The sequence below is a fragment of the Punica granatum genome, chromosome 5 (assembly GCF_007655135.1).
Source record: "Punica granatum isolate Tunisia-2019 chromosome 5, ASM765513v2, whole genome shotgun sequence".
NCBI classification, from domain to species: domain Eukaryota; kingdom Viridiplantae; phylum Streptophyta; class Magnoliopsida; order Myrtales; family Lythraceae; genus Punica; species Punica granatum.
In genome coordinates, this window is record NC_045131.1 from 21,585,148 (window position 1) to 21,652,324 (window position 67,177).

At 38.4% G+C, this 67,177-nt stretch overlaps 3 protein-coding genes across 9 annotated transcripts; 2 read left to right on the forward strand and 1 right to left on the reverse strand.

Moving 5' to 3' along the window:
* Positions 1 to 27,961: 27,961 nt before the first annotated feature.
* On the forward strand, positions 27,962 to 31,779 carry LOC116208689 (protein mago nashi homolog). The gene is made up of 3 exons (XM_031542233.1): positions 27,962 to 28,258; positions 30,241 to 30,417; positions 31,412 to 31,779. Exons 1-3 carry the CDS (start codon positions 28,034 to 28,036, stop codon positions 31,469 to 31,471), a joined length of 462 nt encoding a protein of 153 aa, XP_031398093.1. The 5' UTR covers positions 27,962 to 28,033; the 3' UTR covers positions 31,472 to 31,779.
* A 4,622-nt stretch (positions 31,780 to 36,401) lies between these two features.
* Positions 36,402 to 44,742, reverse strand: LOC116208237. 3 transcript variants are annotated; one of them, XM_031541580.1, is made up of 5 exons: positions 44,278 to 44,741; positions 42,641 to 43,081; positions 40,348 to 40,440; positions 37,556 to 37,695; positions 36,402 to 37,067 (listed from the first exon to the last, which is right to left on the reverse strand). In XM_031541580.1, exons 1-5 carry the CDS (start codon positions 44,698 to 44,700, stop codon positions 36,614 to 36,616), a joined length of 1,551 nt encoding a protein of 516 aa, XP_031397440.1. In that variant the 5' UTR covers positions 44,701 to 44,741; the 3' UTR covers positions 36,402 to 36,613. The 3 variants fall into 3 exon arrangements, with proteins under 3 accessions (XP_031397440.1, XP_031397441.1, XP_031397442.1); XM_031541581.1 differs by having other exon boundaries at positions 36,402 to 37,055; positions 44,278 to 44,740; XM_031541582.1 differs by lacking the exon at positions 40,348 to 40,440 and having other exon boundaries at positions 44,278 to 44,742.
* Positions 44,743 to 53,338: 8,596 nt separating this feature from the next.
* Positions 53,339 to 60,454, forward strand: LOC116208196 (ELMO domain-containing protein C-like). Of its 5 annotated transcripts, none has more exons than XM_031541505.1 (10): positions 54,100 to 54,172; positions 54,254 to 54,316; positions 55,370 to 55,479; positions 56,055 to 56,123; positions 56,249 to 56,364; positions 56,450 to 56,504; positions 57,996 to 58,116; positions 58,505 to 58,552; positions 59,634 to 59,728; positions 60,000 to 60,454. In XM_031541505.1, the coding sequence occupies exons 1-10, from the start codon at positions 54,115 to 54,117 to the stop codon at positions 60,099 to 60,101; spliced, it is 837 nt and encodes a 278-aa protein (XP_031397365.1). In that variant the 5' UTR covers positions 54,100 to 54,114; the 3' UTR covers positions 60,102 to 60,454. The 5 variants fall into 5 exon arrangements, with proteins under 5 accessions (XP_031397368.1, XP_031397367.1, XP_031397365.1 ...); XM_031541506.1 differs by having other exon boundaries at positions 55,385 to 55,479; XM_031541508.1 differs by lacking the exons at positions 54,100 to 54,172; positions 54,254 to 54,316 and adding an exon at positions 53,339 to 53,988 and having other exon boundaries at positions 55,385 to 55,479.
* Positions 60,455 to 67,177: the final 6,723 nt, after the last annotated feature.

Here is a 67,177-nt window from a genome sequence, read left to right on the forward strand (position 1 = left end):
GATCACCATTCAAAAAGGCCGTCTTAACATCCATTTGATGCACATGTAACTTATGAATAGATGCAAGTGCCATAAGGACTCGAATGGAAGTCATCCTAGCCACCGGTGCATAGGTGTCAAAATAATCTAGGCTTTTATTTTGTCTAAATCCTTTTGCCACCAATCTAACCTTAAAAGTCGAAGAACCTCCGGTTGGGTTATTCTTCCTTTTAAACACCCATTTACACCCGATAGGCTTCGATCCTTGAGGAAGATCAACTAGGACCCAAGTATTGTTGAACAATATTGAATCCATTTCATCATTGATCGCCTCTTTCCAAAATGCCGCATCCCTAGAAGTCATGGCTTAACCATAGATTTGTGGATCACCTTCCACATTAAGCATTATGGGAATCTTCCTAATTACGGATTCTCTATCTCCCTCAACGAGATACACTAGAGATTGCGAGGATATGAAATCATGACCAAAGTCTTTTTCTTTTCTCACTCTTTGACTTTTCCTCGGCTCCGTATCCTTATTGTCACAAAGACGTCTCTTGTTTTGATCACTTGAGATCATTTGTTCATATTCTTGTTCCGAATCCACTGAATCGTCGGAAAACTTACTTTCAATGAATGCAACATCTCTCGTTTCAATTATCGTATTTGACACTAAGTCAAGAACACGATAAGCTTTGGGCATATCCAACGAATACACCCTTAATGGCTCTTGGTCCTAATTTTGTTCTCTGTTGGTCGGGAACTCTATAGTAAGTCAAACACCCCCACACTTTGAAATAATCTAAGTTTGGCTTCCGACCCTTCCATAACTCATATGGAGATACCTTGAATTTTCTCGATGGTATCCTATTAAGGATATGACACGCAGTCAATAATGCTTCACTCCATAGGTTATATGGAAGTTTAGCATTTAACAACATCGAGTTAACCATATCCACTAAGGTACGGTTCTTTCTTTCCGCCAAACCATTTTGTTGCGGAGTATACGGCGCGCAACACTCATGTACCACACCTTGTTCCTCACAAAATATATCAAATATATTGGAAAAGTATTCACCACCTCTATCACTACGAAGCACTTTGATTTTCTTGTTAAACAAATTCTCAACCTCATTCTTAAAACGTTTAAACATACCAAAAGCCTCGTCTTTACTCCTCATGAGATACACATAAGTAAATCTTGCAAAGTCATCAATAAAAGTAATAAAATATCGTTTTCGACCTCTTGTTAGAATTCCATTTAATTCACAAACATTCGAATGGATCAAATTTAACACTTGTGAATTTCTTTCACATTTTTTAAGAAACTGTTTCTTGGTAATTTTTGATTGAACACAAATTTCACATTTATCCACAAGTTTATCATCACTTAGATTGATGTAACCATTCTTTTGCATATATTGTAAAGTTTTAAAATTAAAATGAGCTAAACGCGCATGTTACAAAAGATAAGATTCAACAATATAAGCAAAAGAATTAGCTTTATTCATATCAATGCTCAACTTGAACATGCCCTCGCTACAATATCCCTTTCCCAAATACATATCACCCTTAAGCAAGACTAACTTATCGGATTCTAATATAACCTTGAACCCCTTGTTGCACAAAAGACTCGCAGACAGTAAATTCTTTCTTACATTGGGAACATGCAACACATTGATTAAGGTCAATTTCTTCCCGGATGTAAAGTTGAGTTCCACTGTCCCTTGACCGTGCACCTTGATCGATTGATGGTTGCCCATAAGTACCTCACGGTTTGCCACTGGTTCATAGCTCTTGAATTGTTACCGGTCGTTACACACATGGACAGTAGCTCCGGAATCGAGCTACCAATTATAGGATTTATCGGTCATGGTTATGTTGAGTTCGGTAATCATACCAATCTCCAAGCTCTCGATTCCTCCCGTAACCATGGCCACTAAGTCCATGTCCTCAACCATATTGGCTTTGGAAATTGTGACATCTTTCTCCTTTTTGAGAAGTTTACAATCCTTAATGTAGTGCCCTTTCTTATTGCAATGATAGCAATTGCGAGACTTTCTCTTCTTGTCTTGCGTGTCCTCGATCTCGGACGTAGCCTTTCGCTTGCCTTTCCGAGAGTTCTTGTACTCACTCACATGGTTCACCTTAGAACCTTGGGGAAGATATACCGCATCGCGCTTCCGAGTTTCCTCTTCAATACGCAAATGCCTAAGTATTTTCTTCCCAACGAAGTCCTCCGCCATATGCAGGAATTTCTTCCGGTAATCGTTCCAAGACAAGGGGAACTTAGAGATGATAGCCCTGACTTATAGCGATTCCGGAATAATAACTTTTAGGTCACGAAGCCTGCTTACAAGGACTTGTAGTTCATGGACTTGATCCATGATAGGGACACTATCGAGCATTTTGAATTAGAAATACTTCATCATTAAAAATTTATCGGTACCTTGCCGCTCGGTATTGTATTTCTCCTCAAGAGCTTTCCATATCTCCATCGGGGACTGCATCGACATGTAGAGATCGTACAGTCGATCGGACAAAGTGTTGAAGATGTGTCCACGACATGTGAATTTGTCTTCCTCGCGCTTCTTCTTGACTTCGGCCACCTTTGCGATTTCCTCGGGGGTTGCATTGGGGGCAAGATCCTCCAAGGGTTGCAGGTTCGGGTCCCGAACGTACGCCACATTTAAGACGGTAAGGAGGAACAACATTTTGTCCTTCCAGTTGTTGAAGTTTGTGTCGTCAAATCGATCGAGTTTCACGAACTCTTGGTTCATCACTTTAAACGCGGTGGTAGCCTCCGTCGCCATATTAATTAGTTCTCTTTGATTGTTGGTGATATGTTTGGAGACGATCGATCTGGAGGCGATGTTAGGTTAACATGATAGGATTCGAGGCGCGAATGACGCTTTCCAAAGAGAACTATTTGCCCCCACACTTTAGTTGCTAGAGGGTTAAGGCAAAGGTTCTCCCGGGATACAATGAAGCCTTATGAATTCCTTCAATTAGTAAAACCGAGGAATTTCCTAACTCTCACTCTAATTTCTGGAATTTGTGATTAATCATTTGAGCACTTAGCCTCTCTATTTATATGCACTCAATGGACACTATCGAAGAGTCAGAACCCTTCGTATTGGACGTAACTCTTAGATGAAACATTACCCATGAATGGACACTATCGAAGAGTCAAAACCCTTCGTATTGGACGTAACTCTTAGATGAAACATCACCCATGAATGGTCACTTTCATATACATTACTTATCTTGCACTCAAATGTATCCATTAAATAAATGAACCTTCACTTCGTAACCCGAATTCGTCCAAGTACTCATGAATCACACTAAGTGACCCATTAATAAAATCCAATGAATTTACAAACTATAATTTCCAACATAATAAGTACAATGAATTATAAGTGGGTTTATGTAGGAGTTATAGTGTTGGAAAACTATAATTAAAAGATTAAATTTTTAGGTCTTGTATTTATAGGGCATTTAGCACTTTAAGTTTGAAAAAATGTCTTGTATTTTGAGAAGATCTTTTCAAGAAAATTAAGTAAATATTATTATGTACATATAAGATGAATAAATAGTCAAAGTACGTTGAATATGACACAAATAAAATATTGTAAATGTTCATTGAACTAGAATTGAAAAGTCAATTCAATGTCAAGCTAAGGGTTTCATATTTGGATTCCTTGGTGCATTCTCTTTTTACTTGTCAGCTTTTATATACTACAATAGATGATAAATCAAATTAAGATTAACTAGTTGGCAACCGAGTGTTGCATGGTAAATTTTTATCAATTTTCATTTGAAAAAAAAAAATAATATATATATGATGTACAAATGGATATAGATATAAAGAAATTATTTGTTAAAAATTATATGTTTATGGGGGTTTTAACACCAAATATCTCATGATTCGACCTTTTTAGCAAATATATCCCATGATTTGAAAAGTACGTAAAAACGCCAATGGTTTGCATGTTATTCCTAATCTATTCCTGCATGACGTTTTCCGTCAATCTTCAATGAAGCTACTAACGTGGCGACATTCTATGTGTAACGGCGCCTGTGTGGAAATATAGTGGGCTGTCCCTGCTATTGTGGTCATATGATAGATTTGAGAAAACACTTAAAACCATGGGATATGTTTGAGAAATATTGTGGGCCGTCGCAACTTCAACACTTTGTATTTGTGCGTGTTTTCTTCCCAAGTAGCGATTGAAAGATTTGAGGTGCATCATCGAGATGCTTATCTTCCGAGACTTGAAAACATAACATATCAACTTACACCAAGATAACAAACGGTATGTAGGCCTAGCTATTATGCCACAATATTTGTCAAACCTATCTCATAGTTTTAAGTCTTTCTTAAATCTATCACATGGCCACAGTGGCAAGGATGACCCATAATATTTCCTTGAAAGCATTGTTACACATAAAACGTAGCCGTGTCAGCAGCTCCGTCAAAGACTGATGAAAAAGATCACGTCGGGATAGATTTGGAATAATATGCATACCATAGACCTTTTTATGCATGTACATTTTAAATCATGTGATATATTTGCGAAAGACATCAAACATTGGGATATATGGTGTTAAAACCCTATATTTGTCAAATAGACTTAATCAATACAACAAAACTGTGAAAAGAACGAAATATTATCAAACTAATATGTAATCTAGCCATATGATTTCGATATGGTATGTACGGAGAGTCAATGATCCTGTAATATAAATCCAAGGACTGGTCTGTATGGCTAGAGGACTTACCCCATGGGTTTGCAAAAAATTCATTGTGGGTCGCGATGATAAGTCAGGACGAATCCAAATAACCCTCATTATAGAAGAATATAATATCGTAATATGCATTTGTACAATGAAAAATAGGAGATTTAGAGTGTCAAAAAATTATCATGAATAGAAAACAAGATGCAAAATGATAAATTTTTGCTTCGGATTTATAGAGCAGTTGGTATATCGAACTTGAAAAATATCACTTAAATTGAGGAGGTCATTTCAAAATATCGAGAAATCATTTGATTTTCTAAGACAATTATGCATACAAATAATATGAATGGATAATCAGAATACATCGAATATGGACACAAAACCAAAACCCGTGAATTTAGATATTGTAAGCTATGGTGATTTGACCTTACCTTGAATTTAGAGAATTTTGTTGCTCTTCTGTCACATTTGCTTCCTAAGAAAGAAATAGAAACTATATATGCAGTTATAAAACAAACAACTCTAATAAAAAAGTAGTATATTCCATTACCACCAAGATCAATTCACATAGTCAATTCAAATGGACACAAAAAATGGTTACAAAATCTGACCATATATGCATGTTCCATCAGAGCCATATCCCAACAAAATCAGGCTGATATGCCATCAACAAAATGTAATATCCCAGTTAATATCCCATATCAAAAACCAAAATAATTGTCCATTCACTTTCATCAGAAGCTAATATCCCAAGAACTAGAATTGCAAACAAAGTGACCAACAAAATGACATCCTATCTATCATTCATCATCAAGAGAATAAACCATCAGCTAGTTAAAACTTTTAGAGTTGTTGCAGGGGCTCGTGGCCTTACTGGGGGAGGCCTGTAAGCATGATTGCTCCAATTACCCCTACACATAAGAGCTATAGGGACTTTGAATGAGTTGGTGTTTGGAGTTGGAGGAAAAGGTGCTAGGGTCTCCAATTTGGTCACTAGATTGTTGGTATCCCCATTCCTGAGCTAAAAGATCTTGCTTCAACCTAAAAAAAAAAAAGAACAGATTAAAATATATATTGGCATTCCTAGTAGTATGAGACAAAAGCCAATATGAATTTATAATACATGTGCATGATAGTGTGAAGCATATGCAGCTTGTCCTAAGATTCCTGAGGTAAATGTATGCGGTTAAACCTTCCAAAAGTGCAACAAGTCAATGCCAAATTGAATTTAAAACCATAATTAATCTTGAAAGTGTTATTATGCCTGCGAAGCAAGTGCACTACGGCCTCATATTTCTGAACTTCCTGAGGTAAATGGGTGTGGTTCAATCTACCAAAAGAGCATGATATCAATGACAATTGTCTTTAATATCATACTTCAAAAAATTGAGTGCACCGGTGCCTGAGATACCTAAGGCAAGATGTCAATAAATAGTTTATGTACCAGTGTAACAGGTGTGCCAAGGCCTGAGTTTTACGAGGCTTGAGACCCAATAATAAAAGCAGCTCTATCGCCTTTGGTACTTTTTTTCCTTCCCTTCTTACTTGGAGCATCATTGGGAGCATCATTAGGACATTTCCTACTGTTATGTTTAGCCTCTCAATAAGACCAATGGATCTCCCCATACTTTCTTTTTTATTTGGATAAACTGCCATCCTTGGTCCCACAACTTGCCTCACCCTGTGATTTCCCTTTCCCTTTAGATGAACTTGTAGCCTTGGACGGATTGCTTTCCTTCACCCTATGATTTCCTTCTCTTCTGCTTAGGCCTCACAGATGGTCTCTTGAAATCTAGTGGTTGAGCTACGTCATATTCTGTGTGTAGTCAGCCATATTCCCTAGTAATTGGTTGAATTTAGAAGACATAAGTGGCTCTCCATCGTTCAATTGAACACCGGGCCGAACGGGCTGCTGTTGGGCCGAGCGAATGGACTGCGAACTGGGCCGGACTAGGCCGGGCTGGGCCAACGCGAGCTGCGCCGCCGCGAGCTGGGCCGACTGCTGGACGCGCACGGGCTGGGCCGAACCGCTACCCGTGTTGATCCAGAAAAGGAGAACCCACCGGTTAGTCGGAAAACGAAACAAAGAGAGAGAAATGGGGGCGGTTCGGGTGGTTTTGGCGCCGTGGCTCGAGTGCACACGACCCGTAGGAGCTCCCGGAGCGGGGCTGAGTCGATCCCGAGGTCGTGAGGCGTCGAGTTGCTGAATCAAGAGGGGAGAGAGAGCTGGGGGTGAATTACGGGTCGAGCTGAGGGAGCCGAGAGGACCCAAAAAAAAAATCGAGCTGCGGGCCTGGTCTGTGGAGGCGAGCTGTGGGCGAGAAGTGGCCGTCCGAGCTGAGGGTCTCGGTCCGGGTTCGGGCTTCGGGTTTCCGAAGGCGTGTGAGCTGAGAGTTTTTCCTTCGAGTTTTCTTCGTTCAAGATTCGAGCTGAGGATTTCTTTTTTCTTTTTCGAGAGGATCAGTGAGCTCCCGGATTTTTTCGTCTGTGAGCTCTGAGAATTTTTTTTCCCCTCTTTCCATCCGCTCTCGAGCCGCGGGTTTTGTTCCGAAAAATCGAGAGAGAGAGAGAGAGAGAGAGAGAGAGAGAGAGTGTGTGTGTGTGGCGGCTAGGTTTTTCGAATGTGAGGGAGGGGCCAGCTGGAAATTGCGGGAAATCAGCTAAGAAGAGGCAAGATTGGAGCCGAGATTTGTTTTCCTTTTCGGTTTTCTTCTTTGCTCAAGAAGAAGGAGAAGAAAGGAAGGAGAAGGAGAGAGAAGAAGATGAAGCAGAAAAAACAAAAAAATGGGGGGAGGAGGAGGAGGGGGCAACGGTCAAAGTAGACCGTTGCCCTTTTTTTTTCTTTTTTTTTTTAGTCGGTCAGACCGGTTCTGACCGACTCTGACTTTTTTTTTTTTAAGAAAATTTGAAAATTCAAATTTAACACGCGTCGAAATTAAAATTCTCATCTTTGCAATTGGATGTCCAAAAAATGATCTAAGACCGGCATTGTGTTCAGAAAAATTTACTGATCAATGTTATGCAAAAAAATATATATATATATATTTTCTGACCTTGAGTTTTCTTCCCGGATTTGAAAATTGACGTCGACGCGCGTGAAATTCAAAGACACCCCGTAAAAATATTTTTATAAAATTGATGTCACTTTTTCAAAGGCCTTGAATGCTCGAGCAATTCGCTAGAAATACTTCCCTCATGCGGGGTGACAAAGTGATGATTTTGTTGCTTTGGAGTCGGTGGACCGAAATGGGGTGCTGACAGCTTGCCCCTCTTTGGTTGCGTGCTCGGATAGAGGATGCAGCCAAAGACCATGAGAAGCACCCCGTCTGATCTCGGCGACCGTTCCGGCGTCTTTCCCCACAACCACTTGTTCTCTCTGGTTTTGGATTCATGGGAGGGAGTTGGATAGACGTATGTACCTGAAAACAGTGAAAATGTGACTTATGGATCCGAAAGCAATAAAGATGGGCTTATGGCCCTAAAAGCAGTAAAGATGGGTTTACGGGCCCAAAGAAAGTAAAAAGGTGGGTGTCCAAACCCAAAACAATAAATGTGGGTGTCCAAACCAAAAGCGGTAAAGGATGGGTGTCCAAACCCAAAGCGGTAAAGGATGGGTGTCCAAACCCAAAGCAGTAAATGTGGGTGTCCAAACCCAAAGCCGTAAATGTGAGTGTCCAAACCCAAAGCAGTAAAAGGTGAGTGTCCAAACCCAAAGCAGTAAATTTGGGTGTTCAAACCCAAGCAATAAAGGTGGGTGTCCAAACCCAAAGCAGTAAATGTGGGTGTCCAAACCCAAAGCAGTAAAGGTGGGTGTCCAAACCCAAAGCAGTAAAATGTGGGTGTCGAAACCCAAAGCAGTAAAAGTGGGTGTCCAAACCCAAAGCAGTAAATGGTGGGTGTCCAAACCCAAAGCAATAATGGTGGGTGTCCAAACCCAAATCAGTAAATGGTGGGTGTCCAAACCCAAAGCAATAAATGGTGGGTGTCCAAACCCAAAGCAATAAAAGGGGGGTGTCCAAACCCAAAGCAATAAATGGTGGGTGTCCAAACCCAAAGCAGTAAAAGGCGGGTGTCCAAACCCAAAGCAGTAAAAGGCGGGTGTCCAAACCCAAAGCAGTAAAAGGCGGGTGTCCAAACTGTGGGTGTCCAAACCCAAAGCAGTAAAAGGCGGGTGTCCAAACCCAAAGCAGTAAAAGGCGGGTGTCCAAACCCAAAGCAATAAAACGTGGGTGTCCAAACCCAAAGCAGTAAAAGGTGGATGTCCAAACCCAAAGCAGTAAAGGTGGGTGTCCAAACCCAAAGCAGTAAAAGGTGGGTGTCCAAACCCAAAGCAGTAAAAGGTGGGTGTCCAAACCCAAAGCAGTAAATGTGGGTGTCCAAACCCAAAGCAGTAAAAGGATTCGGTCATCGAGGATGGCCCGAGAACGCGAGAGAATTGACTTGGGCCCGTTGATGCTGACGGATTTGTCAGATGATGGTGCTAAGTGCCTCCTTGAAGGCCTTTCACTCGAGTTTGAGATTGTAATCCATGCACATCTCTTCGTTAGTCATGTGGACAGTAGTGCGTGCTGAGTGTACAGGGCTGATACTGTCCCAAAGGTGTTGATCTGCTGTCGATTGACATTGCTGTCGCGATGAAGTTGCTTCGTCGGTGCTTTGCCCCTGAGATGGCAGTGTGTTTGATCTGCCGGAAGCCGGCCCTGTTGCTGGATCGATTGTTTGCTGCTCTTGCTGACAGCTGGTCTCACCACTTAAGCGATTGCTTGCTGGAAATGCCCCGGTCTCGCTACTGGGACTTTTGCTTGCTAGGCGGTTGCTCGTTGCTCCGCCGGATGCCGGCCCTGCTGGGATGGTTGTGCTTTGCTGAGGGACCGGCATCTTGCGGTGCAGGACTCGAGCTTTGAAAGTGCCTACGTACCCTCTTGGACAGGGGATCAGAGTCTACCGTAGTTCTTGCGTTTGATGTACCTGTGATCCTGGTATTATCAGTAAGTCATGGGGTTACTAACAATGTATAAGTACAGGTAAAAGGATGTGTTCGCGACGCATGTTCTTCAGTTTCGGGTCGCCGAGGCGACCCGTGAAGAGTTTTTGCTTTGGCGATGCGAATGAAATCCCATTTTCGAAGGCCTTAATGTGAGGCCTCCAAGACTCCTGTTGGCCATGCACGAGCATATCGAGACATTTTCAATGATGCTCTAGCGGCTCTGTCGATTATTCGACGCGCCCATCGGCTTAGGACCCTTCTCGTCAGGGTGCCATAGGACAGCTGCGTGTGCAAATTTGGTCAGACCTCGGTCTAGTCATTTCCAAAGTGTTATGACTAGACTCCCGAAAATGAATGTCTAGGACTTTGGCTCTGTGGTAGCCGATTGTAGGGTGGCTGTGACCCATTTGGAGTTATGCGATTGACAAATAGAAAAGAGAAAGCTTAGATAACACGCTGCTCCAGGCTAAAAGGATACACGAGTTCACGCCTGCCGCGAGATGTACCCCCTTTTTTTCTTTCGACTTCTTGTCCTGTAGGCTATTGCGAAGTGCTCAAATGGTGTGCTTGCTTGTGCACTGTGCTTGGGGAAGAAACCGCCTAAGACAGTTGAGCCACATTAGGGAGTTGATTAGGGATTGTGTCAGAGTAGATAATCTGGTCATTTCTCTTGGGGATCCCTAGTCTGCGCAATGAAGGCCCAGGGTGACTGTTTTGCTCATCTCTCGTTTTACTCTCCTTTTGCTACGGTCACCCGCCTCAGGGCCGTACCTCTCAACCTAAAGGGGATTAGCTCTCCTTTTGCCACGACTGCCCGCCTCGGGATTTTCAGTCGTGCCTCTCTCTTGCCTTAACTTTTGCCTAGGTCGCCCCGAGGGGTTTTCGACCTAGCGGGCTCGATTATTTTGTCTCTCGAGTTTGCAATGGCGAAGGGTTCGAAGGATTCGACCTCCGAGTGCGTTGTATTCTGTCTCCGTCGAGGAGTTGCAAAGCTGCTCCCCTTTTTTCGGGGTTTGTTGATTTCTTCTTCGAATTGGCGGCGTCAGAGTTTTATATCTCAGCAGTGCTTTGTTTTGTTCATTGGCGGGTTTTTCCCACGTCTTTTCTCTCTCTCTTCATTGGCGGGTTTTTCCCGCTTCTTTTCGCTCTGTTTTTTTTTTGTTTTTTTGTTTTTTGTTTTTTCTTGCAGCTGGGGTTTGTTTTGTCCTCGGTGTATTTGTTGGAAACTCCTCGACTTTGCATTGCATGGTCGCTTTGGTGTGCCTTGCCCTATTTCATGAGGGTCGGCCTTTCATGGAGGTTTGGCTCCTGGATATTCGAAAGCCGAACTTCGTGTTGCTCGTCCTTGCAAACTTCACAAATGATTTCCCCTATCATCTAAGAAGAAGAATAAGATTTGCCCTGGGGTGTAGGTGACCGAGGTTGCCCCGGCTTGAGTGTTGAACGCGGATGCCTTGGCCTTCGAGGTCTGCGTCGAACGCCGTTCATGACCGTGTCTTGTCGCTCCCGTGGAGGGTGCCCCTATGAGGATAGGTGCTCTCGAAGTCAGCATACGTGCTTTGCTTCGGGGGCCTTGCTTGCTATCAACTGAGATGGTTAGGTTGACAGCATGTGGCTCACTTGGTCGTTTTTGTCTTCGGCTTCGTTAAAAGGGGGTACTTCTGCATCAAGCCTCTTTCCTGTCGAAGTATAGGGAGAGAGACCCGATAGGAGTTCTCGTGGAAGTGTGAACCCGTGTATCGCTCTTCGCTTGTAGCCGGCGTGTCCCTGTGAAGGATGACAAAGAAGATGATGTATTAGGTGATTATACGGTGAAATATGTGGTAAGAAATGTAAGATGGACTCATGGGAAGTTCCCTCATCTAGCGCGCGACCCATGGGGTGCCGCGCGTGGGGGACATTCAATTCCGGGAGTCCGGTCATCGCCACGCTGGAGTGGTTAGACTGTGACTGGGAACCGCATAGTCGTACTTTCCCGATTGCGGGTCGGTCTGCGCAGCCGTCCTAGGGAAAGCTCGAGGAGCCGAATCCCATTGGGACATGCGAGTCGGACAGGTCCGACAGAACCAATAGGGCGTCTTCGAGACTGTTCAAGTGCCCCTTAAATGGTTTGTTCATGCCTAGAGCTTGTTTGGAAATTCGAATAAATGTAAAAGAGCTTTTGAATGAGAGTGTGTGTTGCCCCGGTAGCAGGTCGGTGGCCATAGTGGAGGGTGGGTTGGGCCCATTCCTCGATCTGCAGTGTGATCGTGCTGGAAGCCTTGTGGCGGGTGGGCTGGGTCATGCTATGATCGTTGGAGCCATCGCTTGTGATCTTTCGTGGAGGGACGGCCGGACTTCAGTGTTTGAAGTTCAAGGAGGTAGCAGAGAAGCGTTTCCTGTCTCGATTGTGGTCGTTTAGAATTCAGGTTGCCTTGTCAGTTATTTCCTGCAATGGGAAAAGGGGAACGATGAAATAGCAAACTATGTTCGCAATTTTAACGCAAGGGCGTAGGGGATCGAACTAGCCTGGTAGGCGTCGTGCGAGCGCGCCGGGGTGTGTGCATGGGTAAGGTGGAGGCATGCTCGCACGACGCGGAAGGATGCACTCGGTTGTGCTGGTGGATGTGCTCAGTTGCGCGAAGAGACGTGCGTGCGATCACGCGATGACGCTTAGTTGCGCGGAGTTAGTGAGAAGCTAGCTTTGCCGAGGAAGGTGGATCGGCCCTCGGGCCACAGCTCGCCTCGCCGTGGAGGGAGGGTAAAGGTCGCGGTTGGTCTACCTGCAAAGAAGGTCTCCATTCACTCGTGTGGTGGGATGTTAGTTGTTATGCAAAACAGTAAATGAGTGGGATGCATGCGATGCGTGAGTTTTCCAAAACTAATGCCGTCATTCACATTGACTCAAAAGGTTCAAAGTTCAATGCAGGTTTTGAAATTAAAGTCCTAAGTCGATTTTCCACTATGCTCGGAGAGCGAGCCTACGCTGCTTTGGAAAGCGCCAGTTCTGTGCCGAGACCTCTCCAAGGCAATGTTCGCTTGGGCCAATTCTTGATCACGTCTAAAAAGCTCGATGTAGGCGCCTGCGAGTTTCCTTGGAGTTGACGTTGTTCTGTGAATTCCACATCCTTCTTGGCTATATCCGGTGAAGATGAATTGTCTCGATTCTGATATTGGTGAGCCGATCAAGGCGGCTGCATTTGAAGAGAAAGATGCCCTGATAGGTGTGTCGGTCTCATTTTATGAAGGTCCGGTGAGATCCTTGAGTGTGCGCACCCGAATTTCGTCTCGTCGGGGCACGCGCGCGAGCGCCTAAATGCAACGCGGCTTGGGAGTGTTCACCTTCCCGGGGACGCGCGACGGACGCACGTGAGAAGAAGTCGCCACTACCTGTTTACGACCCGAAGGTCGAGGGCCGGTGAGTTGCCCGGTCTAGGGGTACGGGGTACACCTAATTGCTAAGGCATATGGTTTGCGAAACCCGAGGTTCCGAATTCGGGGGTTCTGTTACATGCGAGCCTATATCTCGCATGCCCCATCGGTACTCTAGCTTGTCTAGGCTTGCCATTTTTATTTAATTACCGCATAATTAAGTTCCGCTCATCTTACGCGTTTTGACACCGTAAATTCGAATAAACACTCCGACTGTCCGCTCTCCGACCGGGATTCTTACATGAATAAACGTACAACATAAATCCTTACATTGTTCTCTCAAATAAATAAAATACAAATTACAACAACTGAATCCCAGTCGGTTCGCGTTCGGTCATTATCCCACTCATGCTCACCGTGTGGTTTGAAAAGACTGAAATTGAAATTAAGGTGCGCACTCGGTGTTTAGGGGATTAGATCCCGTAATCTACGATTGGGGCGTTGGACCCCATGTGAATCGTATCCTAAAGGATCGGGCTCTACCCGCATAACAAAAAAATGTAACAAGTAAGCGCAAATAAACAAACAATGAGATTTTGTTGTTGCCGAATTTACGTGAGTTAATCAATTATTATCCGGAATATCTTGGCATACAAATCCTACCTTAAAAAAAACAAACAAAAGGATGATGGATAAGGTATGTAGCATTCGGCATTATTTAAAACGGACCCGATAGACCTGACGTCTGTGGTCGAGTCTCGAATGTATGGGTTATTTTTAGATTATTCTGTATCGTGGCAATATGGCTTTTATAGATTAAAAGTGTTTTCACCTAAAACCCAAAACCTAGCCCTCTACTTGACTATTTGCCCATGTTGATTATGCCGAGTTTGTGATTAATCCGTTTTTTCATATTTTAACCCGTTCTAAACACAAACCTACACTAGAGTGACGGCAGGACAAAAACCGGTAATCATGCCCTTGAATCGGTAAATATGTGTGTGTATGAAAATCAAGATTAAGTTGCACGTATCTCGGTGTTTTTGAAATTGTGAATTTGAAAAGGGCATGGCTAACAGTTCTTGAACTGTCGACGTGATTACAGGTTATTAATCAATTCGTACAATTTATTTAACAGAGTCAAGTGATTTAATTTAGCCAAATTCAACGTTCCGATTACCCCGTATGTAGAATTTTAGGTTAATTAGAAATTTGCCGAATGCTTTGGTCTACGGATTTCGAGTCGTCGAGATAGCCATTAGTTGACCGCCCGATAAACTCTAATTTCCGACACGATCACGTTGTATACATATAATTACAAAAATAAAATATTTAAATGGGGCACATACATTGTCGATGGGTGATCCAAGTAGGAAAGGGTCGGATACTTTAGAAAATATCCAGGGGACTGAATTGAACGATTTTAAAAGAGCAGGGACTGATTTGAAAATTTGGATGAAGTCTCAGGGACCAATTTGATAATTCTGAAAAAAATTGGAGACTATGTAAAAATTACTGAAAATATCCCAGGACTTGTTTGAAACGAATTTGAAAATCTGGACTGATCTGGAAACGAAAAGATGGCCACAGGACTAAACTGAAACAACTTAGAAAGTTCCTTGGGATGCTTGAAAAATTCTGAGAATTCCAGGACTGATTGAAAAATAGTAAAATGACTGGGACTTGATTGAAAATAATTTTTAGAGTTTGGGGCAGATCTGAAAAAGGTGAAAAAACGGCCCCGGGACTAAACTGAAACAACTTGAAAAGTCCTTTGGGATACTAAAAAAAATTCTGAAAAATCCGAGGACTGATTGGAAAATAGTAACATGACCGGGACTTGATTGAAAATAAATTTTAGAGTTCGGGACAGATCTGAAAAAAAAATAATAAAAAAAATGCGTCCTCTGGACTGAAATGTGACAAAATGAAAAGTTCGTAAAATCGAGTTCGGGACAAATTCGATCACCCACGCGACCCAAGAACACTCATTTCATATCATATTCATCCAAGCAAACATTAATATTCAAGAATAGAGCCCTAAACATGCCACTGAGTCGAGGATTTACCTTGTTTGAGAAGAATAGGGGTGATTCTGTAAATAAGAAAAAAAATGAAGAAAAAATTAAAAATCCCTGCCGGACGAATTGGGCCGGGCCTTGACAGGTGGATTGGGCCGAGTGGGCCGAATGGGCTGCTGCTGGGCCGAACGGGCTGCTGCTGGGCCGAACGGGTTGCTGCTGGGCCGAGCGAATGGACTGCGAACTGAGCCGGACTGGGTCGGGCTGGGCCAACGCGAGCTGCGCCGCCGCGAGCTGGGCCGACTGTTGGACGCGCACGGGCTGGGCCGAACCGCTACCTGTGTTGATCCGGAAAAGTAGAACCCACCGGTTAGTCGGAAAACGAAACAAAGAGAGAGAAATGGGGGCGGTTCGGGTGGTTTTGGCGCCGTGGCTCGAGTGCACACGACCCGTAGGAGCTCCCGGAGCGGGGCTGAGTCGATCCCGAGGTCGTGAGGCGTCGAGTTGCTGAATCAAGAGGGGAGAGAGAGCTGGGGGTGAGTTACGGGTCGAGCTGAGGGAGCCGAAAGGACCCAAAAAAAAAATCGAGCTGCGGGCCTGGTCTGTGGAGGCGAGCTGCGGGCGAGAAGTGGCCGTCCGAGCTGAGGGTCTCGGTCCGGGTTCGGGCTTCGGGTTTCCGAAGGCGTGTGAGCTGAGAGTTTTTCCTTCGAGTTTTCTCCGTTCAAGATTCGAGCTGAGGATTTCTTTTTTCTTTTTCGAGAGGATCAGTGAGCTCCCGGATTTTTTCGTCTTTGAGCTCTGAGAATTTTTTTTCCCCTCTTTCCGTCCGCTCTCGAGCCGCGGGTTTTGTTCCGAAAAATCGAGAGAGAGAGAGAGAGAGAGAGAGAGAGGGAGTGTGGCGGCTAGGTTTTTCGAATGTGAGGGAGGGGCCAGCTGGAAATTGCGGGAAATCAGCTAAGAAGAGGCAAGATTGGAGTCGAGATTTGTTTTCCTTTTCGGTTTTCTTCTTTGCTCAGGAAGAAGGAGAAGAAAGGAAGGAGAAGGAGAGAGAAGAAAATGAAGCAGAAAAAACAAAAAAATGGGGGGAGGAGGAGGAGGGGGCAACGGTCAAAGTTGACCGTTGCCCTTTTTTTTCTTTTTTTTTTTAAGAAAATTTGAAAATTCAAATTTAACGCGCGTCGAAATTAAAATTCTCGTCTTTGCAATTGGATGTCCAAAAAATGATCCAAGACCGGCATTGTGTTCAGAAAAATTTACTGATCAATGTTATGCAAAAAATATATATATATATATATTTTCTGACCTTGAGTTTTCTTCCTGGATTTGAAAATTGACGTCGACGCGCGTGAAATTCAAAGACACCTCGTAAAAATATTTTTATAAAATTGATGTCACTTTTTCAAAGGCCTTGAATGCTCGAGCAATTCGCTAGAAATACTTCCCTCATGCGGAGTGACAAAGTGATGATTTTGTTGCTTTGGAGTCAGTGGACCGAAATGGGGTGCTGACACTCGATGAACCCAAGCTCGGGAGGCCTGAGCTTGTAGATAGAAATCTACGAGCCCAGGCCTCCTGAGCTTGGGTTCATCGAGACCTCTAGCTCGTGAGCACGGGAGCTTGAGCTCGTGAGCCTTTGGTTGCTCAGGAGGTCAAATCTGTGGCTTGCGAGCCATGGGCTCGTGCAGTGGAGTGGTGGCAAAGACGGCGACGATGGACGGGGAGTGGAGAGGCTACGACGACGGACGGGCGATGGTGGCATTCCGAATCAATTATTGATGGGACGGCCAATCCGAAATGACTATTTCGGATCCGAATGTTCCCAAACAACGGAATATGTATTCCACACGAAATACATAGAGAAGGGAATGATTGTTCACCTGAACTAAACATGCCCTTAGTATTTTGATGCCTTTCTCCCTTATAAAAGACAAGAGTATTGACGGCTGAAGGAAGAAAGCATACATTCAAGGGAATATTTTCTTGGATTTTAGGATTTTTGTGGCACGATTGGGTCATATTTATATTAAATTCTTGTTAATTTATCTTCAATTTCAATGTTTATGTTGAATTCTTGCATGTGTTCTTTAATCCTTTTGGGGTAATTTCCTATGCTAGGATAACAATTGAACCGCATGTAGTTAATTTAGTTATTTTCTCTTAATCTAGTGAGTTTATGATTCTAATATATTTAATTTATTTTAATGCTTAATGCATGTAATTGTCTGATTACCAACTATATTGATCTCAATAGTCCAGATGAACTTGAAAGGGAAATTCTAGATATAGATTTGGGGTAGACTAACTTAAGATCAGCTTTGATAGATCGTTTCTGGGGGAGATTCATATCTACGGTTGATTTCTGGGTATGATAGAAATATACCTATTCACCTTAGGTATCCGAAGGGTTAGTACTTAATATGCTCTCATTAATTTGGTAACCATAGAAATATAGGAAATCGGTTAGTGTAAATATTTTCTTGAGTGATTCGAAAGAACCTTAAGGATAGTTAAGAACCTAGGTTAGTAGATTTGATTTGAAATGAATTAGACATATAGGGTATAGCTCCAGTTGACTATGTGTTGAGGGAAATTATAATTTTAGGTCATCTCACCAATTGATTATCGGTTATTTTTAATTTGCTTTACTATTCTAAAAATCGATTTTTTATTTGCTTGACTTCAATTGAGTTGTGATAACTCAATTGCTAGTAGAACTTTAGGCCAAGTCCTCGTGGAAACGATACTCTATTCATCACTTCTTTATTTGTTACGGCCTGTGCACTTGCGGGGTTGAAAAACTATCAAAAAAGTTTTTTGTGTCATTGCCGGGGACTTGTTTCCTGAATTTTCTACTACTTTTGATGCTAAGCAACTTGATAGTTGATCAAGCTTTATTTTATATTTTCGAGCATATCCTAGTTTTCTTTCTTGAATTTTTGTAAATCCCCTTACAAGATGTGGTACGATGCTGATGAACCGTTGATGGAAAGCATGATTGCAAGATATATAGCCGAAAGTTATGCGGATTGGTGGAATGCACCCAGCTTCTCATGGCAGGATCAACAAGCATGGTCAAGCTCATCTAAATTTGAACCCCAACCATGGCTTTCAACACAAGAAGCAGATAAGCCAAGTATGGACACATACGTTTCGTGCAGTCGCAGTCGGATCTCCTAGAAGATTATCAAACTACGCGCTTGTCGGCTCTAGTAGAAGAATTTGAAGCTACGTCGGAGAATCGAGAGCTAAAGAGGAGCCAATTGCCTCTGTCCTTCACAATCACACTCCAGTCATGTTGTCAAACGACACTGAATTCAACTCGAAGGAGGAGGTTATTGATGAAGTCATGATGACCATGTTGCGAGGTGAGCATCAATTGGAGGAAAACAAGATCACGAGTGTTAGTGTTGTGGAACTAGAGGATGATAGTACAGTGACAAAGAAAGAAGATCAAGAAGGACCAGATGCCACACCATCTGACGATGCAAGCAATTTGAAAGATCTACTCGATGATATATCGCTTTCCGAAAAACAATTAGAAGATGGGAAATTTCTTGGAATCCTAAAGTGCCTAAAACCCACTCCATGTTTGCCAAGAGCAACAATTCGAGATGAGATTTTAATTTTCTTTCAATTACCCAAATTGATTAAAAAAAAAGTTGTGCCTTTACTAATAAATTGACATTTTAATGACGGAACTGATTTACGCACATTATTATTGTAGGCACTCTATCAATTTTATGGGAAGATTTTATTCCTATTGTAAATATGTATATATCTTTATATACTTTACTAGGATTGCCTTAGTTTTAGCCATCAGACTTGAGTGTATACATATCGTATTTTCTGAATAACAAAGCCAAGCTTTTCTGGCCAAATCTTCTCTTGGTCAATATTATCTTCCCTTTCAATTTCAGCTCTTGACATGGTATCAGAGCACCGGTCTTGAGGACGATTGATCCCATATGCCGACTTGTTTGTCGAGCTTCATCTTGCCAGCAACTTTGTGCTGGGCGTCCTCTCCTAACTGCTCAATCTCCTAAGCTGTTGAGATGTCTAAGAACACTGACATCAATAATTCCTCTGGAAGCTTGCCACCGGCCTATGTTCTTGTTCCTTCAGATGGCCCAGGAACACAACTAATTTCCTGTAAATTGAATGGCAGGAACTATAATACATGGTCCCAAGCTATGCAAACAGCACTTCAAGCCAAAAACAAACTGGGATTTATCGAAGGTAAAGTCATACAGCTAGCAGAGGGAGAGCTTTACCGTGATCACTGGGTGACCTGCAACTCAATGCTTGTCTCATGGATTTTCAACCATCTGGACGAAGAATTGCAGAATTCAGTAGCAGGAGCAAAGAACGTGAAATTACTCTGGGACGATCTCAGAGAACGCTTTTCTCAAGGTAATGAGTCAAGAATTCATCAACTTAAAACTGATATCTGCCTTCTCAGACAGGAGAAAAGATCGGTTTCTGAATACTATTCGAAATTGAAAAGTCTATGGGATGAACTGGATTTATACCTTGATCCGCCGCCCTGTACTTGCAATTCCGAAGCCCAACTTGCAGCTCATAAAGAGAAAGAGAAAGTGCATCAATTTCTTATCAGGCTCAATCCCGAATTCTCAACCATCCGGTCCCAAATTATGAGCATGGACCCTCTGCCGAATGCGAATCGGGCGCACTCCATGGCGGCTCATGATGAAACGAAGAGACAAATCGCTCAGGGCAGGGAATCAAATGCAGAAGTAATCGGTTTCGCAGCTAAAATTGCTAATGATGCAGGGGGAGTTTCTTACCCTAATTTTGGCTCGAAGAACAGGGGCGATTCCAAGTTGCGTGGTCGTCCTTTTTGCGACTACTGCGGACGAAACGAGCACCATCGGGCCACCTGCTATCAACTTCATGGCCACCCGAGCTCCGAGCAGGCGAATCAGAGAAACTCGAGAGGAAATTTCTCGATGCAGTCTCGGTCGAGAGGAAGCAGGGCACAGTCATCCTCATCCTCGGTTCATCCGCAGCAACGGGGAGGAGTTTTCGGGCAAATTCATTCTGGAGGCCCATATCAGTCCGGCCCGTCACAATCACGATCGGCCCAATACAATCATGGGCAGTGGAGGCCCAACCAGTCTTTTAATTCAAGCCCCGACAATTACACAGCGGTCCAGGCCCATGCGAAGCAGCCCGCGGACCTCAGCAAATTGGCCCATTTGTCCGAGGCCCAGTTGCAACAGCTGGTCTCAATGGTCTCACGTGATGACGGTGAGATTAATCGATTAAGTGGTGAGAATTATGTGCCCATTACTTCAAAAATTGATTGGATCATTGATTCAAGAGCTTCACGACACATGACTGGTAGTTTGGATAATATGTTTGATGTCACTCCTATTGATGGTCCGATTATTCATGTTCCGAATGGAGCGACTCAAGCTACTTTTATGGGCAAGGTGTCTTTTGGAGATAATTTAGTGCTTCATAATGTCCTTTATGTGTCAGATTTTAATTGCAATTTATTGTCCGTGGCTCAATTAGTTCGGGAACTTACTTGTAGTGTACACTACACCACTGATTTTTGCTTGATCCAGGACCGCACCTCGGGGAGTATGATTGGAGTGGGTGAACTTCATGGGGGGGTCTGGCTTCTGCGGCGAGTGTCTTCATCGATTCAGAAATTACGAACAATGAAAGCAGATGGTGAAGACATTTGGCACAAGCGGTTGGGTCATTCTTTTCCTCGCATTCAGTTCAAGAATAATTCTGTTTTTATGCATTCATCAGATAATAATGCATTATGTGACATTTGTTGCCGGGCAAAACAAACATGTTCAAATTTTCCAAATAGTACATATAAAGCATCTTTTCCGTTCCAATTGGTTCATTGTGACATATGGGGACCTTATAAGGTCTCATCCATTTCTGGTGCACGATATTTCCTGTCTATTGTGGATGATTATAGCCGCGGTGTGTGGGTTTACCTTTTGCGGGAAAAGTCAGAGGCACAAGGCTTCCTAATTAATTTTTGTAAGATGATTAGAAACAAATTTGATCGAACGGTAAAAACAGTGCGTAGTGACAATGGATCGGAATTTATGAGTCGAGTTATTCAAGACTATTTTTCCGACAATGGGATCATCCATCACACTTCATGTACGGACACGCCTCAACAAAATGGGCGAGTCGAACGTAAGCATCGTCATATTCTGAACGTTGCTCGGGCCTTAATGTTACAAGCTTCACTTCCCATTGCCTTTTGGGGAGAATGTATTTCAGCGGTGGCTCATCTCATCAACCTTACACCTTCGGGCGTCCTATCAGGCAAGACACCATTTGAGCTTCTTTTTTGTAAAAAAATCGGATTATCAACATATTCGTGTTTTGGGTGTCTATGCTATGCACATCATAATCCTCGTGTCAAGGATAAATTTGGGCCAAGATCGAGAAAGTGCATCTTCATTGGATACCCTTTTGGAAAGAAAGGTTGGCGCGTTTATGACTTGGAAAGTCACGAGACTTTCATTTCTCGGGATATGCATTTCAATGAGGCTGATTTTCCATTCAGCAGAGAGCAACCTACTGAATCAATTACTACCAGCATCTGTTTCCTTGATACAGCCGGCCCAGCGTTTCAGGGAGAGAATTTTGGCCCAACTAGCCCAAATCTGATCCAGGGCGCATCAATCAGGCCCATTGAGCCCAGTCCGGATGAAATCCCACACGGTGAGCCCAGTCTAGATGGTTAACTGCGCGACACTGGGCCTCAGCCTCGTTCGGCCCAATTCTCCTCAGCTAAGCCCAGTGTCCCATCTCTTTCCGCTCAGCCCATTTCTCCTGCTTCTCCACTCGTCACTGTTGCACCGAACCCGCCCATTTCTACTGGACCTTTAATTGCTCCGGCCCCGGCTCCTTCTTCTACCGACCCGACCGAAGAAAGTATTGCCCATACTAAGGCCTCCCGGAATATCCGTCAGCCAAGTTGGCTCAAAGATTTTGTTTCTCACACTGCTCGATGTCTTGATTATTCTTCTCCCCCCCCCCCTCCAATCAAATCACCTACTCCATCGCTCTCTCCAAGTACGTCTCACCCTCTAGAGCATTTTCTTACATATTCTGACATTGATGCCACACAATTATCATTTCTTGCTGCTATTGATTCTGACACGGAGCCCAGAACTTACTCACAAGCAGCTAAGGATTCACGATGGCATCTCGCTATGGCCGATGAAATTCGTGCTCTTGAGGATAACGGTACTTGGGTTCTCTAGTCACTTCCTTCCGGAAAGAAACCCATTGGTTGCAAATGGGTTTTCAAGATTAAACGACGGGCAGATGGTACTATCGAACATTACAAAGCTCGACTCGTGGCCAAGGGTTTCACGCAAATCGAGGGCGTCAATTTCCACGAGACCTTCGCTCCAGTGGCAAAACTGGTAACCGTACGTTGTCTATTGACTATTGCTATTGGTAAGTAGTGGGAGATGCATCAGCTTGATGTTAACAATGCTTTTCTCCATGGCGACTTGGATGAGGAAGTTTACATGTCACTACCTCCTGGTTTTCGCTCAGCTCACACTAATCAGGTTTGCCGACTGCGGAAGTCCCTATATGGCCTCCGTTAGGCTTCTCGCAATTGGTATTCCAAGTTCACTGCAGCTCTTATTCAGTACGGTTTTCAACAGTCCGAGGCTGATCATTCTCTTTTAACCTACTCTCATGCTGGTATTTTTCTAGCCGTCCTGGTTTATGTGGATGATATGATCCTCGTTACTAACAACTCTGTCTCATGTGCTCGCTTTAAGAATTACCTTCATCAGTGCTTCCATATTAAGGATCTAGGTCCTTTGTCCTATTTTTTGGGAATAGAGATTGTCCGCAGCAGTTCCGGTCTCTTCCTCAATCAGCGGAAGTCTGCTCTGGATATTCTAACTGAGGCTGGCATGTTAGGATCTCGATCAGCATATTTTCCCATGGAACAACAACACCAGTTATCTCAAGACAGTGGTGATCCAATTTCTGATCCAGGACAATATCCCCGTCTCATTGGTCGCCTTTTGTATCTCACCATCACCAGGCCTGAACTTTGTTATCCTGTTCATATTCTATCCCAGTTCTTGCAAGATCCTCGTCAAGGACACTGGGACGCTGCCATGCAAGTGCTTCGCTATCTCAAACAATCTCCAGGACAAGGAATTTTTCTTCAGCCGACATCTCTGTCTTTAACAGCTTACTGTGATGCGGATTGGGCTAGTTGTCCCATGACTCGAAGGTCTTTGACTGGATATTTCATCACTTTGGGAGGTAGCCCCATCTCTTGGAAGACCACAAAGCAAACGACGGTTTCCAAATCTTCTGCCAAGGCTGAATATCGAGCTATGGCAGCTACTGTCAGTGAACTACTATGGCTTCGTTGTCTACTCAGTTCTCTTGGCATTTATCATGCAGGCCCGATGCGTTTATTCTGTGACAATCAAGCGGCTATTCACATCGCCTCCAACCCTGTTTTTCACAAGCGCACCAAACACATTGAGATAGATTGCCACTTCATTTGGCAACATCTGCGCTCTGGAGCTATCAAAACATCCCATGTATCTACGCGTTTTCAATTGCCAGATATCTTCACTAAGGCACTAGGACGTGATCAATTTCGTTTTCTCCTCAGCAAGTTAGGAATTCATAATCATCATTCTCCAACTTGAGGGGGAGTTTTATGGGAAGATTTTATTCCTATTGTAAATATATATATATCTTTACATACTTTACTAGGATTGCCTTAGTTTTAGCCGAAGATTATTCTTTCCTTTATTTCATCAGACTTGAGTGTATACATACCATATTTTCTGAATAACAAAGCCAAGCTTTTCTGGCCAAATGTTCTCTTGGTCAATATTATCTTCCCTTTCAATTTCGGCTCTTGACAATCAAGAATTGAAAATAAGGGTTCAAAGATTAAGAAATGAGCTGAAGTGGCAATCGAGGGAGCAGTGGTATCGTGTGATTCGAGAGGAACACCTACATTGATTCAAGGGAATATTCTATGATTATTTTAATTTTACTCACTTCATGTCGGTGGGTATTTATATACCGTGCTAAATTTCGAAGTTGAAATTATTTCACTGTTTTTAGTTTTTCATTTTTCTTATTTATTTTGTAGGTTATAGAAGTTTATAATAAATAATGACTAAAGAGATGGAGCCACAACCATCAAATTTCGCAGCCTAGCAAGTGTTATTGAGTGCACTTTCCTCTGTTCACTTGATACTCTCCCTCTTTCTCTTTTATCTCTCTCTTTCGTGGTCTTTCCTTTACAAGCAAAAGCATAACTCCAGAGAGCTCGATGTCGTAATCGACCCGCATTCGCCCACCGACTCTGACAGCCGTTGCCCTCCCTGAGGCCGCTCTAATTTTGACAATTCTAGTCATCTTTCTAAAGGTGGGTTGAGGAGCCCAAGCAAGGCTTGTAATTGACCACTAAGGGCCACGAATTCAACGCAGCCGTATCACCATCATCATGATGGCCTTCAAGTTTGGTGTTCCTTGCCCGATAGACTCATGCCCAATTTCCCTTGACACTGCTATGGGTGTCCTATTCAGTGATTGCCTGAGAAAATTAAACTCTCGGGCTAGGTAACAGATTCAAGTCTGATCGAGTTCCTTTCCGTGTGTTGTCGGGCTTCATTGTTGAATGTTATTGAAACGCTTCCATGATTGTTTGTGTGATTTCTTGAGTTGGGGCTGAGTTCAAAGTTGATTAAGTGACTAGTTTCCTGTGTTAAATTGCCTGATTGGAATTAGCTGGTTTGAAGTTTTTGTAACTGAACTAAAAAGGATTGGAATAGGTCATAAAGTCTGCTCTAGAGGGCCATGAGGCTTAAGGAAAATGGCAAAATAACACCAATCGATTTACTTATGATGAAACCATAAATTGTTGTAGAAAATTAGAAAGATAAAAATTGTCCCTCAGGAGCTACCTCGAGCTTTTTTTAACACATTTGTGTTGATATTCATTGAGCTATGGAATAATGAAGTTTCTAGATACTAAGGCATTAGTTATTGTTGATTTGATTGTTTCCATTTCATGCCTATAATGAGTTTCGTTGCCCATTGAGAATGAAGAAGGTAATGGGATAGCTGATGGTGGTTCGAGATTGACGAAGAGTGAAGAGGAAGACTAGATAGTAACTCTGTAGGACAGTTCGACTGTGCATTTATAGGAAAGCTCTCTTGAGGACAATGTTAGGAATAAGTCTGGGCCTGCTTTGCTTTTATTTGAGTTTTTTGGCTTGCCGTGGAATTGTTAATATTGCTGAATGCTTTTGTTGCCATTAGCGTCTTTGCTAAATAAAAAGATCTTAGGGTCTACCTCACTTGATAATAAATTTTATTTCAAGGTCTATTTTACTATTTCTTTTTAGATGTCTAGATTGATAGGTTTCAGTTGATCTAGATCTTTTGTTCATTAGCTTGATTGGATGAAAATTAGCTTGGATCGACTTCTCTTCAATGAGGATGAATAGTGATTTGCATTTACTTTGGTGAAAAGAGAATTTCTCGATTTTATTTCATTATCGTGCCTTGGTATGTTTTGGATTGGAATAAGTCATATTTTTTTGTGAAGCACGTGTTAGTGTAGTATGGTTTGTTTTGGATTCTTTCTAGAAATGAAGTCTAAGGAGATTTTCATCTATGGGCATTGAGTGGAAGTTATTTATGTTTTATGTTGTGTTTTATTTATATTGCATGCTATAATAAAAATGCCACGAAAAATACCTGGGTGGGCTGAGTAACAGGGTACTTTCATTGGCCATGTCAGTGTTCGCGTCAAAAGGTTTCACTTTAGGCAAACATGGGGCAGTTTATAGATGACTCGAGCAATTAGATCTACGCTTGAACCAATTGGTTTGGGAGCCAATGTTTGAAAGCTCGCTACATGGGCCTTCATTAGGATTAAAAGAAACTGAAAGAAAAAGAAGAAAAAATTGAAAAAGAATTTTCATAAATCGATTGGTTAACTCGAATACTTGATCTGAGGGGTGCTTTATCATATAATGCATTGGGCCAACTGGATCGAGAGCCGTTGATCAAAAGCCTGTTATATTGGTTGCATTGAAAAAATGGTTCTGGTTTTTGGTTTTTTGCCCCGAAAATTTTATGAACCTTAGATGTAGTGAATACGAAATGATAGGGAAATTTCTATGAATCATTATGAAATATGTTTTGCTCAAACTTTTGATTTGTTGATATTGGTTTCATATCATGGCTTGAGATGCTTTTCACAAAAATAAAATGTTTTGTTTTGGTGGAGGATTAGTGATATGGTTTCTCTTGATTGTGGGCTAAGAGAAGGCATGAATTAGACTGCCAAGATGCAGTCATTGCTGAGAACATTAAAGAGATCTTTTCATGCCTGGTTGATTCTAGGACAATTGATTCTAGGACAGTTGAGGGATGTTTGATTGTTTTCTTTTGTTTTATTTTGCTCAAGGGCTAGCAAATCTTACGTTTAGGGGTGTGACACTTCTATGAAAATATAATTGGGGTATAATTAGAGTTAGTTCATCGAGATTAGGTTAGTTTGACTAGGTTTTTAGTTTATGTTTCATTCATTTGTATTCTTAAAGGGTTTAGTAGTATTTATTAGTTTTTGGTTTGTTTTTAGGTGATTCCTAGAGTTAGTTCATTAATTGATCGTTTGCAGCCTCTAAGTTCTTGATATTTTTTGGACAAGTTTAACTCGAGTTTTTTGTGCACATTACATATGGATAGAAAACTTATCGGGTTAGGAGCGCAAAAGTTCCAACGGTTTGTAATTTGGAGCTTGAATGAGAAAAATACGACAAGTTAAATTTCGGTGCGCCGCGCTATTTTACAGATCCGAGAGAGCCTATGTTGTGAAATTAATGGCCTAGGCCGCCCCAAATCAGCCCACTTGCCCATTGTCCAATTTTTTTGATATATTGTGTGGGTCCCAGACATTTCTAGAGAAGAAAACTAAAAGGGAGATATTTGAATTTATTTAGATTAATATTGTTGGGTCTTAGAAAAAATATTTCTTGATGCTTAAGATTGGAAATTGAATTTCAAAACTCTTGTTAATTTTTCTTCAATTTTAATGTTTATGTTGAATTATTGCGGGCATTCTTTAATCCTTATGGGATAATTTTGTATACTAGAATTACAATTGAACATGCATGTAGTTAATTTGATTATTTTGTAATGATCTAATAAGTTTATTATTATAATCTATTATGATCTAGATGAACTCAAAAGGGGAATTCTAGATATAAATGGGGTAGACTAGGTTTGGGAGTCATTGATTGAAAGCTCGCTACATGGGTCTCCGTTGGGATTAAAAGAAATTAAAAGAAAAGATGAAAAAATTGAAAAACAATTTTCAGAAATTGATTGGTTAATTCGAGTACTTGATCCGAGAGGTGCTTCATCACCTAATGCCTTGGGCTAACTAGACCGAGAGCTATTGATTGGTTGATTAATTTTTTTCGATTGGAAATGTGATTTTCTCACATAGATCGATTGGTGCTTATAAAAACTGTTTCTACTTATTCTCTATTTTCAATGTTAATTTTAATTTCCATAGTTTCAAATTATTATCTCCAAGATGTCTTTACTTATTTTAAAATTAATATTTATTTTTCAGTAATTATACTGTACACTTTTATTTCAACAACAATATGCCCAAAACAAAACCACAAAACATAATCTTTTTACACAGTAAAGCGCGGACATTTTTTTAAAGTAGATATTATAGTAAAACATATAGATGTGCGGCCCATTTGAATTGGGCCACTGATCCGACCCGAATTGTCCGGTTCGGCCCATTTGGGCTTCACAGACGAAAATCAGAATGAATGGAAACACCGGCCTAACATAACCTCTGGCAGATAGAGAGAGAGAGAGAGAGAGAGAGGGAGGAGGAAGAACGAAGAGGAAGGAGATGGCGCAGCCCGGCGAGGAAGAGAACGATGAGTTCTACGTGAGGTACTACGTCGGGCACAAGGGCAAGTTTGGGCACGAGTTCCTCGAGTTCGAGTTCAGGCCCGATGGCAAGCTCCGCTACGCCAACAACTCCAATTACAAGAATGACATCATGATCCGCAAGGAGGTCTGGCTCACCCCCGCCGTCATCCGCGAGTGCCGCCGCATCATCTCCGACAGCGAGGTCCGTCTCTCTCTCTCTCTCTCTCTCTCTCTATATATATATATATATATATATATACCTCGTGGTGATTTTAACGGCTTAGGGTTTTATTGGGACGAGTCGGCCCAGGCTTTATGTTTATCGGTTCTGCCCTATTGGAGTTACTTGAATATGGAGGTTTGGGGAGATGTGGAATGGGCCATGTTGCTTCGTCCTCTTCACTTTCCCATTCAATCTGATGAATACACCATTGGTTGATGAGATAACGCAATCCTCAAGGCCGAAAGTTGGCATTTTTCAACTACTTAGGATTTTTCTCTCGTGATGTTCGATGCTGGAGTTTGGTCACTTGCTTTTCAGGCGCTTGTTGCGCAGAGAGAGAGAGAGAGAGAGAGACAGAGAGATGTGACGGAGTCTCGAGGACATCTCTGTTATAGGCTTTTAGGAAGTAAAGGGCCATTAAATGCTATGAACGTCGACACCAACGAGGACATGTGAGATTCAGCGAAGTCAAATATGAGAGGTTGTTTGGATTTATGATTTTCATTCATAAAAGAAGTCCTTTTGGTTTAGATAAACCCTTAAGCCATTGCCCTTTTAATGCTTTCTGGAGCCAATGTGTGCTCTTGACAAGATGCTGTAGCTTCTGCTTGTGAAGCTTGAATTGTCAGTGGGGATATTAGAATCAATTCATGTATTTTAACTCTTACCTGAATATATATAAAGTTGGTTTGCCAATTGATCAAAGAGACATGGATATCATTGAGGAGATTTCACAGCAAGGAGAAATTGCGTCATTCTCAGTGTAATTTATCATTCTTGTGTAGGGATTCATGTAATGGACATCTCACTCTAAGGTCCAGTTGTGACGTATGTTCCAATGAGTTGCTTGAGGGAGAGCTGGACACAATGACAATTGAACTAGCAATTAGTCTTGCTATCACAGGCTTTTCAGTTTTGTGATAATGTAGTCATGTAACTGTGTTTCAGTAGATATGTATAATGAGTCTTAAAAATGAGTGTGCGTTGAAGAAGGTCTACCAACAGTAAAGCGGGAACCATAAATAGTTGTCCAAATGGTTCTCATTTCGGAGCTCGTTTTAGTAATGCAATAGCACTTTTGTGAAAATCCTATCTTATAGGGTGGAGCATTCCTGAGAATTCTTGTGGAATCGAGGGTTTTGTCACAAATGGACCTTAACAAGGATGCAGTTTCTAACAGAACAAAATGAACATAATAGGAGCCAAATTGTTAACTTAACAATGAGGGATCCACAGTTTATTGCCGTTGCATTTTCTCTATGTGCTTCTGCTTTTGGGGTCTCATTGCCATCGCATCAGGTTTTTTCTTTCTTGCTGTCATTGTATTCCCTACCTCTATAGTAGGTTATTTTCTCAATTCTAATAGTTAGAGTTGTAATACGCATTCTAGCATTTTCTGTTTACTTCAATTCTTTGCCTTGAATGTTATGATTTTAGGATGTTTTAATGGCGAAAATATCTTACTTGAAACCGTCTTTTAACTTCCATATTGTATAGTATCATGTTTAGTCTAAAATTTGACGTTGTCTTTAACAGAATAGATCTGTGCCCAACTCAAAAGCTTGAGCCATCAGGATGTGAAACCGCTAAGTGTAAACCCAACTCTTTTCTTCTATCTCTCCTTTCTCTCCTTTCTGATACAATATGTTCGCTCTGAACATTTCTGATGCAATATTTTTACTCTGAACAGCATATGTATTTATCCAGTGGAAACTCTCAGTTTAATCAGAGTGCTTATATATTTATTATACTATCAGGGAGATTCTTGTGGCATCAGTGTCTTTCTTAGAAAGAGTTTTTTTGTTATATTTTTCTTTTTCTCACCCTATGGTATTGTCTAGTTAAACTTAGTTTCAGTGTTTACTTTCTAGTATGAGTTGGATCCAGTTAGTGGCAGAACAAATTGTGATCTACTTCAATATTTGTTGAACCAGCTAATTTATTCAACTCATGCTGTGTAGATCATGAAGGAAGATGATAACAGCTGGCCGGAACCCGACCGCGTGGGTCGACAAGAACTTGAGATTGTTATGGGAAATGAACATATTTCCTTCACAACTTCGAAGATTGGGTCCCTTGTCGATGTGCAGAGTAGTAAGGATCCTGAAGGGCTTCGAATCTTCTACTATCTTGTTCAGGTAAGCTGTCTTTTGCTTTATGTTTATCTGGTGGGTATTTTTTGCCAGGTTCTGATCTGAGCCATGCTTTTCTAACCTGCTCCGCTATATGTTGCATATGCAAAATTACTCTGTTACATTACATTTCTCTGTTTCCCAGTCTACGTTCAACGTATTACTACTTGGTACCCATAGCATAGATGTATTGGCGGAGCTCCCGTTGATTCTGTTGCTTTTGGTTGATAAAAGTACAAGGAGTACATTTGCATTTTGTTTTCTGTGCATTGGACTGTTTTTATTTCCAGAACCTGCATGCATCGGAGATTGCCATTGAAAGCAAAACCACCTAGCAGAAAGACAGTTGATTCCTGCAGAGAAGTACTCGAACAAGGGACAAAGTAGAAAGTTTTCTGGGTCTTCGAAAAATAACCTGAATATTTTGACACTGGGATAAGCTTAAGACTTGGAATTTAAAGTTTGATAAAGAGACATCTTCTTCGGCAGCCTTCCCTTGCCTATTGAGCGTCTGATTGAATTGGCTGCTCTTTCTTTCTAAGTTTTTTCCCTGGGAAATATATATTTCTTCTGGGTAGAACGTGCCACCACCACTCTTTGGAAAAGAATTGCTTGGAGATGAGAGAAGTATTTCTAGCCCAAACAAAAAATCATCATTTTTTTACGCCAAAAAAAAAGGTCATCATTTGCTGGACCTGGTGATCAGGACAATTATTTGACGTCTCACAATCTAGTTCCCCCGTGTACTATTTATATGTAAACAGTGCACAATAGCCGGCAATATATTTGATTTTTGACATGCCTGAATGAACTTTACTATAGATCCACGTACCCCATTATCCTGAACCGTTTTATTTGTCTAACAGATTGCACGTCTCATTTGTTCATAATCCTTCACAGCAGAGCCTGTTCAGTGATCCATGTGTGTGGCTTGTGCTCGCATGTTATTGGTATTTTCTCAATTGTTGGTTCTTGACTGACAACTGCTGTGTGGATGCAGGACTTAAAGTGTTTTGTGTTCTCGCTTATCTCGCTTCACTTCAAGATTAAGCCAATATGATCGAGTTTCTTCCGCTCCTTCTATGTCAGACATTGTGAGGTTTTGGGGTAGCTTCTCGATCAATTTTTTATGCCTGCCTGGAATGGGATGCATCGGTTTGGGTGATAGTACCTCTAGTGTATTTGATTGAGTTTTGATCCTTCTGAGCTGTTAACTGCTTGACCCGCGAACTAAATATTGACTTCTTTTGTTAATGGAGGTCTGAGATCTTTCTGGGCATTTTCTATCTCTGGCTATGATTGTATAGATTAAGTTCCATTGTATCATACTCGAACCAAATTTTTGAATAATTTGCAGAAATCTTTTAAGGTCGGGTGCACTTTTACTTTTTATTACAAGAGGCTTATGGTCATATTGTGAGAAAGTAGTTCTAAGGGAAAGCTAAAGAAAGGGCATGTATCGGTACCCAATCTCGTAACCAATCATTGATACAGTGAATGTTTAAATGCCAAATCCACCCTCTGTAACCTTCTTGAAGCTTTTGAGAAAATCGGACAAAAAACTATTCCTTCAAAAAATAATATCATTCTCCATAAGGTGAGAAAATCAGACAAAAAAAACTATTCCTTCAAAAAAATAATTCAATCCTCCATATGGAATTGTTCAAATAACTCCGACCTGATCAAGGTAAGCCCAACTAATACGATTATAATCAGGGTACGCCCAAATGATAAAAATTGATCTAGAATTTCATTTCACTGTCCTGTCTCACTTGAGGGTTTGATTTTAGAATTTCGCGAGTGTTATTTCACTGTCTTGTCTCACTTGAGGGTTTGATTTTAGAATTTCTTTTTGTCAATTGCTTTGATTCCACCTGCAACTTGGGGCCGTCTGATTGGATTAATGCTTCCAAAAAACTGCTTTATCAGTCGACTGACCCACATTGCACGGACATGGATTCTCGATTGCTTCGTGATGTTGGATACTCTGTGTAAATACTAATTTTAAATTCCACAAGCTACCATATAGTTTCATAAAAGGATGGCATCCCCTATTTTTAAATTAACCTATCTTATTTTTGCTGGGATGTACTAAGCGGTAGGCGCTATGTATTCGTTGCGATAACGTCGTACTGTTATATGCTGATTATAATCTAAAATTTAAAAGGAAATAAAAAAATAGAAATAATTGCTGCTAGAGAAGTAATCGACGTTAGAGGGGTTCCCGCCGGCCACCACCTCCCAGACAAGCGGAGTGGCCGAAGACACTAAAGCCGGCAGCAACCCCACTAGATGGGATAGCAAGGGGTGCTGGGAGTGGGTGGGGGCCAGGGGAAAAGAAGTCCCAGGGTTGATTTGCCCGCTTCCCTCTCCCTAAAAAAAGAGAGGGAAGGGGCAAATTGGCGTTGCTTTGAGGATAAGAAACAATTTGAATGTTACGAATATGGGACTGGAAGACATAATGAAGGCAACTGCTCTAAAATGTGTTTTAGATATTACCAACAATGGTAAAATGTAAATTGTGGATAAGTTGTAGAGAGAAATTAAAATGAACATTAACATGGTGGTTGAAATGGATTTTTGTAGAGAAAAATTATTATTATTGTTGTCGTTATTATTAAATATATATATATATATATATCTATATCTATATAGGAATCTAAATCCATATCTATATATGAATCTATGTCCTATATATGAATCCTGAGCTATTTCAATTGATGTCAGGGAGAGTACGGTTCAAATTTCATATTTTCGCTATTGGATTTCGTTTTCGTTTATTTTTATTATATTTTTAATAAATTGATTTTAATTATAATATATTTTATTTGATTTTTGATGAATAAAAAATGAAACAATAAGTGCGTTTATATTGCTTTTTTTATTCAGAAAATAAATTTCTTAACGATAAAGTAAAACAGAATATTATAAAATAATACAATAATAAATATATTGCTTAACGATGGAGTAAATAATAATATTATATAATAATATATTAACATATAGGTTTACTTAATGATAAAGTAAATAATATATTAATATGTATGTTTATTTTTCTATGAATTTTATAATAAATTAATCTTCATGAATTTTGTTGTAAAATTTATTGGTAGCATACTCGATCAAGTGAGTGATTTTCTCGCATACTGCGGATCTCATTCTATCTCTCCAGGGCAAGTGTTCGTACCTGATATGATATAGTGTTTTAAGGTTTTAGGTAGTATGGATGCTACAAATTCTATACTACCCATACTTTCATTTTTTTCTATACATTTTACTATATAAAACAATATAAGTTTAATTAATTTTTGTCATGTTTACTTAGTTGAAAGTTAAATAATGTATAAATTTCAAATTATTTTCCATAAATGTGTTGTTTTTAATGCTTCCCAAGCACATATTAACTCTAACATTATTCAAAGAGAATGATTACTAGCTTCATCAATTGAGCTTTTTCATGTGATATCGGGAAGAGTAAATTCGAACCTCATATTTGCGTGATTGTGATTCGTTTTAATTTATTTATTATTATATTTTAATAAATTTATTTTAATTATAATATGTATTCTATTCAACTTTCGATGAATAAAAAAACAAAACAAATAAATGCATTCACATTAGACTACAAGTACATTTTCGTTTATTTTTTAGTATATTTTAGTAAATTTATATTGCTTATAATATATTTTATTCGCCTTTACCAAGCACATATTAACTCTGATATTATTTTTTAAAAAAATGATTACTGGCTTCATCAATTGAGCTATTTCGTGCGATATTGGGGACAATACAATTCGAACTTTGTATTCGAGCGACTGTGATTTGTTTTTGTTTATTTATTAATATATTTTAATTATAATATGTGTTATATTCAACTTTCGATGAATAAACAAATGAAATAAATAAATGCGTTCACATTAGACCACAATTATATTTTCGTTTATTTTTAGTATATTTAATAAATTTATATTACTTATAATATATTCTATTCGCATTTCAATGAATAAAGAAAGGAAAAAATAAATGCAGTCACATTGCTACTTTGTTTTATTATACAAATTATTTTTTTATTTTACAATATATAATTAATAATTTCTCCTAAATTTTTATTTAAAAATACATGCATTACTTAACGAGGAAGTAAATAATAAAATATAAAATAATATAATAATATATATGTTTACCTAATTGTGAAGTAAATCATATTAATATACGTCATTTTTCTCAAAATCTTACCGTATAAAATAATATATACTATTTGACTTTCGCTTAATAAAGAACGGAAGAAATAAATGCATTCACGGTCCTTTTTTTTATTACGCAAATAATTTTTTATTTTAGAATATATAATTAATAATTTTCCCTTAAATTTTTTATACGAGGAAGTAAAGAATAAAATATAAAATAATACATAATAATATATGTGTTTACTTAATTGTGACGTAAACCATATTAATATATAAGCTCATTTTTTCCTCATAATTTTACGTATAAATTAATAAATTTGAATTAATTTCATCGCATTTACTTAATTTATAGTTAAGTAATGTATAGATTTTAAATTACAAACTGAAATAGAATATATAATATTTAAAATAAATTTATTTACAAAATAGACTGTCTTCTATGAATTCGTACTTTAAATTATATTCGAGTTGGATATGTATTTTTTCCTTAAAAAATATACTTGTCAATATACATGAAGCTACTGTCATGCAACCAATTGTATATATGTGGGCAACGCAATATTTTTTAACTTGTATAATCTTTACCATTTTACACCTCTATATATAGGCTTCACAACCACGTATGCTTCATTCTTTCATGTTTTGTCGTTGAGAGAATTTTTTTCTTTATCCATTCTTAGTAATATTTTTGCCTGGTAATATAATTTTCTCTCACAAGTTATGAACAACGATGTTCCTTTTATAAAGAGATTTATGGAGAAAATGTCTACGAGTTTGGTACAAATTGCGATCGGATACAGAAAGAAAGTCATGCAGTTCAAAGAACTATTACGGTATGTTAACATCAAATGAGTAAAGTAAGTATTTCTTTATTTTTTAAATATAAGATGCAATCGCTATTTCAGTGAATATATATCAATTATATTAATTACTATATAAACTTTGATAACTTGTCATTGCTTAATAATAACTAAAAAATATCATTCATATTTATATTTTGTGATTTACAGTTAGCATGTATTGATGACCATGCGTAGCACAGGCCATCTCCGTAGTATATATATATATTTGTGTGGAAGACAACGGCAAGTTCATAGGTTGCCATCGACATGTTACTTTCTTATTTTATTGTTACATTTTTACGAGCCAAAAAATAGTTTTTCAATTTTTGGTAAACAATACTTGTTCAATTGATTAGTCATTTCACTAGTTAGGGTCATTTTGTCATTCTGTATTAGGTAGGAGGCAATATTTTTATGGGTAAATTAACCTTACAATGCGAGTCTTTTACCTTTTTTTTCACGAGGTAGAATAATTTATTTTAATTTCGCCAAATAACACAATTTTTTAAATTTTCTTCCCAATATAGCATAATGTCAATTTTTATTAAAAAAAATGTAACAGATGGATGGCATGATACCATTTCCCTTCAACTTTTTTTTTTTCTAAATTTCTAAATTTATTTTTATTTTCTGAAATAAAAAATATTAATCAACAGGAGTTCCGAGTGTCCTACGCCACCAGGGACCGATGAATCTGGCCGTTCCCTTCTGAGAGTGCAACTGCGGACACGTCGCTGTTCATTTTCGAAACTATTATCACTGAAATTTACTTTATATTTTAACATATTATTATGTAGAACCAATGCAAAATTATCACCTTATTTAGTCCATATCCTCATTTACAAAACGGGGTGAACAGTCACCGGAGAAATTCTTCATTATAAAGGCACCGAAAATCTTTCTAATTCATAAAAAAAAAAAAAAAAACACAAACTCAGTTACTTCCTTGTACTAACATAACTTAGACAGGAAAAAATCCATTTTATTCACCATCCATATGTTGAGTAAGTTATCACCTTACGTAGTCCAGTTCCTAATTTACATTGCGCAGGGAACGATCACCTACGAAATTCTTGATAACAAAGGCACTGCAAATCTCTCTAATCCGTAATAAGATACAATCTCAGTGATTACTTTGTACTAACATAACGTAGACAAGAAATACAGTTTTATTCACATTGGATTGGACCACCTCCTCTTCACCTCAGTTTTCCATCTCACCTCCCTAAGCTTCCCGTCCAATCCGTAATCCCTCTCCATTACGAGATTCATCCCTTCCTCGGAGTACCACCCCACCCCGACGCAGAGGATTCCCTCTTTGTTGATGTCTACGTATCCCGTGACACCTCCAGGCAGCCACAGGATGGTCACGTCTCTCATGTCCACCATCTCCTCCTCCCCAAAACAGACTAGATTCTCGGGAAGGCTCCTCTTCTTCAGGGTCTCTGTGCAGAGGTACACGTACGGAGTCCCATTCGCCTGTTCCTCAGTCACGGTCTCGTCCTCACCATATATGGGAGTAGTGCTCACTTCAAACACCTTCCAAGACCCGATGAGATCCGACGGCTGCGTCCTCTTCCGTTGTGAGAATGGCTCTGCATTGAACTCGAGATTGCTGCCCAAGGCACTAAGCAGCATTACTGTTACTAACATGTGCCAAGCACAGTAGAGTGGGATGGACTTCAGATAGAAAGTGAAGATTGCCTTAACACCCTAAATAATAATCAAGTGGAATATTTGACCCTTAACATCTGTCCAGAATGCATGTAGAACCCCAACTTATATGATTCACCTAAACCAAAATGTACATCCCTAATCCAACATTTTCAACAAAGTATATTCCAACAAGTCAAAAGCCTCCTGTAACAAAGAGGAGTGTAACCTCAACGACTGCTCCTATGGATAGTTCCGACTTAATATTTACTCCTTCAGTAAGTTTGGCAGAAAACCCCCACAATAAATCTCTAAAAGTATAAGATCATTCTCATCCAGAAAAAGAGAAAACAAGAGAAACAAAATATTGATATTAAGTATATTATACCATGTAAAAAGGTGGCCATGCTTCACTCTACTATACAAGATAAGTCACCGAATGGGCATTTTAATGAAATGTACCTCTGGACCTGAAGATTTGATGGACTGACCCACTCCTCCTCATAAACTGCAACTCTCATTATCTGAATGTCAGCACCACCATTGTTGAATTCAATAGTATGGACTATTCGTAGTCTCTTGTGGCAGCCCTTAACCAAACACTGTCAAGGGAGAAGAAGGCACTTTAATCTATTGCAAGAGCAGAAGTAAACATTGATTATTTTTTTGCACATCCTCCTCCCATACAGGTTACTTCATACTTGCTTTAAAAACAAAATAGCAGGGCCGATGATGTACCATATTGTGCCATATTTAGGACTAGTTTCAGAATGGAAGGAGCAACAGTTCATAAGATCGGATCATTGCACCGTTTTCAAACCAAAAATTGACTAAGAAAAAGGAAAGATGAAAAAAAAAAGGAGCAGCTAAAAGAAAAGACCTTAAAAATAGAAGGGAGCTGGTGGAAGGAAAAGATGGTGCTCCATAAACATTGTCAGATCAACTCTGAATAATAAATTATTTTCTTTAAGAATGCAATTTGTTCTTGAGGTAAATAAATTATTTCATCTTCACTCATCCCCACTCAAAAAGCTATCCAAAAAAAAAAGAGAACCACCCCACTTTAGTTTTTCCTTTTCTTTTTTTTGGTTTGGTTGAACACCCCAATACTTTGCTCCTTTTAGAATTGCCCCACCCCACTATTATGGCCAAGCTCACTGCCACCTCATCCACAGAGCTGGAACCAGCATGGTCGGCGTCGACCTAGCTTCCAGCCAAGGTGGCTGGAGTTCAATCCAACTCAACCCCCTTGAAACTCAAACCAAATGGGTTGATAAGGGTCAAGGGCAATTGACTGTGGCCCACTCAGCTCTAGACCAGGTCAAGGTGATGGGAAGCTGCACAAGACTTGCTCTATGGCAGCAACGGCCAGGACTGAGCCACCTTATCCCAAATTCATGGAGTTCATGATGTGTTTGAGGTTGGAAATGATGCTTGAGGCAGGTGAGAGAGGAGGCAGAAGAAGAGGGACACGGCCGTGGAGTTGGGATGCAAATAGGGATTCAGGGGAGGGGATATGAGGTGGAGGTGATGAGAGAGAAGGTTGGGGGACGAGCACCTGAGAGAGGTCTGAGCACGAGAGAGAGAGATGCAGAGGAGATATGTCACAGTAAGAGAGAAATTGCAGTGCAAAAACTTGTTTGAAAAACTGTTAAGCTGCCATAGGACCTGTTAGTTTTTTTCAAAATTGCCCACCCATATGCTTCCACATAGATCAAATCTGCAAGAGAGTTAGGTTGGCCCCAGCCTCCTCCAGCCCAAACAGGGTAGCCAGTCTGGCTTGCCACCTCCAGTAACCTGATCTGGGCAGGAGATGACCAGCACTGAACCACCTCGGTCCCTCTCTAATCTTGATCAGCCTAGAACCGATTGGGGGTATATGACTCGAGGTGATTCAGCTCCAGCCAGCTCCCACCAAGACCGGGTCTGACTGAGTGGGAGGTGGCGGTAACTGCATGCCTTATCCTAGAAATGGGAATAAAGGAGGAAAAATGATTTTTGCAAGGAAAAAAATTTAGAAAGCTATTAAGCTATGTTGCAATTTATTAAAAAAATATGGAATGGAAAGAAGATAGATGAGCGGAGCTCAACACAAATGGACCTCAACATGATTAAGAAAATGGCTTAAGACCCAAGATCTGAAAAATTGTCTGTTATGAGATATTCATGAGGCGTATTCTTAGCAGCTGTGTGTTTGAAAGAAGACCGTGTCACAAGTCCAATGCCTAGAACCTTGAAACAAGAAACTAGAAGTACATATGCGCGCGTATTTAAGATTATTGGTAATTCTTTGAATTTAATAAAGCTCAAGTTGTATGTGGTACTAAATTAACTGTCTAAATGATTGATTGAACTGCTCAGGTGGGAAAGTTGAAATTTTCTCTCTCTTCAGCGTTGCTGTCCAAACTTCCAACAAAGTGTGATCCCCAAAAAGATTTTATATTTTCAATGCCAAATTGATCATGCTAATGTGTAAATGTAAACCGTGATATGTTTTACACTTATTTTCTGTCTGCAGACTGTAAAGCACATATGCGGAGCCATAAAATTGGGAAGATATGCGAAGCCATAAAAATGAAACAAGTTTGAAGATTTAAGCAATATTGACAGAAATGGCTGATAATTTTAACAATTAGACAACATAAGGATCAAGGTTAGCTGGAAGAACACAATGTATGGATATTATTTTTTCCAAGGACATAGTCCAGCTTGAACATACACTGACAGGCAGTACATGAACAACAGAAACTACAACTTTATACGTATGAACTTACATTGCAAAAGTATGATCTTTGAAGACACATTCTTGATTCAACAAAGAGAGCACAAAGAGATGAAATTTGCAACTTTGTTTCATTATGGATTAACCATTAGTGTGACTACATAACCCAAAAATCATTTTGGTCGAGATAACTGGGAAGATTTCTCCAATTTCCCATTTTTCTCTTCTTGGAAAACCGAGAAGATAAAAAGAAAACTCTTGGATTGCACTCCGTGAAACATGCCACAGTCCAAAACATCTAATGAAGAGCAAGCCAACAAGTTTACTTCTTATTTCCATCATCAGAAAAACATTGACAAATAAAAATATGGAGAATTTCTCCTAATTCCGCAGAATCAAAAGAGCTTCAATGATTTATTGCTTAGAGCAGATCGCGGGCTCTTGAGTTTCTTATGGCATCACAAGAGCAACATGAAAATGATGGGCTAAAAGTTCTATAGGATTCAATTGGAGCAAAATTCCAGGAACTTACTTGTTCAAATTTCAAGGTGGGCGTTACATAATATTTGGAATCATCAGTCTCCCCAACTGGAATATCAACTGGACCCCTAGAGTAAGATCCATCCTGCAGGATATGCAATGGTGTGATCAATGCACCGTCCATATCCTTTCAATGAGGAATCCATTCACATAGTGGCCACTCATAATGTCAAAAGATGTGTCACAGAATCCTTAGTGTGTCTCTTAACAGCATGTCCATCGATATTCACTTGCAATGCGTATCTTACCCTAGAAAAGCAAACCATGTTGGAGATTCTCATAGTTAACATCAAGCTTGAACCAAGGACTTCCTTATTTGGTGAAAGCGCTTAAAAAAAAGGTTAGATCTGAAAGAATCCTTCGTACTGCAAGATAATATTAAGTGCCTACTTGATAAACTTAATTAATTAGAAGTTATTTATAAGTAGTTACATCTTTTCTAGGGATAGTTACGAGTAAGTTACATATTTGCAAGGGACACCAATGAATGACAGCAATGGACAAAGAGATCACAGGAGATATTTTATAAGAGTATGGATACACCAATAAGTCAAATATTACTTATTTCATTAAGTGTTTTTCTATTCCACTTAATGAGCAAGAGATCACCCAATCATCTTCCCCTGCCACGTTCCTCCCATTCATTTTGGCCTATAACTAAGTTGTCACTAACTTCAACAATCAACTGTTATCAAACACAATCAAAATTTTACATGAAACAGAAGACCAATAAATAAGAATTACAAGATTAAATGACCAATCCACTTTTACCTCCAAAATATGAACTGTATGTTCCAACCAGAGAAAAAAAAAAAAAAAGGTTAACGTAAATTGCACATTCTTGTTGACGCCTATGATCAACATGGGTTTTTGAGTCAATTTTTTCACCTCATTCTGCGTTTTTGTCTTCATAGATATAACATTAATTTTTATAATGCTCCAATACATTCTACAAAAGAAAAGACCAAAAGTGACAATCCACTTATAAAACATTACAAAGAATATCCAACAACCCAAGTCTCCTTTTTGCAGCACAAATTATACCACTTCATGACATATATCAGTAATTTTAGAAAATATGTAGAAAATGAGTTTTTTTGACCCGTCCCGTACACGGGTTTTATAAATAAAAGCTAATAATATATAGAAGATTGAAATAAAAACTTATAATAATATAGAAAATTGAATGTACGCCTATAAAATAAGAAATTAAGTTTAATTTAGACATTGGATTACTATGTTATAATCAAATATATTCATAATAATAACAGAATCTTTATATAAATACAACAAATAAATAATGGGCATATACTTATATTTGTATATTTATTAGCATATCAAAATTTTAAGAGAGCAACACTCCAGCTTTCAGTATCTTGCAACTTGCACCTCACTAAATTTAACACGTATTGCGTTTTCGGTATTAGTTCGAATCAATAGAAGGCTGCACTTATATTCACCTATGAAAATTGGATCATTCATGTACATATATCAAGTGCCTACACGAAATCACTCATAGGTTATAAGTAGATCAATGTGACAGTTAGATATCATACTATCAGATTTTGAAGTGAAAAATCCAAATTATAGACTATAATATTAACACAATAAAAAACATTACTGAAATTTAGTACTCCATAAATTTGACGATAGAATTCGAAACTCTTAGAGAGTACTTTTTTAAGAAATTAATTCCTAATATCATATGATAAAAACAAATGAAAATTACCCATCGCCTCATATTGCCCCAATATTCTTCATCAAGGATGTTGATGAGCTCCCAATAATAAATGTAATTTATTGAAAAAAGAAAAGTAATGGACATTTAAGAAGACATAAAATTATCAGGTTACCATAACACTAAAATAAAGGACCCATAAATGTAAGGATCCAATATATACGGATGCATGCTAATTGAAATTAGAAATTAGAAATTAAATTGCTATCATGAAGTCATATTTATGCTATTTTAGTTAGCAAATTATTTATAATTAGATAAAATGTCATTTGTGGCCCAAAAAAGTTAATATGTCATTTTACCATTCTAACCTTATTTATTAGGTCGTTGTCAAGTTCTTATATATATAGATGAATACAGTCCTAGAACATTCATACACATATATTTATCAAATCCTCAAATGAAAAAGATAATCATAAGTCATGTGATAAAAGAGCTCATATACCAACACTTTGCTATTGTAGTGCACTCTAAATCTTTCACATTTCCAGCATCCTTTTATAATCTGTAGAAGTCAGAGTCAGAAAATCACAGAGAAAATCATTACCTCAAAGAAAACAAGGCCTGGCTCATTGCCCATGACATCCTCCTCCATCACGTCACTCACTCCAAAGTCAAAAGAATCAAATTTTGGAAGAGTGGATTTCCCTACACCTTCCCTCTTCATCCTTCCCTTTGACAAAGATGCACCTCCATTCTTATAACCACCGCTATTATTTGTGCCATTTTGCTGCGATATCTCACCATAAGGATTTAGGGTCACCCAGTTTATCTTCCTGTGTATCTGCGATGCTAGTCCTCCCTCTGATGGGTCTGACACAGCCTTACAGCAAGACATGGTATAACAGTCATACAGTCTCTCATTCTTATTTCCAATTTCTAGTGGCTCCATTTCAGCAGTGATGGGTGAAAATATTGCTCCGACGCCCTTCCAAATCCCACTAACGCTGCTTGCAAATGTGGTCCATGCTGGTTTTATCACTGGCTCCTGCAAGAGAAAAACTGAATCACTGAACTTTTTTTTTTTTTCCTTCAGTTGATGAAGGTATCAATTGTATTAATAGAAGCTCCAGGAGGGTGGAAACCCATATACAACGATATACAGAAGATCTACAAAAGGAGAAACCAAATCAGAAATGAACATTATTAACCAAACATGAAGACTAAATTAGTTGCATTGGTATTACAATTTACATGATAGTGGACCACAGCTTTCAAGGTTAAATCAGTTCTATTCATTTCCCCAAATTACAGAATCCCATATAGTAATATCTTCCCAGAAATTAAGATGGCAATCACACAAATCACAGCCACATTCTTCAGATGAGCCATAAGTTCTTAGAGCATTGTTAATGAAGAAGACCAATTAAATTGTGGCCATGGTTAATGCAAAATAGTTAATAGGTCACCCAGAAAGTGAATGGACCCTATACGGTAAAAGATAAAATAACAAGATGATAATTGAATACATTCAAATCACTCTACACCTACAATGAAAAATCCAACTCACTCATCAGATTAATTGAACAGGCAGTAATACAAACTTGACCAAATAAAATGTTAACATAGACATTAACAAGTCCTTGCTCTTCATATAAACAAATTTGTTAGACGGCAACTATCATTGTCCACTAGACTTAAAGATTTAAATAATGAAGTGAGGAGAGAAAGTTACGTTAAAATTACACATTCCGGGGGCAAAAATTTTCCAAGCATGAGCTAGAAGTCATTGGAAGAATCATGCCCAGAAATACAGAACGTATCTTATTTTCTTTCATGATCCACCACTTCCTCACAACAACGATAAGATCATCCCAAAACATAGAGAGAGAAGCTGCTCGAGGTGGCGAGCAGTATTTAACGCATAACGCGGCTCAAACCTCTCAAGATAACGTAAACCAATATCTATCGAATGGAATTGCAGGTCACTATGTGAGCTCATCAGCTTCCAGTGAAAGCCACCCAGAAGCACCTATCTATCTCTGGTAGCATCTATTGCGGACGCCGATCAGAAGGATATTTCCTACACATTTATCGTACAGAACACACCGAATAACATAGCAGTAGATGATTCAACACCAGACCCAAAAACATCAAAAAAAAAAGTACATGTAGAACACAAGCAAACAACTTTTTGAGTTTCAGTTCCGAGACTGATGGATTAAGGAGCTACCGAGGAATGACCTGAGTTTGTAGCACAGACTCGACTTCCATGAGCATGGCACCGGACACCATGACTCTACCGTCCATTCCCCGCTTCCCCCGCACGACTCGGCGACCTTTCCTCCTCCCCCGATGCCTGGACTTCTCCCTCTCCCTCTCCTTCTCGGCGAGCTCGTTATCGATGCTCCACACATTATCCTTCTTCCCCCTGCCATCGACCCTCCCATCGGCGGCGTGGCCTTTCCGGCCGTCCTGGGTGACGATGAGCTGCCGGCGCCGCTGCTTCCCCGGGTATGTGGGGTCGAGGGAGGAGGGGTATGGGGAGGAGAGCGAGCGGCGGAAGGCGAGCAGCAGCTTGCTGGGTTGAAGGGTGAAGGAAGCTTTGGAGAGCTGCGGATATGGAGGAGGAGGAGGCGAAGGCGAAGGCGAAGTAAAGCTCTGCATTTTTCTCCTTTTTCTTTTTTGTATTTTTTCTTGAATGAAGTAATGCTCGGTTTTCAGTTATCCATTTTCAACCTCTTTTTTTTTTTTTTTGGCCCCAAAAGATTTTATTTTGTTATATTTTATTACCCGTCCATGAAATTGGGCTATGAGGCCCAGCCCAAACATGTTAGAGGCCCATGAAATCTTCTTGTTACAAGGTTGTGCAGTCTTGACAAAGAGGTGGAGTAAATGGAGAAGTGATCGGTAATTCTTCTTTTTTATTTTATTTTTTTTAGAAAAAGAAAATATTAAGCTTTCGTTTGGTTGTGAAGTTATGCACGACATTATCGATGATGAAATATGGAGGTAAAATGATAATAATAAGAAGAAAGAGAGGTCACTGAAGATTTAAGTATTTATTCAAATTACAAGTGACATAAATAGATGTTAATTGACGGACCCATTTAAAATCTGTTTGCTTATTTTGATATGGGTAAAATTTTGTCTGTACAATTATTGGTGTGCTGACAATGTGGGGGAGAGATGGAATCCCCAATGAGGATGTGTAAATGTAACTATGGGTATAGCTTTAGAATACCCTAAGAAAACGAAAGTAAATGAGGGGAGAAACAAGAGTCTTGAATTTGTACGTGTAAATGTAAATTTAACTTCTAATCAAATGCGTGTAAATGAGTGGTGGCGCATCATGCAAATGAACTCGATTTATTTAGCAGGAAAATTTAATGTCAAGGACTATGATTGAATTGAAAGGGTTTAATCGCGTGAACATAATAGGCAATATAAATGAAAAATGCATGATAGATAAACTAAAATAACCAAAGAGAATTGAAAGTGCTTGATGGAACAACGACGTAATAATTCATACGACTCTATATTTGTATGAAAGTACATTTATTTAAGTTATCAGCAAATTGTTTTAAAAAAAGAACAAAATAATTAATGAACCATAAAAGAGGTTATAATATTTGATGCCTTATTAAATATTCAAGAGCAAGGAAAGGAGCCAATGATTAATAGGAGTAATTTTTCTTTTCTTTTTAAAAATAAAACTCTGGATTTGAAGACGCGTTCGTTGAAGATACCCATTCCCTCATTAAAAACATTATATATATATATATATATACAACTCTTCTTTATTATATTTTGTACTGCGAAGACCAAATAACTGGGTATATATGTCTGAATCCATTAAATAAGTAGACTAAAATATAGGTTCACCTAGAAATATTGATAAAATAGAAGGTTACACGTAGGATCCGCTGCTCGAAGAATAGAAAATTGCAAATCCTACCATGTAAGTACCATGGCACATGCGAACTAATAATCTATTAAAATTAGATTATATGATTAAGATACTTAGAAGAGGAACTAGCCTCCTTTTCATGCACGATGCATTGATTAGAACCACAACAAACTAATTCTACTCAAATCATGTGAATGATTTATATTTGAGATGGTGTTGGATACCGGATTTTGGGCCTAATATGTTTGAAGCCGTGAGACCCATCGCGAAACTAATGAGGCCTAACGTGGCCCGGCCTAGTCTCCTTGATTTATGCGCAATGGCTTTACTTGGGAGTTAAGTAAGGTCATATATCTTTCATATGTTATCGACTTATAGAGGTTGAGCCAAGATATCGGTAGTATACCAAATTGGTAATGTGATCTATTCCAAATTTTCTATATAAATATTGAGGCATGAGCTCTTATTTTTATGACACCTCTCCTATTTTTTCTTTACACATAAGACTCAAATTGACTTGAGCATTGGAGAGAGAAATCGGGACGCCACCCCAATTTCCCATTTTGTAGGTTGTTCGAGGTGTTTGTGGTTTTTGATCGTGGAATCATCATCAACCACATGCACGTGGAATTCATGAGATGAAGACCCGATTTTGGGGTCCCAACAGATGGTACCATGAGTAAATCTTGAATTTTGGTGGATCTTGGTCAAGCCTGAAGTTAACTTCGCAGCCGATAAACTAACAATGATCGAATGGCGTCAAATATGATGAACTTTGCCCCTTCTCAAATGTAGCATGAACGTTACTTTATATATATATATATATATATATATAAATATGAATTATCATTTAATCCCTAAATCTATATCATTCATCAAATTTTCAGTTAATTTTAGGTGACATAAAAAATTAAGAAAAAAATTGAAGAAAAATAAAATCAAATAATTTTTTTCTGAAAATAAAAAAGAATAAGAAAAATTAAATTAAAAATAAAAATCAGTTAACAATTAAAAATAGGAAAAATTCACGAAAATACAAGAAAAAATGGAAATATCTTAAAAATTCAAATCAGAATGAAATAAATATAAAATAAAATAAAAAGTTCAGATAAATACAGCAAAATTAGAAAATAAAATCAATCAAAAAAATTTTCAAATATAAAGTTGGAAGATAAAAGATATTTAGAGTGATTTTCAAAAATATCAATAAAATTGAAAATTTAATAATCTAAGAAATTTAAACCCAAAAAAGGAAAAATAGAAAACTTATCTCTGTAATCCTATCATTATTGCCTAAAGGGAAATAAATTGTTGGGAACGACGCGTCGAAACTATTAGCCTCAATGAAGCCCAACGGGTTCGTTAGTAGCAGGGAATTGTAGAGGCAAAATTAATTTAGTCATTTGGAGCTTGTTGCACTTGATTGAGAATGAACCAGCGCCTTAATTGAGGCTAAGTCGTAGGAATGAGCCACATTGAAGATAAATTATTGAAATTTTTATCTGGATCTATTCACTACAAGAAAATATGTCTTTTGCTATTAAAAATTTGATCACACAAGATGCATATATGGTCAATAAAAGTAATAGTGGCCAAAAGAAATTTGATCACTAGCTATCACTAAAACCTTATGGCTAAATAGTAGAAATTTTCATTGAAAAGTACGATATCCAGTGGCCAAATTAAATAGACACTGATAGCATCAAAATAATAATATTGACAAAATATTTAATTGCTAAAATTTCAAAAGCAATAATTGAAAGGATATATAAAGGATAAGCAAACTTCAAAACGTGACGACCATTAGGGGAAAATTAGTTGAGTGATACAAAATTTTTTAAGTTATAATGTGGATGGTATAAAATCTATTTTATAATAATTTTGTACAAAACGTATCAAATTGTTTCAATCAAGCCCAATCTTAATAAAGTTTTGTATTTATTTGTTATATCATGTTAAAAATTTGAGTTTATGTGGATGTGACTTGTCACGTCACATATCATGTCAGAAAGTCTTGAAGGCGTTGGTGGAAATAGGAGATTTGACTTAATTGAAATAATTTGATTCGTTTTATACTAAATTATTATAAAAAAATTATATACTATCCGCATACAACTTAAAAAAGTTCATATCACCCAAGTGATTTTTCCACCATTAGGAATTGATGTAGTTCTTACTCTTCAATACATAGTTTTGTATACTGGAGTCGTGAACTAACCGACAAAATAATAATTACAATAAAATATTCCATGCATTCAAAATGTACACGAAAGCATTCAAGCTTCAACTTGTCCGACAAAATGGATCACATTGGAAAAAATAACAATAAACTTCTATTTATAAATAGAATTCACAAAGAAAATCGGGCATAATGATTTGAATCTCATCGTACAAAATAATACTAACTAATATTAACATATATAAACATATCAAATTACAAATAAAAATAAAACTAAATCCCGTGTTAGCCAGCTGATATGTGGTTTGGCATTATACAAAAGAATATTTATTAGAAAATAATAAACGGCTCTTATATTATGATATTTTTGGCAAGGAAATTCATTTCATGAGAGGCATCCTTTTCATAATATTTTAAACAGATACTTGGAAATAAACCATAGAATGACGATCCCATGCAGATTTTTCCATATTCTAGAATTGAAAGAGTTGCATATATTCAAGCAAGAAAATTTGGAAAATTTACAAGAATATTAACTTTTTTTACATATACTCAAATCATATATTTTTAATATATCTTTGAATTATATTGATAGTTAAATAAATATTAAATGGATATTAAATAAAATAATTAGTTACCCATATAAAATATTTTTTTGAAAAAAAATTACCACAAGACACTATTTTTACTAAATTAGGTTCACATAAAAAGTAAAAAAAAACAGTAATAATTGAAAGTAAAGAAATAAAAAATATTATTTTCAATAAAGAAATGTATAAGCTCAAGTTTGCATATATACACTTAATGAATTTGCCTAATGTTAATGATTAAAGAAATAATAAAATTTAAACAAGAGAATTATTAGCAAAATTATCACTAAACTATTTAAAATTAAACTAATATTATAGGAAAAATAAAATTATTTGTTATAGTTGAAAATTATAAAAAAATGTTAATAATTACTATTAGAAATAAACTTGCGCAAAGCACGGGATACAACACTGGAATTCTAGTTAATCTAAATAACAAATAAGTATATTATACAACAAATAAGTTCTCCTATTATATATACAACTCCATTTCCATGTAAAAAATTAAAATTTTAGTAAAAGTGACTATTCTTACCGAAAAATTGTCGAAAGGTTTAAATCAGGTATTCAAATAAGAATGTCGCAAATTTTTATTTTTACAAACTTTAATTTATTTTATGGACAAAAGTAAAACATTAAAACCACTATTAGTCTATGTTAAATGTATTAGAAATTATTGTTTAATAGTAGAAATTAATTATTGAAAATTCTTATTATTCATAAGAAATAAATTCATCTTTAAAAATTGTGAGTGATTACTATATGCAATCAAACCCATGTAATGAACGGGATTGAAAACTAGTATATAGTGAAATTAACTCGAGATCAACTAATGCAATTAAATGTAGCTAAATTCCTTAATAGATTACAATTTGAAGAAAATAATAAAAGAATGATAACTAAAAATATTAAATAAAAAAATAAATGAGACTTGGTTCCTGAAAATATGTAGGTTTAATTAAATTTTAAATAAATTTATTAGAAATAAACACTAAAAATTATAATCGAGCAAAAAATTCAAAAAACCAAACGTAAAAACTCATAACAAACATCTCTCTACTCAAGAAGTACTACATGTTTCCAATATTTTTTCTTTGTTTCGAAATCACCCCCGACTCTTCGGTCATCTCCTTGGGCATATGCCGTTTTTATAAAACGACGACTCCTAATCAACGCAAAACGCAGACACGAGCGTGCCCCTTCTTAAAAAGACGACTCCTAATCAACGAAAAACACAGAGACACTCCCTGAGTGCCTTCCCGTCCAACCGCCAATAATGCCTCTTTACATGAAAGGCTTCCGCCACGCTTTCCAGTTTCTTCTCCTTCCTCCGGTCCCTCTTCCGCTTGCTTTGTATCCGCAAGTTCTTATTCACACTTGTTAGTTTCTTTGTCGTTCCTCCAGTCCTTCTTCACGCACGGGGCCGTTTGGATTCAGAGTTAAAGTTACTTTGATTTTGATTTTGATTTTGATTGTGGAAAATGACAAATGAGATGTGATTATAAATTTGACTTGGAAAACGTGTATTTTTGTTGTGTAGTGTGTTGAGTTAAAGTTAAAGTTAAAGTTAAAGTTAAAATTAAATTTCTCTCAATCCAATCGAGGCGTTACATTAACGTTTTATTGCCTCCTCTCAGTAGGTCCCACTCTATGCTGTTCATAGCTTGACTCTCTTGGTAATGGTAATGATCCTCGTTTTCTCACTTTCTCTAAGACAATTATGGCCACGGTCTACTTCCACTCTCGATGATGACGGTGGCTAAGATGGATGTTGCTATTTTTGGGAGAAATATGGGAGAAGAGTATTTTTGGGGATTTTACTCTTCCGAAATTGTCATCTTAGAGTTTGTTTGGGAGTGCGATTTAAGGTTTCATAATCACTTTTTTCTTATAATTTTGATTAGATTCGGTGTTTGGTGAGAATTTCCGAAACTATGATTTGAATCGAAATTGCGGTTATAAATGTGATTTCCACAAGTACGTTAATAGATGCTTATGAAATCTCTTATTCTATTTCAAGTATTAATAGTTGCATTTTATTTACTTTATGCATTTTTAAATTAGTTTCCTCTAAACACTTAATTTTTTCTAAAATCAACACTTATTTTTCAACAATTTTATTTTAGTAATTTTTCATCAACAACATCACTCCCACCCCAAGCCTTAATCCACCTAGCAACCCACCTTACTTTTTTTTTGGTTATAAGAAAGGCACGCCAGCCTATTATAATGAAATAGAAATCATAATAGCTAATAACGGGATTTAAATAGTCCCATTGAATATCGAATATGAAACCTCCTGATTACCCGATGCTGGCGTGCACCACCTAGCAACCCCTCTTTACCCAATGAGATTGCCATTTTAGCAGTAATGTGGATGATATTGCCATTTTAGCGATAATGTGGATGATCATACACGATGGATCGTCAATGTGTAATCCAATAAGGCAACATGTGGTCCCATGTGATTACGAGCAATTTAATGGATCTTCCCATACCAAACGCTTATGGTTTGCATTTGTTGAATCTTAGGTCACGGGTCTGTTACTGTAAAGAGGTGCTTCTTAATTGACATCGAAGGTGCCGACGAAGGCCAATATGATAACTTGATGTCTACAAACGCTAATCATTTTAAGCAGAGGAACGGGGAAAAGGAGAGAAGCAACTAAAGAAGGGTGTGCGATAAATCGTGCTCTTGCGAGAGCGAATAGCATGCACGAGCACACTCATGGTCACCGCAAGAGTCACATGCACGAAAAGTTGCCATCAATTTTGCTAAGGACGACTCGTCGGGAGACCCATGCGCGTGTGGACCCAAATTAAACACCACACTCTCCTCTTTTCCTTCTCTTTTTGGGGCCTATGTTGTCCGCAATGCGATTGCAAGTGAGACGAGAGGGCAAAGTACACACAGACATCATGCCCCCTGTGGGGCCCACTCAAAGCAAACATATACAATCAATGAACTCTTCCCTTGTTACCTTTGCCCCCACCGGCTTGGTCTCTTTGGCAAGCATCCCATGTGAGTGGGCTGACTCCCCCGCCCCAACCAACGACGGATTTGATTCGTTGGTAAGTTGATAATAAGAAGTAAGTCAAGTTCAGGACTCGATTATTTGGAGGTCGGCATTTGGAATTTAATGGCGGGCCCCAAACCGTACAATATATTGTCCGATGGACTAGTCGGTTGTTACAGCGCCGGACACCATCGACCAAAAAAAAAGAAGACTCCCCACCCCATGCTCCTCAAGGGCAATACCGTCATTTCACTTACCGATTGTAGCATTTGGATTGGTCCCTCTACTTTCAATCTTTGATTTGATCGAGTCAATGCATGATTTGTTAATCTGTTTGGTCCTTCTATGGCATGAATTATGTATTAGGATTTGAAAAGGCTCCTATATGCAGGGCACGTATGCACACGTTCTGCCTCTGTCCTTTCGGCCTTCTCTTTAATTTTTTTATATTTCTAGTATTTAATTAATGTTGTTCGCGTTCAGTTCAGATTACGACTATTAAATGGTAAGAACTAAATTAATATATGAAAGTGCAGTGTTGAGAGCGGTTTTGATGGTAATAAAAGGTTGAAAATGAAATTGATGACTCGTCAAGAACGAAATTGATGGTTTATTCGTGTAAAATTTTTCTATTTTCTATATATTTTAATTTATAATTCAACTAGTTATATTCAATTATCGTGTATGGTATGAGTGTGCATCTAGTGATATAATTCAGGAAATATCCAAACATGAAAAATTTCTGGAAAATCTTATAAAGGAAAAAATGAAGGACAAGAGGGTGAAGGACTATAAAGCAAAGTCGAAAGCTATAAGGACTGAAGTGAATCTATAAAAGTTAGAGGGACTAAATTGATCTGAAGAGTGGCAATGCCCATTTCCGACTTTGCCCCGGCGTTGGGGGTGGGGGAGGCGGCTGCCGCTTTGATGCCCGCTCCGTTCCCAAGCAGTGGTCCTTCGCCATCACTGCCGCAATCCGTCACCGTCATCCTAGCTCTTTAATTAAACACTCAATTCTAATTAATTAATAGCATTCATTTGTCAGCCCAGAAAAAGAAAATAGCATCCATTTGAATTTATTTCAACATTTAATATTTTTTAGCTGTCTGTTATTAAATTTCTTTCATCAATTAAGAAGAAAGTTTGCCAATCAACATGAAATAAATGATGATTTTTTTTGGAAATGTGCTACCCGATATTCGAAAGTCCATAGGTTCCAACTAATTTATATTTCGCCCAATAAGGGGTAAAATTTTCTGATCGTCGATTTTCATTTATAAACTTTAATTCTAGATCTTATTTAAGGGAAAACAATTATCGAACCACTTGAATTCACATGAATTTCTAATTGAAATAAACAATAACTTTTTAACGCATATGCTATAACAAATTGAGTTCCATGTGAACATCGTTATTTGTACTGTAACGATTTGAAATCCAATGAGAGTACCTTGCGTGATGAACTTAAGGTCGAAGAAATTAGTATATTAGTGGAGAATATCCGTCTCTCCAAAAAAATAAAAATAAAAATTATTTTTTGAGTTAAAAATTGAGGGAAAAAAAATGTATTGTAATCTCCGTTCCCCTCAAACAAATCGCTCGCCACGTCCCTTTTCCCAAAGAAACGAACACATAACTCCCCCCTTACTTAGCAAAAAAACCATACTCCCTCCTTCCCTCCCTCCCTCCCTCCTTGCAAACATCCCATCGCAGAGAGAGCCATTTCTAGAGAGAGAAAATCTCAGTGGGGGGAGAGAGAGAGGAGACCGGGGAGAGATAGAGAGAGCTCTCTAACTGCTCAATGGTGTCCCCCTCGCAGATCTCGAAACCCTAGCCACACTTCATTGTCTCCGGATACTCTCCCGCCCTCTCCTCCTCTCTTGCCACTCGCCGGAGCTCCGTCTCCCTATCGCTGTCCGTACCTGTGCCTCATTGTCAATTGGCGGGGCCTTGGGCGGCGGGTTTGATTGAATCCCCAATCGGCTCCGCTGGACTTTGATTGCCTTCGCAGGAGCTCGGCTGGGGCAATCGAGGAGCTCTATTTGTCGTTTCTTGTCTCCACACTAGCTGGCATTACGGCGTTTCCGATTTACGGATGTGATTTGGAGCATTCTTCCGCGAGGAGGCCGATGAAGGAGGTGCATTTCGTGTATTGAACTGTTCGAGCGGATAAGATGGATGACAGAGGAGGTTCGTTTGTCGCTGTCAGAAGGATTTCTCAAGGCATTGAAAGAGGCAACACCTGCCATTCAACTTCAGGTACCCTACCTGCCATTATACATTCCCTCTCTCTCTCTGTCTCTCTCTCTATATGTATGTGTGTATATATATATATATATATATATATATGAGCGGATAACTTGATATAAATGCCCGTCTCTATATATGTCCGGACGTATTCATTTTAATTGCAAGGTTTCGACGTTTCTTGGACCCTCCTCCTGTATGTGTCGTCGCAGTTAAGAGCTAGGGTCCTGGAAATTGAGATCGTCGATTTTGATGGTTTAAATATTTGTATATGTAGCTGTTCGTAGTGAAAGAAATATGTGCCCTAACTCCTCATTTGCAGAGGCGCAAATCTGTCTCGGTAGGCGAGCTTACTTCAATGAGTGATCTCTGCTTAAAACTGCCATTTTTGTTTGCAACTTTTGTGTAATTCTTCTATAATCTAAATCTGCAGTTCTGTTAGTGAAATAAATGTTCGTCAGCTTTTCCAGTCTGATGGGCCTCAATATTGCCACAGTTTCTTTCTATTTGACAGCAAATAGGGCTCCAATAGTCGACATAGCTAATGTGATGAAGATTTATAAACTATGACCGCAACCTGGATACCAGATAAACTTGAAGCGTTATCATTTTTCTTTGGTAGTCTTATACTTATATTGAGCCGGGGATGAGCTGAACCCTCCTTCCTAAAAGGTTTGGTGGCTTTCCATCCAAAAGGGGGGAGAGAGAGAGATAGAGAGAAGGTTTGGTGAGTTCACTAGCAAAGATTTACTTTGATTTCTAATTTGAAATTTTTGGGTACGTTGACTGTAGACAACTTCAATGCTGCATATTAATAGCTAATAAATCACTATAATCGTAATAAAATGAATTATCGCTGGTCAGCCTTGCAGTTTCTTTTTGGGGAATTGAAAGAAACTGTTTATGCAAGTTTATAATACCTCAAAAGGGTAATACTGATTTAATTATTGATGCTGTAGGAGAATGACCCTTTAAAGTATTTAAATTCGTGCTTATTCTGTAGCCTACTGAAGCTGATATTCAAGAGCATTAGCCAATGAATCAATTCAATAAATTTTAAAGGGAAGCTTATAAATGCTCACTGGCTTGTATACATCAACCAAAAAGAAACCAAAAGTAGTTACCAAAATAGAGAAACCAAAATTAATTGTTAAGCACAATGGATGATTATCAAACTTGTGTCTTAATTTGATTTCTGGCTCAGCACCTTATCTGAGAAGTTTATTTATGTTGTCTGTGGAGGAGAAGCCTCGATACTTTGTAGCGCATGTAAACATTTGAAGGCGACAAAGATTTTTACAAGACGAAAGATTATTACTTCCTTGAGTTGCTTGAGTCGTAATTTGGAGACAGGTTCTTGGTTGTCTATCTTAGCATTTTCGTTTTGTTACAGCTGAGGTTGTGGCAGGATCTGCAGCATGGCTTGGCCGAGGTCTTTCTTGTGTTTGTGCCCAGAGAAGAGAGAGCGATGCTCGTCCTTCATTTGATTTAACACCTGCCCAGGTACCTATCCTGTAACTTGATGAAAGTAATTTTCAAAAAATGATTAAATCATATCCTATTGTTTGAAGAAGAATTGTGGTTCAGTACTCCAGGTTATGGAACCTTTTGCCTGCCAATAAGATGTCCTGGTGGATTTGAGAACCTTGGATTTGTGATGAAAGTAATTTTCAAAAAATGATTAAATCATATCCTATTGTTTGAACAAGAATTGTGGTTCACTACTCCAGGTTATGGAACATTTTGCCTGCCAATAAGATGTCCTGGTGGATTTGAGAACCTTGGATTTGTGATATTTGCTCCTTATGTTTCTTTACCATATCATTTTCACTGGGCTGGTGCCATTCTAATTTGAGATTTCTAAATAAGATCAGTCTTTTGTCAAGTAAATTTTCTTTATATACTTGTACAATACAAATGGGCTGCTTCTTTGTATTGTATCCATACCTGTTTTTGCTCTATGATATCCTCTAAAGTAACTTCCGTATTTTTATCTAATATTAATTCCATTTTATGTATAAGATGATCAAGGGTGTACCATTGTTTGAGAAAATATACCTTGAATTTGATTTTGTCAGGAGGAATGTTTACAGAGGTTACAAAGCCGTATAGACGTTGCCTATGATAGTTCAACACTGGAGCACCAGGTATAGATTTTGTTCAAATTGCATCTGCTTTTGTGGACTTCAGATTGCTTCCAAGTTTTATAGGCCAATCAGTCAGTCTATCTGTATTGATTATGTTGAATCTTATTTTTGTTGCATTTGCACAGGAAGCCCTAAGAGCGTTATGGCATACTGCCTTTCCTGAAGAGGAACTATGTGGTTTAATATCTGAGCAATGGAAGGAAATGGGTTGGCAAGGGAAGGACCCTTCCACTGATTTTAGGTAAATTATGTGCAGTATACTGTGCTCCTGGTTGCTCTTTGCTTGCTAAGTTCTTAATTTTCAATTGTTAATATGCTAATTGCAGGGGAGGCGGTTTCATATCATTGGAAAACTTGTTGTTTTTCGCGAGGAATTTTCCGGTATCATCTCACTTTCAAAATGTCTATCTGTTGATTTTTCCACAACGTGCTTAGAGCCTTATATAAGGCATTCTTGATTTGACCCTGAAAGGCGGTCTTCCGATGATTTCAAGTGCTATGTCACCCCATTCTGTCCGTTGAAGATGGTTTTATTTTGGAGGGCCCTTTTTGCTATCTGTATTTCTAAGCTTACTTTATGGCTTGTGACTTGTTAATTTTGTGTTACATTATCATGTATAGTGCATTGACTATGAAGCTAGTTTGCCAGAATCTGACCGTGTGGTAGCCATACAGGTTTTTCTTCGATTGTGTTGGATTCTATAAACTTGTAATTTAATCGTATGATGTGGAGTATTGAAAGATGTGGATTGATGCTTATCTTTTCTTGGCTCCAATAAACATCCTTAGGAAAGTGATATAAGTTTTGGCCTCTATAAACATCTTTAGGAAAGTGATATATAAGTGTTAAATTCATCAGGAAGTAATCAGCATCAGTGTTGTTAGGAATTCCAGTTTTTTATTTTTATGCATTTGGGATTAGGATAGCATCCCGATTATCTCTTGGCTTCTTTTATACTGAAGGGCTTATTAGAAACTAAACTCATTCATTGTAATATACCTATAGGAATTCACAAGAAATAGTTTTGTTCCTGCATTTATTGTTTATCTGCCCCGCGGAAATTGAGCTGCCCACTGGCTTCATCATTCTCATTTTATGAGTCAAATCTATATGAGTTAGATGACCTTGATGGCTTGGATCTTTCCTGGTCTGATTCACTTTTGGTATATTTTACTATGGGAACATTGGCTAACTTGTCACCCATAAAGTAGCTATTTGTCATCAAGTAGATTAGAAGTACCGGGAGTTCTATTCATCAGGGTATTCCTTGCTTTTTGAAAAGTTCAATGCTTATTGTCTAATTACCATAAGGTATGGATAGCATTTATCCACTTTAAGTTAATGAATCTCTCAAGGAAATTGATGATTTTGATATCCTACCTTGATGAAGGGGGCTTGTCTGCAGTTTTTCTTGTTGAAGTGCAGCGATGTATTATTAATTTTTTAAACCAAGAAGCTAGTCATTGAGGTTGGGAAATCATGCAAATTGTCATTTTATGAAGATCCAAGCATTTGTTGCTTTGGTCGTTTTCCTCTGTGAAGTTTTGGTTTTTAGTTGACATTGGTGAGCCAAAGATGGTACCCAATGAATAACTGTAATACGTGCTTTTTCTTCTTCTTCTCCTTCTTTTTTTTTTTTGCTAATTAATGCGGGAGCTTTTATCCCTCATTCTTTTCATGTTCGCCCTATGTACTTTGAATTGATGCAGTTATTTTCTATAGAGATGAACTGTGGTGGATATTGTGGTCTATAATGCACTAGCTCCATGCATAATATAATAGATTCCTTGCCTTGCTGTGTTACGTTTTTCAATAATCTGTCAAAAGGGTGGGTTTTTGCTCATTTAATGATTTTGAACCCATGATCACAGAAATCCTTCCAAGATTTACTTAGAAAGCGAGAAGGAGATAGGTCAATGTGGGAATACCCTTTTGCTGTCGCTGGTGTCAATATCACCTTTATGCTCATCCAAATGCTTGATCTGGAAGCAGGTACATTATTTTTTCACTTCCCTTCACGCAAACGCTCCTATGAATTTTTATATGTCTCTAAACTGGTAAAATGAAAGCTAGATGAGGTGGCAATGCCTGTCTCTTTACATATTTAGAATACTCATGTTCTTGCCATCTGATGGCCAGTGCCATTCTTGGTAGTTCTAGCTCACAGTTAAGTTTACTTTAGGCAGTTATGTTTCCTTTAGGAGTTTAATTATTCCAGAAAAAAACAGAATGAGGGGGCGATGGAATTGAGGTTTTCCTGGGAAAGCCTTAACCTAAACCAATAATGATGGAAATGCGACGTGATCCTTTGTCTACTAGTTGGGTAGAAAGGATATGCTTTTTATTAATTACAATTTACTTGCATGTTTCAATCTTACAGTAAAACCACGGACCTTTGTTGGAGCTACTTTCTTGAAGTTTCTTTCAGGTAACATTCTAAGACCATTAACTTTGTACACTGCTCAATTGTTTCATCTTAGGAAAATGGTGGAAATATTTTAACCCATGCCTCATGTTGAGGGGGAGAGAGGCTGTTATAATTTTGATGATAGCTTAACTTAAGTGAAGAAATTTACAGTTTTGAAGTAAAAAGAATGGTTGACAACTTATATTTTGCAGTTTTTTTCCTTAACAACTACAGTATGCTACATAATTTGGAGGAGGATAAGAAATCAAATTTTCACACTAGATGGAAATGCCAAAGGAACACTAATAGAGTGGGCGGTTACTTTAACATCTTGAAAAGCAAATGAATGGAAACGACTTGGAACTAAAGTGGCTCAAATTGCTGTGCCATTATACTCTTGATGGATCAAGGATGGATGGGTTGAGGTGTTAGTGGGGTGCTGGAATTCTGATGGTGGCACGGTCATGCTAATGAGGTCTCTGTAGCATCAAAAATATATTAATGATATATGGAAGAGGCTTTGAAGCAAATAAATGGGACCATGTTTCTTTATGCTGTTGTATAAAGTACAATGAATTTGGAGATTATTGGTGCGAATTGTTATTCGAACTCAAAAGTACCTACTCTTTTTATCATGATTTCACAGATGCTCCATATATATATATATATATATATATATTTTCTTATGACCTATTTATGATTATTTCCAATCAGGCCCTTTTAGCTCTCTTACAAATGCTTGCTAGTAGTGGTGAAACAAATTTAGGAATTCTAAAGCACATCGTTCTCTAACATCCAAAAGGCTTAGTACTTCATTGGTGATCTCAAAAATGGAGGGAATTTCCACCTGTGTAGTTGAGTTCTCTGTAGTTTGCTGCAAGTTGGGAGAGTCCCTGCTATACATTGACCATAATCACATATCTCTTTTCCAAGCTTGGAAGTTCCAGTGCTGTCAAATATCTTTAGGTGCTATTCATTTCAATTTGTACCTGGTTTAGATCCTGGATAAGATCTGCACCAAGTTGACTGTTCGAGTATTTATTTATTTATTTATTGTTCTGACTGGTTTGCTTTTGCATGGGTTTTGCCTCTCGTTATGCAGAAAATGAACATGCCTTTGATCTTCTATATTGCATTACATTCAAGTTAATGGATCATCAATGGCTTGCCATGCGTGCGTCTTATATGGACTTCAACGTAAGCTTTTCCTTCATTCTAAAGTCCCCTTTCTAGAAATAGATGGAACATCGTTCCTATATGCTTATTGCATGGTCATGCATAGATGTATATAATAGTCTTTGTTGTTGTAGGAGTATTTAATTCGTGCTAAAATTTATACCTTCAGTAACCTACTACACATCATGTAGAAATGATCCTTAATTGTTACAGAAACAATGTCTTACCGGTTAGCCACTATATGAAGATTTTTTGATTAAACCTTTCAGTAATTCTGTTTCTTCATGTGCAGGCGGTAATGAAATCAACACGCCGTCAATTGGAAAGTGAACTCCTGCTTGAAGAGATAACGCGCCTCGAAGAATTGCCTTCGTACAAACTCCTCACACGATAGGTATAGGAGCAGCAGCAGTTGATGAGGGTTTCAGAGATTTCTCTTTTCTTTGCTCACTCGCTACTCCCCCTTTCTTTCTGCTCTTTGAAATCTTGCTAGATGGCTTTCCTTTTTTTCTGGTTGATATGGCATTAGCAATATTTCTTAAGCTTTTCCTTTTGACATCCCGAGTATTCCTGCTTAGTGCTTGAGATAAGTCTACTCATGTTTACGGGGGATATAGGTTGATGCATAAAAATGTAATTGCATGAGGTGATGCATAAATGACCCGATCATGGGTAGCTCGTATTGCGAATGCTGCTGTGAGTCAATTCCAATTCCATCTTGAGTATTATTTGAGTTGGTCTTTTACTTGGGTGCCTCCATGATTTTTACCCTTGGCATTTTGGTCTGATGTTTTTCTGGTTCAGACTGGATACAGAATTATGATTTCTGTCTGCTTGCTTGCGATATCCGAATTCAGTAAAGCCAGTAATACTGATGCACACAAACCATTTGCATTGAATGCCATTGATGATCTGAAGAAGTGCTTTTCCCGGAAAGTAGTCTGAGTTGCTCAAAACTAACAGGAGCATTTCTTGAAGTACGCATGTTGATGTTGAATGCCAATTGCCATTATCAAGGTGATGGCCTAGTGTTCCAAGCTTTATTCCTATGTAGTTTGATAATTCCAAGATTCCGGGTTCGAGTCCTTTCTATGCTTTTGTGTCAAAAACATTTGCTCGAAATGTATTCTTTGCTTGGCCTTGGCGGACACCGGCTTCTGTAAATTATATTAGGCTTTTGGTGGCATCGGTTCATTATGTATGGTAAGGTTGTCATCATTATTGCTCATCATTTTATTCATAAAGAAAGGGAAACTTGCCACAATGTCTTTATTTATTAATTTTCATCTAGGATAAATTGAACGAAGGCAGGAGCTCTATTAAGACTAGTCTGTGAGGTGTGAGCCTATTTAGTCTATAAATTCTTCATCAATTGTCCTAGGCAACCAATGTGGGGCAAATTTCATAACCTGCAACCGGTTCAATCCATAACATTTGTCCACCATAAGGACCAAAGTCCTTGTTGGTCATGGCAACGTTGGTCACAGTCGACACTCCCGGGCCACCACTCTATAGGCTACTACTCTTTGGACTATCATTTCAAGGTTGGCTCTAATATCAATTGTTGTAGATTAAACGGGAGAGTTCGATCTAAAAGATTAGTTTATTAGGTGGTAGAGCCCATTTGGTCTCTAAACCTTACACATTTAGTCTCTAAACTCCACTCCAATTGCTCATATAACTAATGCGGGACATGTCACATACCTTGCAATTAGTTCAATCCATAACAAACTTCCGGCACAAATACTGTGGACTTGAGTGCCTATGGGATTTATCCGGTGCTGGGTTTTCCTCGAGGCCGAGCCCGGTCTATGCAAATTGCAAATGGGCTCAAGCCCGCTAGGTAGACTCTGAAAAGTTAATTATCATATGGTCCAAACTGGAAGGAACTCCTTCCAGAGTTAGGGTTAGAAATTGGATACCCACTCCTGGAAACGCTAATAGCATCAATGCTTACGAAAGATATGACTGTGGGTAGTCGTCGAAAGCAGAATAAAAATAGGGCAGGCTATCACATGGCCTGCTCTCAGAGATGGGGCAATGCAGGCCCTCCATTCGATATTGCTATATGGTACGTCCATGATCCCTTATTATTCTCCTTGGTTAGAATGCGTCGCTCGCCATTTTGACTATTTTCATACAATAAATCACGCGGATTAGCATTTTTAATCTGCTTGATTAAGTTGAGATAGGAAGAATCAATCAGATGATGTGACTTTAATTTGAAATAAAATAGTCTTGCAATAATATTTTTTGTGAATGATGATATGATATGGAGAATAATACATACATCCTATAATGAGAGCCCCAGCTACAATTATAACAACTGGCCGGTCAGTCCATCGGGAGATGTCAAGCTCACTTTTATCTGATAAGCTAAATGGCAAAAGTCAATCGCATTTGATGATGTTTCTCTTTATGAGTAGCAAAGACATCGACGTTGATGTCCAATTTATTGGCACCAATCGTTGCCTTCTTCAAGAAATGCTCCTATTACAAACTTTAAACAGCAGTAATCTAGATGATCAACCGTCAACTGCCTGATCTCGGTGGTTCCGAAGTTAAAGAGCGTTTACCAATTAATGATGATGATGATGATGATCCACATATCCAAGTTTATTTGAAATTGTTGTAACCCCAAAAATTAGTCAACATTCTTTATGGTTCATGTTTCAAATAGTGTGTTTACTTTAAGAACATTTCACTAGGGTGGGTGAAGATGGCTAAGTTTCACCAGCTGCAAGAAATATTCCTTTCCTATTTTTAGCCCATTACCTGATATCCAAAAATGCAATTCGAGTTGGTTCATCTGACCGAGAAGTAAATCTTTTCCAATATATGAATTTTCTCCATTCACGAGTGTTGGAAATTGACTCAGTATCAATGAAGACAATGCGGAAAAGAGAAGAATTACATACAAGATATATATGGTAAAACCCTCAAAAGCAATGAAAACGTTTTTAAGAAAACATTCACGGGCAAAGGAGGTTGTGCGGTGTCTTCTCATTGAGCTATAATGGTGGAGTGGTACAAAATGAGTGAGTCTCTTATAGGCACAATAGCCAAACCGAAAAGACGAGCCCTAACCTCGAAGAAACTCTCACTTCGAGGTCTACAAAACAAATTGCCACTCACTAAGCACTCTACTCGCACTTTTACATGAAAGTTCTCGAACCCATATATAAACCCTGATTTTCTCTCAATAAAATAATCCCAATATTCTCTCTATATGTAATATCCTAAAATACAATATTCAAGATATTACCTAACTAAAGATAGAGATTTAAATTACCAAAATTAGGCAGCAAAATCATATTAAAATTCAAGAGACAACTCAACAAAGAGATTCAACCTTGAGATTTTAGTCAAAAAGACCAGATAGCAAACTACTTGAACTAATTGTGAATTTTTCAGTGAGAACTTGGAATACGGAAGCCCAATTGGACCCCGACTAATCCAATCGAGCTGAGTCGGTCCACTAAGGGGTAAAGCTCTCCTAAAGCGAATTTTTTGTATTCATAAGGGCTTGAACCCGAGACCTTATTTAAGTAAAATAAGTACCGAACCGCTTGAATTAACTCGCGTTGGTGCTGCGAATTTTTTTTGTTTACTAGATTCAATATAAAAAATTTAATTAAAAATATACGGTAAATTATTTGAACCAACTTATATTAGTAGGAAATATCCCCTTTCCCATCCAAATGGTTGAAACCATTTCCTTCTTTTTCTCCATCCCTTTTGTCTTTTTCCCTTCTTTTTAAGTTCTATTACATTCTGTCTTCTTTTCTTTGCAATATTCAAAAAATTTCTTTAATTTTGTCAATTAGGGAGAAGAACGAATGAAGAGAAGAAGAGAGGGGGAGGGAATACATGCGCACAAAGGAGCTTGGGGGGGGGGGGGGGGGGGGGGGGGGGGGGGGGGGGGGGGGGGGCAGAGACAAAGGGGGAGTGGACCCACCAAATATCTGATGCCTCACTCCATCATCATGAGATTTAGAAGACTTTAGGAATTGATTGGAAAAGCCATTATTGTTGCATGGAATTCATCTTCATACCCTGCCCCCTCTCTCATTTTCATTGCTTGGAATTGCACTTCTTTTTTTTTTTTTTTTTTAGGAAGATAATGTATTACACTTTTGAAACTTAGATGGCTGGGGGAATGATGAAGGAAGAAGGGGGGTGTCGGATCCGTAGGTAGAACTTCTTATTGCAATTTGTCTTTGGAATTATTGGGGAGAGGTTGTCTGATCAATTCATCCATCCACCCCTCTATCTATCTCATATCTTAATCTTGCGTGTTCCTTTTAGGACTTGAAGAATTATTATTCTCTTGCTTTTTCTCTCTTCATAGAATCCATTTGGTTGGGTTGGTCTCTATATCCACTTTGTGCTTTTCATCAGGGAAACAATGAGATTTTCTATTGATCTTTTCTCCTTTTTCTGTTTTCTCTTTGTAGGGTTTTGAACTGGTATATTCGTTCGTATTCCTCTCGCTTGCCTATTACTATACATGTAAAAGAATATGCTTAACTGACTGCGCATATATCGGACTAATTATAGTTTGATTATTATACACATGGATTTATCAGTGAAACAATGGATGAAGTCAAAGACGTGATCCATAGATGTATTAAATTTTGTCTAATCTTGCGATTAGAAATTAGTATTAATGTTCGATACTGGCAATTCCACTGGAAGTAAAGTTGGATTGGTACGAAAAACAAGTTCAGCATTTCATAACTGTTACTAATTAGTGCGAGCTGGGGTCAGGATCTTGGCCGGTCCCCTTTGCTTCCTCGCCGATGGATGACGAAAAGAAGAATCCAACGATACATATAACTTAGAGCAGTGAGAGATACTGTTCTGAGAAGGCACGTACGGTAGCATTCCTCATAATGATTCTGTATGTTAAGTTTCAAAGTCCATCACATATATAGCTAATTAATAGTTAAAAACAACGCAAATTTATAAATTAAAAGCGGAACCTTAAATATACAAAAGTATAATGAAAATGTTATCTAACTAAATACATATTATGTAGTAATAATGCGGAATAATCAAAATGAAAAGGGGAAGGGATATGCTGATGGCTGTTCTTATTTTCGAGGCAACGGGGAAAAGTGTCGGTCGAAAGAGGAAAGTAGAAAGTATACGTCTATAAATGTAATGACATATATATATATATATATATAACTAGCTATTTATGACATATAATTATTCAGTTTTAACATGTTTGTGAACAAGACAATTTTTTTTTTCCTTTTCTTTTTTGGGAGGATCGAATCGTCACATAAGGTATAATGTTCACAAAAACAACGGGTAAATATACCAGCACAGTTAATAACAATTGATGTGAATCCAAAAGGATCCGCTGGTGGTTAAATGGCGTAATTTTTTTTGAAGAAGTCTTAGGTTCGACTCACGCATCGGAAATTAAGCAAGAGGAAATACTCCCTATTGTGTCACCTGCACGACTTATAGTCAGACTGACTTGTTCCGTGAACTTGCATGTTGTTCATTCACGTGGACCATGAAATTAACTGGGTGAAGTTCGAACACTCTCATTGAAAAAACAAAAGAAAATAATGATTAATATGGCACACTAAACATGATTGGCGGACTGAACTAAAGTGCTTTGGCGTTTGCTTACAAATATAATACAAATCTAACGAATTTCAAAAAATTAAAAGGGTGTTCAGGATGAAATAGTTGCTAGCCAACATATAATGGATTAAGATGCATGCACTTTAGATGAGATACACACACAAGCATATAAGCACGTGAAAGACGCTATAAAAAAAAATGAAGGTAATATGCTAGTGTTCGGGTAATGGAAGATTTTACCTCAAGAAATTTTGCGCTTCGATGTGGACGACAACTCATAGCATTCATAGCAGGATATTGATTAAAAGAAAAAGATGCAAGTGTATATATATCACTTGATAGGAATTCCGGTCGCGCTGACAATTTAAAATATGACATTTACATATAAAAATAAAAATTAATCTGGAAATTGTACTACTTATGTATGGGCTAAAATGATTGAATAAGTCTGCAATATAACTACATTATAGATACATCATATTTTGGATCACATACCTTTCGCAAAGAAAACTCTTGAACGGACTGAATGGTAAATTGGTCTTTGCTCCTTCCTCTTGGCCCTCAATTCCATAGATGACCTCCGGTCTTGATGCACTGTTGGAACTTCCATACGCTGTTTTTGTTTGTTATATACCTAGATCTGCTGACTCCAATTTTCTACCGTAAATTAAAGAAAGAATTGTAAATTTATACCATTTGGTCTCAATATGGTTGCTATTTTCTTCAAAATAAATTATTAAAAGGCATGAATGACTGCAGAAAAAATATTGTCATCAAATCAAATCAAATCAAATATATGATTAAAAGCTGCAAATGATCGGGAATAGGTTCGATCAGCTTTTTATTCCTTTGACTGGATTTTCATCAGAGTAGGAATATTTTTAAACCTTTGTAACATGTGAATTTGAGAACAGCGTATATATAAGAATTTATAATTGACAACTAAGAGAAAATGGGAACTTAATTAGGCCAACTAATTTCTTGTTATACGGACCATTCAGAATTTACAATTTATGATTTTTTTTTCGATTATAAGGGAGGTTCATTGGCCTAATGCAATAAAATAGAAGTCTTAATAGCTAATAAAAGACCACGGATATTTCCATTGAGAATCGAACCTGCAACCTCTTAGTTGTCACCAGAGTGTGCACCACTGCACTACGCCATTTTTTATTACAATCTATGATGTGTTTCTTTTACATAAAGATAATTAGTTAGGGTTTTATATACATATATATGTACATACGAATGCAAAATTAGATACACATCCGACCTATATACTCTGGTTTTATTAAATTATTAAAATTCATTCGAATATGAATTCACATTATCACAAACATTGCGAGAAGAACAAATGAAATTATATTTTTTTAATAAAATTGTCGAAATTATTGTATACATAAAATTATGATATTTGAAAATTCATAAATTGAAAAGGAAATTTGCTATATCCATTGAGAAAATAGTTTACGTGTTTGTAATTAAGGAGAGTTATCGCGAGAGAGAAGTGGGGAGAAAAGGGAAAAAAAATTGAGGAAAAGAGTCATTATCATATTAAGCTAGTGATTGTAATGATTTGCGCAAACTAGTATAGAAATTTGTCATTGTAAATAAAAGGAAAATTCCTGGACATATCATAATTTGAAAACAAGTATCATAATGCATTATATTTCAAAAAATTAACATGGTGTGCATTACGAAAATTTTGAAAATTTTCACCGTGCATCATTTCCGTTAACTGATGGATATAAAGTTGACGTGGCACCTTATTTGGACAAACGGTGCCAATGTGGCTGCGCTTACTCTGCATATGGGTCCCACCTGGCCATGAAAATATGATGCACTGTGAAAATTATTTTCAGACTG

Excerpts from the sequence above, each read along its gene's own strand:
- LOC116208689 (XM_031542233.1), top strand. The coding sequence starts at position 28,034 with ATGGCGCAGCCCGGCGAGGAAGAGAACGATGAGTTCTACGTGAGGTAC. Across the intron at positions 28,259-30,240 it reads GCATCATCTCCGACAGCGAG|ATCATGAAGGAAGATGATAA; the intron begins GTCCGTCTCTCT and ends CATGCTGTGTAG. Across the intron at positions 30,418-31,411 it reads TCTTCTACTATCTTGTTCAG|GACTTAAAGTGTTTTGTGTT; the intron begins GTAAGCTGTCTT and ends GTGTGGATGCAG.
- LOC116208237 (XM_031541580.1), bottom strand. The coding sequence starts at position 44,700 with ATGCAGAGCTTTACTTCGCCTTCGCCTTCGCCTCCTCCTCCTCCATAT. Across the intron at positions 40,441-42,640 it reads CAGGCCTTGTTTTCTTTGAG|GATGGATCTTACTCTAGGGG; the intron begins GTAATGATTTTC and ends CATATCCTGCAG. Across the intron at positions 37,696-40,347 it reads CCACCTTGAAATTTGAACAA|TGTTTGGTTAAGGGCTGCCA; the intron begins GTAAGTTCCTGG and ends CTCCCTTGACAG.
- LOC116208196 (XM_031541505.1), top strand. The coding sequence starts at position 54,115 with ATGTCCGGACGTATTCATTTTAATTGCAAGGTTTCGACGTTTCTTGGA. Across the intron at positions 55,480-56,054 it reads TTGATTTAACACCTGCCCAG|GAGGAATGTTTACAGAGGTT; the intron begins GTACCTATCCTG and ends TGATTTTGTCAG. Across the intron at positions 56,124-56,248 it reads GTTCAACACTGGAGCACCAG|GAAGCCCTAAGAGCGTTATG; the intron begins GTATAGATTTTG and ends GCATTTGCACAG.